Source organism: Triticum aestivum, chromosome 7A (assembly GCF_018294505.1).
Source record: "Triticum aestivum cultivar Chinese Spring chromosome 7A, IWGSC CS RefSeq v2.1, whole genome shotgun sequence".
Taxonomy (NCBI): Eukaryota; Viridiplantae; Streptophyta; class Magnoliopsida; order Poales; family Poaceae; genus Triticum; species Triticum aestivum.
Window position 1 is genome coordinate 228,781,407 of NC_057812.1, and position 72,089 is coordinate 228,853,495.

Here is a 72,089-nt window from a genome sequence, read left to right on the forward strand (position 1 = left end):
AGAAACGACAACTTTGGTTTCTTGCCAAACCACAGTTCATAAGGCGTTGTCTCAATGGATTTTGATGGTGCCCTATTTAATGTGAATGCGGCTGTCTCTAATGCATAACCCCAAAATGATAGTGGTAAATCGGTAAGAGACATCATAGATTGCACAATATCTAATAAAGTATGGTTACGATGTTCGGACACACCATTACACTGTGGTGTTCCAGGTGGCGTGAGTAGTGAAACTATTTCACATTGTTTTAACTGAAGGCCAAACTCGTTAACTCAAATATTTTATTTCTGCGATCATATCGTAGAAACTTTTATTTTCTTGTTATGATGATTCTCCACTTCACACTGAAATTCTTTGAACCTTTCAAATGTTTCAGACTTGTATTTCATCAAGTAGATATACCCATATCTGCTCAAATCATCTGTGAAGGTCAGAAAATAACGATACCTGCCGCGAGCCTCAACACTCATCGGATCGCATACATCAGTATGTATTATTTCCAATAAGCCAGTTGTTTGCTCCATTGTTCCAAAGAACGGAGTCTTAGTCATCTTGCCCATGAGGCATGGTTCGCAAGCATCAAGTGATTCATAATCAAGTGATTCCAAAAATCCATCAGCATGGAGTTTCTTCATGCGCTTTATACCAATATGACCTAAACGGCACTGCCACAAATAAGTTGCACTATCATTATTAACTTTGCATCTTTTGGTTTCAATATTATGAATATGTGTATCACTACGATCGAGATCCAACAAACCATTTTCATTGGGTGTGTAACCATATAAGGTTTTATTCATGTAAACAGAACAACAATTTATTCTCTTACTTAAATGAATAACCGTACTGCAATAAACATATTCAAATCATATTCATGCTCAACGCAAACATCAAATAACACTTATTTAGGTTCAACACTAATCCCGAAAGTATAGGGAGTGTGCGATGATGATCATATCAATCTTGGAACCACTTCCAACACACATCGTCACTTCACCCTTAACTAGTCTCTATTCATTCTGCAACTCCCGTTTCGAGTTACTACTCTTAGCAACTGAACCAGTATCAAATACCGAGGGGTTGCTACGAACACTAGTAAAATACACATCAATAATTTGTATATCAAATATACCTTTGTTCACTTTGCCATCCTTCTTATCCGCCAAATACTTGGGGCAGTTCCGCTTCTAGTGACCAGTCCCTTTGCAGTAGAAGCACTTAGTCTCAGGCTTAGGACCAGACTTGGGCTTGTTCACTTGAGCAGCAACTTGCTTGCCGTTCTTCTTGAAGTTCCCCTTCTTCCCTTTGCCCTTTTCTTGAAACTAGTGGTCTTGTCTACCATCAACACTTGATATTTTTCTTGATTTCTACCTTCATTGATTTCAGCATTACGAAGAGCTTGGGAATCTTTTCCGTTATCCCTTGCATATCATAGTTCATCACGAAGTTCTACTAACTTGGTGATGGTGACTAGAGAATTCTGTCAATCACTATCTTATCTGGAAGATTAACTCCCACTTAATTCAAGCGATTGTAATACCCAGACAATCTGAGCACATGCTCACTGCTTGAGCTATTCTCCTCCATCTTTTTAGCTATAGAACTTGTTGGAGACTTCATATCTCCCAACTCGGGTATTTTCTTGAAATATGAACTTCAACTCCTGGAACATCTCATATGGTCCATGACATTCAAAACATCTTTGAAGTCCCGATTCTAAGCCGTTAAGCATGGTGCACTAAACTATCAAGTATTCATCATATTGAGCTAGCCAAATGTTCATAACGTCTTCCTTTACTCCTGCAATAGGTCTGTCACCTAGCGGTGAATCAAAGACATAATTCTTCTGTGCAGCAATGAGGATAATCCTCAGATCACGGATCCAATCCGCATCATTGCTACTAACATTTTTCAACATATTTTTTCTCTAGGAACATAATAAACTGGGAGCAACATTGCGAGGTATTGATCTACAACATAGATATGCTAATACTACCAGGACTAAGTTCATGATAAATTAAAGTTCAATTAATCATATTACTTAAGAACTCCCACTTAGATAGACATCCCTCTAATCCTCTAAGTGATCACGTGATCCATATCAACTAAACCATGTCCGATCATCGCGTGAGATGGAGTAGTTTCAATGGTGAACATCACTATGTTGATCATATATACTATATGATTCACGCTCGACCTTTCGGTCTCCGTGTTCCGAGGCCATATCTGTTATATGCTAGGCTCGTCAAGTTTAACCTGAGTATTCCGCGTGTGCAATTGTTTTGCGCCCGTTGTATTTAAACGTAGAGCCTATCACACCCGATCATCACGTGGTGTCTCAGCACGAAGAACTCTCGCAACGGTGCATACTCAGGGAGAACACTTATACCTTGATAATTTAGTGAGAGATTATCTTATAAAGCTACCGCCGAACTAAGCAAAATAAGATGTATAAAAGATAAACATCACATGCAATCATAATATGTGACATGATATGGCCATCATCATCTTGTGCCTTTGATCTCCATCTCCAAAGCATCGTCATGATCTCCATCGTCACCGGCATGACACCATGATCTCCATCATCTTGATCTATATCAATGTGTCGTCACATGGTTGTCTCGCCAACAATTGCTCTTGCAACTATTGCTATCACATAGCGATAAAGTAAATCAATTATTTGGCGCTTGCATCTTATGCAATAGAGAGATAACCATAAGGCTTTTGCCAGTTGCCGATAACTTCAACAAAACTTGATCATCTCATACAACAAGTTATATCTCATCACGTCTTAACCATATCACATCACAACATGCCTTGCAAAAACAAGTTAGACGTCCTCTACTTTGTTGTTGCAAGTTTTACGTGGCTGCTACGGGCTGACAAGAACCATTCTTACCTACGGATCAAAACCACAATGATAGTTTGTCAAGTTGGTGCTGTTTTAACCTTCGCAAGGACCGGGTGTAGCCACACTTGGTTCAACTAAAGTTGGAGAAACTGACACCCGCCAGCCACCTGTGTGCAAAGCACGTCTGTAGAAACACTCTCACGTAAGCGTACGCGTAATGTCGGTCCGAGCCGCTTCATCCAACAATACCGCCGAACCAAAGTGTGACATGCTGGTCAGCAGTATGACTTATATTGCCCACAACTCACTTGTGTTCTACTCGTGCATATTACATCAACGCATAAAACCTGGCTCGGATGCCACTGTTGGGGAACGTAGTAATTTCAAAAATTTCCTACGCACACGCAAGATCATGGTGATGCATAGCAACAAGAGGGGAGAGTGTTGTCCACGTACCCTCGTAGACCAAAAGCGGAAGCGTTAGCACAACACGGTTGATGTAGTCATACGTCTTCACAATCCGACCGATCAAGTAACGAACGCATGGCACCTCCGAGTTTTGCACACGTTCAACTCGATGACGTCCCTCGAACTCCGATCTAGCCGAGTGTTGAGGGAGAGTTTCGTCAGCACGACGGCGTGGTGACGATGATGATGTTCTACCGACGCAGGGCTTCGCCTAATCACCGCTACGATATGACCGAGGTGGATTATGGTGGAGGGGGGACACCGCACACGGCTAAGAGATCCAAGGGATCAATTGTTGTGTCTTTGGGGTGCCCCCTGCCCCTGTATATAAAGGAGTGGAGGAGGGGGAAGGTCGGCCCTCTCTATGGCGCGCCCTAGGGGAGTCCTACTCCCACCGGGAGTAGGATTCCCCCTTTCCTAGTAGAACTAGGAGCCCTTCCAAGTAGTAGGAGTGCGAGGGAAGGAAAGGGAAGGGAAAAGGAGAAGGAAGGAAGGGGCGCCCCACCTCCCTAGTCCAATTCGGACCAGCCCATGGGGGGGGTGCGGCCACCCTTTGAGGCCTTTCTCTCCTTTCCCTTATGGCCCATTAAGGCCCAATACGAATTCCCGTAACTCCTCGGTACTCCCGAAAATACCCGAATCACTCGGAACCTTTCCGGTGTCCGAATATAGTCGTCCAATATATCGATATTTACGTCTCGACCATTTCGAGACTCCTCGTCATGTCCCCGATCTCATCCGGGACTCCGAATTCCTTCGGTACATCAAAATACATAAACTCATAATATAACCGTCATCGAACTTTAAGCGTGCGGACCCTACGGGTTCGAGAACTATGTAGACATGACCGAGACACGTCTCCGGTCAATAACCAATAGCGGAACCTGGATGCTCATATTGGCTCCCACATATTCTACGAAGATCTTTATCGGTCAGACCGCATAACTACATACGTTGTTCCCTTTGTCATCGGTATGTTACTTGCCCGAGATTCGATCGTCGGTATCTCAATACCTTGTTCAATCTCGTTACCGGCAACTCTCTTTACTCGTTCTGTAATACATCATCCCGCAACTAACTCATTAGTTGCAAGGCTTGCAAGGCTTAAGTGATGTGCATTACCGAGAGGGCCCAGAGATACCTCTCCGACAATCGGAGTGACAAATCCTAATCTCGAAATACGCCAACCCAACAAGTACCTTTGGAGACACCTGTAGAGCACCTTTATAATCACCCAGTTATGTTGTGATGTTTGGTAGCACACAAAGTGTTCCTCCGGTAAACGGGAGTTGCATAATCTCATAGTCATAGGAACATGTATAAGTCATGAAGAAAGCAATAGCAACAAACTAAACGATCAAGTGCTATGCTAACGGAATGGGTCAAGTCAATCACATCATTCTCTAATGATGTGATCCCGTTAATCAAATGACAACTCATGTCTATGGCTAGGAAACTTAACCATCTTTGATTCAACGAGCTAGTCAAGTAGAGGCATACTAGTGACATACTGTTTGTCTATGTATTCACACATGTATTATGTTTCTGGTTAATACAATTCTAGCATGAATAATAAACATTTATCATGATATAAGGAAATAAATAATAACTTTATTATTGCCTCTAGGGAATATTTCCTTCAGATCCGTGGTTGCAAACACAGTCCAGTCGGCTCACAGCCCGAGATCGCCCCCGAGGCGTGAAGGACGTGAGGACCGGCGAGATCAGTACAGAAACCGCGAGCAGTGTGATCACCGACTCGATCACGATGATCATCGTCGAGTGCCCACGCCTCCCGCAAGGAGTGGGTCATACGTGCCTCGGCAACATGATGACAAACGTCCTCACAGTGGTGGGCGAAGGATTCCAGTCGACCCCAGGGAGCGGTCTTTGATGCGAGATCTATTCTCGTTCAGGGTCTGGTCGACAGAAACAGAGCTCATAGAGAGGGTCACGATAGAGATTTCCCAACCAGCAGCAGGGTACATGTCTCAGGTCTAGAGTGCTTCAGCGGAGCCATCAGGGCTGCGGTGATTCCTCCCAACTTCAGGTTGGCGACTGGAGTCAGTAAGTTCACTGGCGAGTCCAAGCCTGACACTTGGCTTGAGGATTATCGAGTGGTTGTACAGATTGGTGGTGGCAACGATGAAGTGGCCATGAAGCACCTTCCTTTGATGTTGGAGGGCTCAGCCAGAGCGTGGCTGAATCAGTTAGCGCCTTGTAGTATTTATACTTGGGAAGATCTTGCCCAAGTATTTGTCAGAACATTTGAAGGTACTTGCAAACGGCCAGCAGGGCTGACAGAATTGCAGTGTTGCGTTCAGAAACTGAATGAAACTTTGAGAGATTATATCCAGAAATGGATCACGTTCCACCACATGGTGGAGAATGTGTCGGATCACCAGGCAATTTGTGCCTTCAAAGAGGCGTTAAGTATCGGGAGTTGAACCTGAAATTCGGTCGGACAGGAGATATGACTCTGACTCGGATGATGGAGATTGCCACCAAGTATGCCAATGGTGAAGAAGAAGACCGACTCTAGAGTGGCAAGCACAAAACAGTCGCCCACGAAACCGGAGGAGGGAACTCCAGTCGGAAGCAAAAGCGCAAAGCCGAGCCAGTCGCTCCTGGTGAAGCCTTAGCCGTGACTCAAGGAAAGTTCAAAGGGAAACCCAAAGGGCCGTGGAACCCCAAGAAAGTAAAAGATCAAGATGGAAATGATGTGCTAGATTTACCATGCCACATTCACACCAAAAAAGATGAAGAGGGTAATTTCATTTACCCGAAGCATACCACTCGACAGTGTCGACTCCTTATCCAACAATTCCGAGATAAACAACCTAAGGAAAAGGAGAAGGAAGCGGACAAAGTTGAGGATGAGGAGGAAGACGATGATGGTTACCCCCACGTCAATTCCACTATGATGATTTTCGCTGATGTTGAGAGTAAGAGTCGACTGAAAGTCATCAACAGAGAAGTGAACATGGTCACTCTGGTGATGCCTAGTTATTTGAAGTGGTCTCAGACTGCCATTACATTCGACCAGTCCGATCACCCAGCGCACATAGGCACCCCTGGGAGGCAAGTGCTGGTGGTCGACCCAGTAGTCGAAGGCACTCGATTGACTATGGTTCTGATGGATGGTGGCAGTGGTCTGAATATACTATATGCAGAGACGTTGAAAGGAATGGGCATTCCGATGTCCAGACTCAGTGAAAGTAATATGAGTTTCCATGGAGTTATTCCTGGCAAGAAGGCTGCGTCACTCGGCCAGATCGCCCTTGATGTAGTTTTTGGTGATTCCAAGAATTACCGCAAAGAAAATTTGACATTTGAAGTTGTGGATTTCCAGAGTGCTTATCATGCTATTCTAGGAAGGCCAGCTTATGCACGTTTTATGGCTCGACCATGTTACGTGTACCTTAAATTGAAGATGCCTGGTCCTAAAGGGGTGATCACTATCACTGGCAGTCAAAAGAAGGCAGAAGAGTGCTTCTAGAAGGGCTCAAAGATCGCCGATGCACATATGGCAGTAGTAGAGTTGCAGGAGTATGAAAAAAATGCAGATCCAAGTGATTTGTTGCGAGCTAAGAAGCCTACCACAGATTCAGCATTCTAGTCGTCTGGTGAAATGAAGCCGATTCATATTCATCCAACGGATCCCAATGCTGCTCCGACTCACATTTCAACAACACTCGACTCCAAATAGGAAGAAGCGCTCATATAGTTCCTCCGTGAGAACTGGGACATCTTTGTATAGAAACCTTCTGACATGCCAGGTGTTCCCAGGGGACTGGCTGAGCATCATTTGCGAGTCGACCCAAAAGTGAAACCAGTCAAAGAACATCTTCGACGGTCCACCGTACAGAAGAGGAAGGTAATCAGTGAAGAAGTGGCTCGGCTTCTGGCAGCTGAGTTTATCCGAGAGATTTACCACTCCGAGTGGTTAGCTAATGTTGTCATGGTCCCAAAGAAGGACGACTCACTTCGCATGTGCATCGACTTCAAACATATCAATCAGGCCTGCCCGACAGATCACTTTCCTCTCCCTCACATTGACCAAATAGTTGACTCGACTACGGGGTGTGAGCGTTTGTCCTTTTTGGATGCTTATTCCGGGTATCATCATATCCGTCTGTATGGAACCGATGAGATAAAAACAACTTTCATCACCCCATTTGGGTGCTTCTATTATGTCACTATGCCATTCAGTTTGAAGAACGCTGGAGCCACATTCATGCGGATGATTGAGAAGTGCTTGCTCACTCAGATCAGTCGGAACATGGAAGCATACATGGATGACATTGTGGTCAAGTCACGTAAAGGTTCCGACCTACTGGCTGACCTTGCTGAAACCTTTGCCAACCTCAGAAGGTATGATATCAAGCTTAATTCATCAAAGTGCACGTTTGGAGTTCCAGGCGGAAAATTACTCGGTTTTCTCGTTTCCGAATGAGGGATCGACGCTAACCCAGAGAAAGTGGGTGCCATACTCTGGATGAAACGCCCTGTGCGTGTGCATGATGTCCAGAATCTTACTGGTTGTTTGGCCGCCCTAAGTCGATTCATTTCTCGCCTCGGTGAAGAGGCACTGCCTCTTTACCGACTGATGAAGAAGTCAGATAAGTTCGAGTGGACTCCTGAAGCTGATGCAACATTTGCAGAGCTTAAAGCCCTGCTTTCCACCCAGCCGGTGCTTGCTGCTCCAATCAGCAAAGAGCCTTTACTGCTTTACATTGCAGCCACTGGACAAGTCGTCAGTACAGTACTTACGGTTGAGCGGGAAGAAGAAGGAAAAGCCTACAAAGTTCAGCGCCCAGTACACCATGTCTCTGAAGTTTTGACTCCATCAAAGCAAAGATATCCACATTATCGGAAGCTTGTTTATGGGATTTATATGACGACGAAGAAGGTTGCACATTACTTCTCTGATCACTCCATTACAGTCATCAGCGATGCTCCATTATCAGAGATTCTGAACAACAGAGATGCAACTGGTCGAGTGGCAAAGTGGGTGATTGAACTCCTTCCCTTAGATATCAAGTTCGAGGCAAAGAAAGTTATCAAGTCCCAAGCAATAGCGGATTTCCTCGCCGAATGGATTGAACAACAACTGCCGACTCAAGTTCACTCGGAGCACTGGACCATGTTCTTTGATGGCTCCAAGATGCTGAATGGTTCCGGTGCTGGGGTGGTACTGGTATCCTCCCGAGGAGACAAGCTTAGATATGTCCTCCAGATTCACTTTGATTCCTCCAATAACGAAGCAAAATATGAATCACTCTTGTATGGGTTGCGTATGGCCATCTCACTCGGCGTCCGTCGCCTCATGGTCTATGGCGACTCAGATTCGGTAGTCAATCAAGTGATGAAGGAATGGGACGTCAGAAGCCCAGCCATGACTGGTTACTGCAACGCGGTGAGGAAGTTGGAAAAGAAGTTTGAGGGGTTAGAGCTCCATCATATACCCCGACTAAAAAATCAAGCAGCATATGATTTAGCAAAGATAGGTTCCAAGAGAGAAGCTATTCACAGTAATGTGTTCCTGGAGCATATTCATGCACCTTCAGTTCAAGAAGATCCCTTCGCTGAAGAGCCCCCGTAGCCTAAGAGTGCCACAGATTCGACTGAAGTCGAGGTCCCAGCTGTGGTTGACTTGACCATGGAGGTGTTGGTCATCACTCCCGACTGGATGGTGACATACATTGCATATATCCTTAGGAAAGAGCTCCCAGAGGATGAAGAAGAGGCTTGACAGATCGTCCGTCAATCCAAGGCCTTTACTGTAATAAGAGGACAACTGTTTAGAGAAAGTGCAATTGGAGTCAGCCAGAAATGCATAACGCCAGAAGAAGGTCGAGTGATCCACCATGACATCCATTCGGGGACCTGTGGTCACCATGCATCCTCTCGGACCATTGTGGCTAAAGCATACCGAGCTGGATTTTATTGGCCACGAGCAAATGAAATGGTGAAAGATATAGTCGACAGATGTGAAGGCTTCCAGTTCTACTCCAATATGTCGCACAAACCTGCATCAACCCTAAAGACCATTCCACTCGTCTGGTCCTTTGCTGTTTGGGGATTGGACATGGTTGGTCCACTGAAGACTGGTAGGAGTGGCTTTACTCACGTGCTTGTAGCAGTCGACAAGTTTACCAAATGGATCAAAGCCAAGCCTATTAAGAATCTTGAAGCTAGTACTGTTGTCAGCTTCATCAGAGAGTTAATATTCAGATATGGGGTTCCGCACAGCATCATCAGTGACAACGGATCGAACTTCGATTCTGATCAGTTCAGAACCTTCTGCGCCTCACAAGGCACACGAGTCGACTATGCTTCAGTCACCCATCCCCAGTCGAATGGACAAGCAGAAAGAGCAAATGGCCTGATTCTCAAAGGACTGAAACCCCGACTGATGCGAGATCTCAAGCACGCAGTGGGCGCCTGGGTTGATGAACTTCCATCAGTTCTTTGGGGATTGAGGACAACTCCCAATCGGTCGACTGGCCGAACTCCATTCTTCTTGGTCTATGGGGCTGAAGCTATTGTACCGAGTGACTTGCTTCATAATGCACCACGAGTTGAGCTCTTCTCTGAAGATGAAGCAGAACAATCTCGGCAAGACGCAGTCGACCTCCTAGAGGAGGAAAGAGAGATGGCCTTGATCTGGTCGACCATTTATCAGCAAGACTTGCGTCGATTCCATGCTAGACACATAAAGGGTCGAGCCTTTCAAGAGGGTGACTTGGTTCTTTGAGTGGATCAGCAGAAACCACACAAGCTCGCCCCAGCTTGGGAAGGTCCCTTCATTGTCACCAGAGTGCTCCACAATGGAGCATACCACCTTTACAATGTCGAGCATAAGAAGGACGAGCCACGGGATTGGAATGCGGAGCTGCTCTGCCCCTTTTATACTTAAGTACTCGTTCGAATAAAATGTAATAAGAAATACCTTTGTAATTTGTTTATCAAAGACAAGAGCTTTAAAGTCCTCTTGAACGATTGTTGTTGCTTTTATTTGCGTCTGAAATCCCCCAGTGGGTGACTTAACTGCAAATCCATTTCTCCTAAGTTCAAAAGAAAATCCTACCGAGTGGTGAGCAAGCCTCTCACTCGGGGGCTTAGCTGCGAATCCGTTTCGCCTAAGTTTGAAAAATCCTACCGAGTGGTGAGAAACCCTCTCACTCGAGGGCTGATGACCCACAAGTATAGGGGATCTATTGTAGTACTTTCGATACGTAAGAGTGTCGAACCCAACGAGGAGCAGAAGGAAATGATAAGCGGTTTTCAGCAAGGTATTCTCTGCAAATACTGAAATAAGTGGTAACAGATAGTTTTGTGATAAGATAAATTGTAACGAGCAACAAGTAACAAAAGTAAATAAAGTGCAGCAAGGTGGCCTGATACTTTTTGTAGCAAAGGACAAGCCGGAACAAACTCTTATAATAGGAAAAGCGCTCCCGAGGACACATGGGAATATCGTCAAGCTAGTTTTCATCACGTTCATATGATTTGCGTTCGGTACTTTGATAATTTGGTATGTGGGTGGACCTGTGCTTGGGTACTGCCCTTACTTGGACAAGCATCCCACTTATGATTAACTTCTATTGCAAGCATCCGCAACTACAACAAAAGTATTAAGGTAAACCTAACCATAGCATGAAACATATGGATCCAAATCAGCCCCTTACGAAGCAATGCATAAACTAGGGTTTAAGCTTCTGTCACTCTAGCAACCCATCATCTACTTATTACTTCCCAATGCCTTCCTCTAGGCCCAAATAATGGTGAAGTGTTATGTAGTCGACGTTCACATAACACCACTAGAGGCTAGACAACATACATCTTATCAAAATATCAAACGAATACCAAATTCACATGACTACTAATAGCAAGACTTCTCCCTTGTCCTTAGGAACAAACGTAATTACTCACAAAGCATATACATGTTCATAATCAGAGGGTAATAATATGCATATAGGATCTGAACATATGATCTTCCACCAAATAAACCAACTAGCATCAACTACAAGGAGTAATCAACACTACTAGCAACCTACTAGCACCAATCCCGGACTTTGAGACAAGAATTGGATACAAGAGATGAACTAGGGTTTGGAGATGAGATGGTGCTGGTGAAGATGTTGATGGAGATTGCCCTCTCCCAATGAGAGGAGCGTTGGTGATGACGATGGTGATGATTTCCCCCTCTCGGAGGGAAGTATCCCCGACAGAAGAGCTCTGCCAGAGCTCTAGATTGGTTCCGCCAAGGTTCCGCCTGGTGGCGGCGGAGTCTCGTCCCAAAAAGTTCCTTCTTATTTTTTTTCTCATCGAAAGACTTCATATAGGAGAAGATGGACGTCTGAGAGCCACCAGGGGGCCCACAAGGTAGGGGGGGCGCCCTGGGGGGGGGGGGGGGCGCCCCCACCCTCGTGAGCAGGGTGTGGGCCCCCTGGCCTTCATCTTTGGCGAGGATTTTTCTTTATTTATTTTAAGATGTTCCGTGGAGTTTCAGGACTTTTGGAGTTGCGCAGAATAGGTCTCTAATATTTGCTCCTTTTCTAGCCCAGAATTCCAGCTGCCGGCATTCTCCCTCCTTATGTAAACCTTGTAAAATAAGAGAGAATAGCCATAAGTATTGTGACATAAAGTGAAATAGCAGTCCATAATGCAATAAATATCGATATAAAAGCATGATGAAAAATGGACGTATCAACTCCCCCAAGCTTAGACCTTGCTTGTCCTCAAGCGAAAAGCCGATAACAATAAATATGTCCTCATGTTTAGAGGTAGAGGCGTCGATAAAAATAAAATATGGACATGAAGGCATCATGATTATTCTCATAACAACAACATATATAGATTTTGTCATATGATTACTTATGTTCAAGTGATGATCTATTCACAATGCAAAAGTATAAATCATAAACCTTATTGGGCTCCGACAAACTATAATCTCAGTCATTGAAGCAATTGCAATTTATCATAACATCGGAAATAGTCTATGTCAGAGCTAAAAAGCAAGTCCACATACTTAACTATCATTTAGTCCTCCATAATTGCTAACACTCACGCAATACTTGTGGTTACGGAGTTTTAATCCGACACAGAGAGAGATAGGGGCTTATAGTTTTGCCCCACAACCTTTTACCTCAAGGGTAATGTCAACAATAATGGTTCATGCTCCCCTACATCCAATTAGATATATATATCATGTTCTTTCCAACATGCTGAGCTTGCCAAAGGATAAAATGAAAAGGGAAAGGTGAAGATCACCGTGACTCTTGCATAAGGTAGAAGATAATAATAAAAGATAGGCCCTTCACAGAGGGAAGCAGAGGTTGCCATGCGCTTTTATGGTTGGATGCATAAAATCTCAATGTGAAAGAACGTCACTTTATATTGCCCCTTGTGATATGAACCTTTATTATGCAGTCCGTCGCTTTTATTACTTCCACATCACAAGAACGTATAAAGATTATTTCTCCCACACCAATCAATCATACATATTTAGAGCAATTTTTATTGCTTTGCACCGATGACAACTTACTTGAAGGATCTTACTCAATCCATAGGTAGATATGGTGGACTCTCATGGCAAAACTGGTTTAGGGATTTTTGAAGCACAAGTAGTATTTCTACTTGGTGCTGAGAATTTGGCTAGCATGAGGGGGAAAGGCAAGCTCAACAAGTTAGAGGATCCATGACAACATACTTTATCTCAGATATAAGAAAGACATAACTCATTATGTTGTCTTCCTTGTCCAACATCAACTCTTTAGCATGTCATATTTTAATGAGTGCTCCCAATCATAAAAGATGTCAATGATAATATATCTATATGTGAAAACCTCTCTTTCCTTATTACTTCCTATTAATTGCAACAATGACCAAAGCTATGTCTGCCAACTCCCAACAACTTTTAATCATCATACTCTTTCTATGTGAAGTCATTACTCTCAATAAGATCAATATGAACTTTTTGTTTCTTTTTATTCCTTTTCTCTTTTCTTTTATTCACCCCAAGATCATGGCAAAATAATCAAGCCCTTGACTCAACACTAATCTTTATTATATATAGCTCACGGACTCGATTACAAAGAAAGATCATAAAGCAAACTCAAAACTAGATCATGGCATAAACTTTATTCTACTAGATCAAGATACTACTAATAGGATCGAACTAAGAAAAAGGGTAAAGATAGGAGTTGTGATTGTGATACGATACTGGGGCACCTCCCCCAAGCTTGGCAGTTGCCAAGGGGAGTGCCCATACCCATGTGATTATATCTCCTTTGTCGATGAAGAAGGTGGAGGTGACGGATAATCGCACATCGAGCGTAAGAGGTCCTCCAGCTTGCGAATAATGCCCTTGAGTGCGACAATATGCTCCTTAAACAAAATATTTTCTTGTGTGAGATACTTTTTTTGTATACGAGCTAACTCAATCATCTTGAAAGCTTCGATCTCAGTTGGGGTAAGAAGGTTATGATCAAGTTGAAGGATGTCTTTTGTTGTCGGAGCTTGATCCTCCGTGGCCTTCTTGATTCTTTCATCCTTTTTGACCCTCGTGGGTTCTTCCCTCTTCAGATCTATCTTCATTAGCCAAGCATCGTTGTCACCATTGTTGGAGGAGGGAGACGACATGATGCCTAGCCTGGAAAACCCTGACAGAAAACAGCTCGAAACAAGAACATAGGAGGTTTGCGTGATACGGGAGTCAAAACCTTCAGGAGGTTATATAATGAATTTTTACTGACCAAAATAGGTATCGTGCAAGAAAACGGAGTCCGGAAGGCACACGAGGTGCTCACGAGGTAGGGGGGCACGCCCACCACCCTCGTGGGGCCCTCGTGTCCTTCCCGGACTGCTACTTATTTTTCTATTTTTCTAAATATTCCAAAACGGAGAAATATTGCCTTAAAAATTGTTTTGGAGTCGGTTTACTTACCGTACCACATACCTAATCCTTTTCGGGGTCTGAAACATTCCGAAAAGTGTCCCTTATGTATTCCTCCGGGGTTACGGTTTCAATAATATTGGTTTCAACATTTATGGGATTACCTGAGATATAATGTTTGATTCTTTGACTGTTTACCACCTTCGGATTTGTACCTTCAAAGTTGTTGATTTTTATGGCACCAGAACGATAGACCTCCTCGATAACGTAGGGGCCTTCCCATTTAGAGAGAAGTTTTCCTACAAAAAATCTTAAACGAGAGTTGTATAGCAATACATAATCACCTACATTAAACTCACGCTTTTGTATCCTTTTGTCATGCCATCTTTTAACTTTTTCTTTAAACAACTTGGCATTTTCATAAGCTTGGGTTCTCCATTCATCGAGTGAGCTAATATCAAATAACCTCTTTTCACCGGCAAGTTTGAAATCATAGTTGAGCTCTTTAATAGCCCGATATGCCTTATGTTCTAGTTCGAGAGGTAAGTGACATGCTTTTCCATAAACCATCTTGTATGGAGACATACCCATAGGATTTTTGTATGCAGTTCTATAGGCCCATAATGCATCACCAAGTTTCTTGGACCAATTCTTTCTAGACCTATTAACAGTCTTTTGCAAAATTAATTTGAGCTCTCTATTGCTCAACTCTACTTGACCACTAGACTGAGGGTGATAAGGAGATGCAATTCTATGATTAACATCATATTTAGCAAGCATTTTACGGAAAGCACCATGAATAAAGTGTGAACCACCATCAGTCATTAAATATCTAGGGACTCCAAACCTCGGGAAAATAACTTCCTTAAGCATTTTAATAGAAGTGATGATCAGCACTACTAGTTGGAATAGCTTCTACCCACTTAGTAACGTAATCAACAACAACTAAAATATGTGTGTATCCATTAGAGGCAGGAAAAGGTCCCATATAATCAAAGCCCCAAACATCAAACGGTTCAATAACAAGAGAATAATTCATAGGCATTTCTTGACGTCTACTAATATTACCAATTCTTTGACATTCATCACAAGACAAGACAAACTTACGGGCATCCTTGAAGAGAGTAGGCCAATAAAAACCAGATTGCAATACCTTATGTGCAGTTCTATCTCCAGCGTGGTGTCCTCCATAAGCCTCGGAATGACACTTGCGTAGGATCTGTTCCTGTTCATGCTCAGGTACACAACGTCTAATAACACCATCTACTCCTTCTTTATAAAGATGTGGGTCATCCCAAAAGTAATGTCTTAAATCATAGAAAAACTTTTTCTTTTGCTGGTATGTGAAGCTAGGTGGTATAAATTTAGCAACAATATAATTAGCATAATCATCATACCATGGAGTACTACGAGAAGTACTTATAACATTTAATTGTTCATCAGGAAAGCTCTCATTAATAGGTAGTGGGCCATCAAGAATATTTTCTAACCTAGACAAGTTGTCTGCAACGGGGTTCTCAGCTCCCTTTCTATCAACAATATGCAAATCAAATTCTTGTAGCAAGAGAACCCATCTAATAAGTCTAGGTTTAGCATCTTTCTTTTCCATAAGGTATTTAATAGCAGCATGATCAGTTTGAATAGTTACTTTAGAATCAACAATATAAGATCTGAACTTATCACAAGCAAATACAACTGCTAAAAGCTCTTTTTCAGTAGTAGCATAATTTCTTTGAGCATTGTCTAGAGTCTTACTAGCATAATGAATAACATTTAATTTCTTATCAACTCTTTGCCCTAGAACAGCACCTACAGCATAATCACTAGCATCACACATAATTTCAAAGGGTAAATTCCAATCAGGTGGCTGAACAACAGGTGCAGAGACTAATGCTTTCTTAAGTATTTCAAATGCTTCTACACAATCATCATCAAAGACAAATGGTATATCTTTTTGCAATAAATTAGTCAGAGGCCGAGAAATTTTTGAGAAGTCCTTAATGAACCTCCTGTAAAATCCGGCGTGACCAAGGAAACTTCTTATACCTTTGATGTCCTTGGGACATGGCATCTTTTCAATAGCATCAACCTTGGCTTTATCAACTTCAATACCTCTTTCAGAAACTTTATGCCCCAAGACAATACCTTCATTAACCATAAAGTGGCACTTTTCCCAATTCAAGACAAGATTAGTTTCTTCACATCTCTGCAAAACTCGATCAAGATTGCTCAAGCAATCATCAAAAGAGGAACCATAGACGGAAAAGTCGTCCATGAAAACCTCACAAATCTTTTCACAAAAGTCAGAGAATATAGCCATCATGCATCTTTGAAAGGTAGCAGGTGCATTACATAAACCAAAAGGCATACGTCTATAAGCAAAAGTACCAAAAGGGCATGTAAAAGTAGTCTTTGATTGATCTCTAGCCGACACAGGTATTTGAGAGAAACCAGAATAACCATCTAGAAAGCAATAGTGTGTATGTTTGCATAATCTTTCTAGCATTTGATCAATAAAAGGTAAGGGGTAATGATCTTTCTTAGTAGCTTTATTTAATTTGCGGAAATCAATTACCATCCTATAACCTGTGATAATTCTTTGTGGAATCAATTCATCTTTATCATTAGGAACAACAGTAATACCTCCCTTCTTAGGGACACAATGGACAGGACTTACCCACTCACTATCAGCAACGGGATAGATTATACCTGCCTCCAGAAGCTTGAGTATTTCTTTTCTTACCACTTCTTTCATTTTAGGATTCAGACGTCGTTGAGGATCACGAACTGGTTTGGCATCTGCTTCCAAATTTATTTTATGTTGACATAGAGTGGGACTAATGCCCTTAAGATCATCAAGAGTATATCCAATAGCAGCACGATGCTTCTTCAGAGTTTTCAATAATCTTTCTTCTTCATGCTCTGAAAGGTTAGCACTAATAATAACAGGATATATCTTCTTTTCATCAAGATAAGCATATTTAAGATTATCAGGCAAAGGTTTAAGCTCAAACACGGGATCACCCTTGGGTGGAGGAGGATCCCCTAAAATTTCAACAGGCAAATTGTGTTGCAGAATAGGTTCCTGTTTAAAGAATACTTCATCTATTTCCCTTCTTTCATTCATGAACATATCATTTTCATGGTCTAGCAAATAGTGTTCTAAAGGATCACTAGGAGGTACGGCAATAGAAGCAAGACCAATAATTTCATCCTTACTAGGTAATTCTTCCTCACGATGTTGTTTACTAAATTTAGAGAAATTAAACTCATGAACCATATCATCCAAGCCAACAGTAACAACATTCTTTGTGCAATCTATGGTAGCATTGACAGTATTTAAGAAGGGTCTACCAAATATAATGGGACAAAAGCTATCTTGTGGGGAACCAAGAATAAGAAAATCAGCAGGATATTTAGTTTTCCCACACAAGACTTCAACATCTCTAACAATTCCAATTGGTGAAATAGTATCTCTATTAGCAAGTTTAATTGTGACATCAATATCTTCTAACTCAACAGGTGCAATGTCATGCTTAATTTCTTTGTATAAGTCAATAGGTATTACACTAGCACTAGCACCCATATCACATAAGCCATGATAACAATGATCTCCTATTTTAACAGAAATAACAGGCACGCCTACCACAGGTCTATGTTTATCTTTATCACAGGGTTTAGCAATTCTAGCAGTTTCACCTTCAAACTGAATAACATGCCCATCAATATTATCAGACAAGAGATCTTTAACAATAGCAATATTAGGTTCTACTTTAACTTGCTCAGGAGGTGTATAAGTTCTAATATTGCTTTTACGAACAACAGTTGAAGCTTTAGCATGATCCTTTATTCTAACAGGGAAAGGTGGTTTCTCAACATAAGAAGTAGGAACAATAGGATCATTATAAGTGACAGTCTTTTCTTCAACTTTAATAGGTGCAGCTACTTTTACTTCTATGGGAGGATGATATTTAAACCACTTCTCCTTAGGGAGATCAACATAAGTAGCAAAAGATTCACAGAAAGAAGCTACTATCTCAGAGTCAAGTCCATATTTAGTGCTAAACTTACGGAAAATATCGGTATCCATAAAAGATTTAACACAATCAAACTTAGGTGTCATACCTGACTCCTTACCTTCGTCGAGGTCCCAATCTTCAGAGTTGCGTTTAATTCTATCCAATAAATTCCATCTGAATTCAATAGTCTTCATCATAAAAGAGCCAGCACAAGAAGTATCGAGCATGGTGCGATTGTTTTCAGAAAGCCGAGCATAAAAACTTTGCATAATTATTTCTCTCGAGAGCTCATGATTGGGGCATGAATATAACATTGATTTAAGCCTCCCCCAAGCTTGAGCGATGCTTTCTCCTTCGCGAGGCCAGAAATTATATATATAATTGCGATCACGATGAACAAGATGCATAGGGTAATACTTTTGATGAAATTCCAACTTCAATCTTTTATAGTCCCATGATCTCATATCATCACATAGCCTATACCATATCAATGCGTCTCCCTTCAAAGATAAAGGGAAGACCTTCTTCTTAGCAACATCATCGGGTATACCTGCAAGCTTAAATAATCCACAAACTTCATCCACATATATTAAGTGCTCATCAGGATGCTTTGTTCCATCTCCTGTAAAAGGGTTAGCTAGCAGTTTTTCCATCATACCCGAAGGAAATTCAAAAGGAGTTTCATTTTCAATAGGTTCAGTAGGTTGAGGAGCAACTCTTTGCTCTACTGGACGGGGTGAAGATACCCCGAACAAGCCCCTCAGAGAATTACTTTCCATAGTAACAAGTGACAGTAAATTTCAGCACACTATATAAATTTTTCCTTACCAAATTCCACCTACCAAAGGCGCTACACTCCCCGGCAACGGCGCCAGAAAAGAGTCTTGATGACCCACAAGTATAGGGGATCTATCGTAGTCCTTTCGATAAGTAAGAGTGTCGAACCCAACGAGGAGCAGAAGGAAATGATAAGCGGTTTTCAGCAAGGTATTCTCTGCAAGTACTGAAATAAGTGGTAACAGATAGTTTTGTGATAAGATAATTGTAACGAGCAACAAGTAACAAAAGTAAATAAAGTGCAGCAAGGTGGCCCAATCCTTTTGTAGCAAAGGACAAGCCGGAACAAACTCTTATAATAGGAAAAGCGCTCCCGAGGACACATGGGAATATCGTCAAGCTAGTTTTCATCACGTTCATATGATTCGCGTTCGATACTTTGATAATTTGATATGTGGGTGGACCGGTGCTTGGGTGCTGTTCTTACTTGAACAAGCATCCCACTTATGATTAACCTCTATTGCAAGCATCCGCAACTACAACAAAAGTATTAAGGTAAACCTAACCATAGCATGAAACATATGGATCCAAATCAGCCCCTTACGAAGCAACGCATAAACTAGGGTTTAAGCTTCTGTCACTCTAGCAACCCATCATCTACTTATTACTTCCCAATGCCTTCCTCTAGGCCCAAATAATGGTGAAGTGTTATGTAGTCGACGTTCACATAACACCACTAGAGGCTAGACAACATACATCTTATCAAAATATCAAACGAATACCAAATTCACATGACTACTAATAGCAAGACTTCTCCCTTGTCCTCAGGAACAAACGTAATTACTCACAAAGCATATTCATGTTCATAATCAGAGGGGTAATAATATGCATATAGGATCTGAACATATGATCTTCCACCAAATAAACCAACTAGCATCAACTACAAGGAGTAATCAACACTACTAGCAACCTACTAGCACCAATCCCGGACTTTGAGACAAGAATTGGATACAAGAGATGAACTAGGGTTTGGAGATGAGATGGTGCTGGTGAAGATGTTGATGGAGATTGCCCTCTCCCGATGAGAGGAGCGTTGGTGATGACGATGGTGATGATTTCCCCCTCCCGGAGGGAAGTATCCCCGGCAGAACAGCTCTGCCGGAGCTCTAGATTGGATCCGCCAAGGTTCCGCCTCGTGGCGGCGGAGTCTCGTCCCGAAAAGTTCCTTCTTATTTTTTTCTCATCGAAAGACTTCATATAGGAGAAGATGGACGTCGGAGAGCCACCAGGGGGCCCACGAGGTAGGGGGCGCGCCCTAGGGGGGGCGCCCCCACCCTCGTGAGCAGGGTGTGGGCCCCCTGGCCTTCATCTTTGGCGAGGATTTTTCTTTATTTATTTTAAGATGTTCCGTGGAGTTTCAAGACTTTTGGAGTTGCGCAGAATAGGTCTCTAATATTTGCTCCTTTTCCAGCCCAGAATTCCAGCTGCCGGCATTCTCCCTCCTTATGTAAACCTTGTAAAATAAGAGAGAATAGCCATAAGTATTGTGACATAAAGTGAAATAACAGTCCATAATGCAATAAATATCGATATAAAAGCATGATGCAAAATGGACGTATCAGGGGCTTAGCTGCAGTCCAGTACCCGCCTAAGTTTGAAAAATCCTACCGAGTGGTGAGCAACCCTCTCACTCGGGGGCTTAGCTGCAGTCCAGTACTCGCCTAAGTTTGGAAAATCCTACCGAGTGGTGAGCAACCCTCTCACTCGGGGGCTTAGCTGCAGTCCAGTACTCGCCTAAGTTTAAAAAATCCTACCGAGTGGTGAGCAAGCCTCTCACTCGGGGGCTTAGCTGCAGTCCAGTACTCGCCTAAGTTTGAAAAATCCTACCGAGTGGTGAGCAAGCCTCTCACTCGGGGGCTTAGCTGCGACTACGTTTCGCCTAAGTTTAAAAAATCCTACCGAGTGGTGAGCAAGCCTCTCACTCAGGGGCTTAGCTGCAGTCCAGTACTCGCCTAGTTTGAAAAATCCTACCGAGTGGTGAGCAAGCCTCTCACTCGGGGGCTTAGCTGCAGTCTAGTACTCGCCTAAGTTTGAAAAATCCTATCGAGTGATGAGCAAGCCTCTCACTCGGGGGCTTAGCCGCAGTCCAGTACTCGCCTAAGTTTGAAAAATCCTACCGAGTGGTGAGCAGCCCTCCCACTCGGGGGCTTAGCTGCAGTCCAGTACTCGCCTAAGTTTGTAAAATCCTACTGGGTGGTGAGCAACCCTCTCACTCGGGGGCTTACCTGCCGTCTAGTACTCGCCTAAGTTTGTAAAATCCTACCGAGTGGTGAGCAACCCTCTCACTCGGGGGCTTAGCTGCAGTCCAGTACTCGCCTAAGTTTGTAAAATCCTACCGAGTGGTGAGCAACCCTCTCACTCGGGGGCTTAGCTGCAGTCCTGTACTCGCTTAAGTTTGTGAAATCCTACCGAGTGGTGAGCAACCCTCCCACTCGGGGGCTTAGCTGCAGTCCAGTACTCGCCTAAGTTTAAAAAATCCCACCAAGTGGTGAGCAACCCTCCCACTCGGAGGCTTAGCTATAGTCCAGTACTTGCCTAAGGTTTAAAAGTCTATCCCTATCCGCAAGGACGACGAGGTGCAGGTCGATCACGGCCTTCTTCTCCGAGCTACGCCACAAGTACAACATACGCTCCATCCCCATCCGCAAGGACAACGAGGTGTAGGTCGACCATGACCTTCTTCTCCGAGCTACACCACAAGTACAACGTACGCTCTATCCCTATCCGCAAGGACGACGAGGTGCGGGTCGACTGTGACCTCCTTCTCCGAGCTACGCCACAAATACAATGTGTGCCCATCCCTATCCGCAAGGACGACGAGGCACAAGTCGATTGAACTGTCCACTTCAGGGCTACATCCCAAAGAGCAAATTCTATGCGAAGGCGAATACAAACATATTCAGAAATAAACCAAGTTCAGATAGATCCTAAAAATTCCAGGCGACGGATCAAAAGTATTTGGGCATCAAGCCCGAAGGAGTTTAATGGTTACAGCAACCACTCGGCATCCCAAGACAAATTTAAGGCAAGTTTAAATCTCAAAGTTTGTCCATTCGGCAGGAGGAGGGCTGGCAGGTTCAACGAATTCGTCCAAGTCGATTCCATCTGCAATCCGAGTGGCGGCAGCTATGAAAGTCTCCATAAAGGACTGGAAATCGTGCCTTTTGGTGTTGGCGACCTTGATCGTCGTCAGCTTGTCTTCGCGAGCTTCCTTGCAGTGGACTCTTACCAAGGACACTGCCACGTCAGCACCACACCGGGCAGATGACTTCTTCCACTCTTGCACTCGACCAGGAACCTCGTTGAGCCGAGTCATCAGAGATTCGAGGTCATTTTGAAGTGTCACCCTTGGCCAGAGTGATGAGTCGATCCGTGAAACTGCCACCTTCAGACGAGCGAGGTAACTTGTGACACTGGCGACACGGGATTCCAGTCGAAGCACATTCATGGCAGCCTCGTCGCCGACTGGAGAAACGATAGGGTCTAAACCCGTCTCGATCCGTCTAGTTTCCTCGTTAAAGTTTTGGAAGAATTCTGCAGTCAAAGAGTTAGTGAGTCGACTGGACAGGATTAACTTGCAAGTAGTAAAGCAGTCGGATTAAAAGGAGTACCTTCCAGCATAAGATAGAGCTTCTTGGCAAGAGTTCTCAGATAGGCTTCCACGTCATTTCTCTTACGAGCCGCGGACTCCAGCTTCTCATTCAGAGCCATCTTATCCTTCTTTAGACGAGTTACCTCTCGGTTGGATTCAGTGAGAGAGGACTTCAGCTTGCTTACTTCTTCTTCCAGCACTCCGACCGAAGCCAGCTTTTGGTCTGCAAGGGCAGTCTTATCTTGAGCTTCCTTCTGCACAGCTACAAGGTCCAAGTCCTTCTTCTCCAGAGCCAACCTCATTTTCTCTGTAGAATAAGCAATCAGATCAAACAAGAGATCGAAGAAATATTTTAAAGGACAATCGACGTGAACAGTCGACAGGCAGTTACCTTCCATACCAGCAGCTTCATCTTGAGCTTTCTTCAACTTTTGTTGGGCCAGCTCCAAGTCGAGATTGAGTTGCCTCTGCTTCTCCTCAAATTCGGCGAACTTAGAAATGAGAGTACAAGATTTCTGCAGAAGGTAAAAGACATGTCAATCGACAAGATCAAAGATTATTTACTTTCAAGTGAATAAGACTTAAAAGTTTACTCAGACCCCAGCCGACTGCCCGCAGTCGACCGTGGTCTCGGGGACTACACCCGGCGGGTGCACTTGGCGTGCCCCCACTAATTCAGACCCCACTCGACCGGTCCGCCCGAGTCGAGTAAAAAAAGAGAAGAAAGAGAGAAGAACTATTCAGACCCCGGCCGACTGCCAGCAGTCGACCGCGGTCTCAGGGACTACACCCAGTGGGTGCACTTGACGTGCCCCCACTGGTTCAGATCCCACTTGCCGGTCTGCCCGGGTCGAGTGGAAGAAAGGAAAGTGAAAAGTACTCAGACCCCAGTCGACTGCGGTCTCGGGGACTACACCCAGTGGGTGCACTTAGCATGCCCCCACCGGTTCAGATCCCACTCGACCGGCCTGCTCGCCCAGGCCAAGTGGAAGAGGGCAAATTCTAAAGACAACAAAACACCTATTGGGTGTACAGATTCGACGCAAACAATAAGAGATTGTATGAAAGAAAATATTTCAGGTAGCATATCCTAATAGAACAAGATCAGTCGAAAGCCAACTTACCTGGACATTGGCCCAAAGAGCCGCGCTGGCATCATAAGCAGCCTGGCTGTTCTCGTGCACCGTCTTCATCCGCTCCATCATCACGTTAGCCTGACGTATAGCCTCCACAGCGGCGTCTGACTGGCTTTCCGAAACATGATAGTTGGTGAAGAAAGGGGCAGACGGCCCAGATGCGGCAGCTTGGAGCTCCAGGCATGGGGTTGGGCGGCTGAAGGAAACACTGGTACAATCGATGGTGCAGGGCGCTCACCCGACAAAGGGACAGCAAAAGTTACAGAGGCCCCACCTACATCTTCAGGTTGTTGGACAGTTGGTTCCGCCATCAGTCCCGGCTGAGATGTCTTGCCAGCCGCTACTTTTTTGTTCTTTTTGGGCCTCGGGGCCACATCTTCATCATCATTCAGAAGCTCGATAATGTTGGGTGGGGCTGCAACTAAATCAGTCGACCCCAAGTGAATCACCAGAATTTGATCAACCAAATAATCAAGAAAAAGATCACGAGAATATTACCTGGGTTGGAGGTAACCGCGTCTTCCATTTCCTCGTCTCGGTATTGGCGGGAAGAAGTTCCAGAGGTAGCAGCACTGCAAATGTCAACTTTCAGTCGGTTATGTTATGTTGCTCGAGTCGACTAAAAGATCGGGTCAGATGATTACCTGGAGATGGTGGGAATGGGCACTTTGATTCTGGGCAAAGCCTTCGGCGGTTTGGAGGATGTGGCCTTCAATGGTTTCGGCGCAGGAGGCGGCGCAGTCTTGAGCTGTTTTGGTCCCTTCTCAGTCGACACCGGAGAAGACGTCCGAGGGCGCTTTGAAGACTGCCCAGTCGGTACGGCCACCAGGTCAGGGGTGTTTGCCGGGTCATGAGCGTGCTTGGACCTCCTTTCTCTACGGGGAGGGGGGGAGTCGACCTCTTCTTCGTCACTCGGGTCGTTGCTCTCCTCGTCCTCCTCTACATCCGAGTGCCACTCGCCACTCTCGCCCCCGCTCGCCTCTTCCTCGACATTTTGCTCCTGCACTCCATTGGGCATCGAGTACATATCAATAAGAACCTGAAAAGACAATGAACAAAAGAAAGACAGTCGACCGACAACAAGATGTTACATAGTAAATCAAGAAGACACTCGACAATGCAGAATCGTACCTGTTCCGGCTGGCACGAATGGTCGAATGGAACCACTCTCCTGGACCTCCGGGGATTATCCTTGTTGCCGGTAATACCTCTCAGCCACTTCTCCACTGTGTCCTCACTAACATCCTCCGGGTGGATCCGAGTGGAATCCTCGAGTCCCGAGTACATCCACATCGGATGGTCACGAGCTTGGAGTGGTTGGATGCGTCGAGTGAGGAATACCTCCAGCAGGTCCATACCAGTCACTCTGTCGCGGACAAGTTGGACGACCCGCTCGACCAACACCTTCACCTGCGCCTTCTCTTCTGATCACTCTCAAGGAGGAGGGATTCTCCACTCGAGCCATGGAAAAGGGGGGAAGTCCAGTCGACTGGCCCGGGGTCAGCTCGTCCTTGCAGTAAAACCAGGTTGACTGCCAGCCTCGGACCGAGTCGGGAAGGATCATAGCTGGGAAGGTGCTCTTGTTCCTCATTTGGATTCCAAGACCCCCGCACATCTGTATCACGTGCGTCCTCTCATCACTCGGGTTGGCCTTCTTGACCGTCTGGGAGGACATGTGAATATGTGCTTGAAGAGACCTCAGTGTGGTCGGCAACCCAAGAAATTCTAACACATAGACACGAAAGCAGCGAGGTACATGATGGTGTTTGGAGAAAAGTGGTGGAGTTGAGCCCCGAAGAAGTTCAAGAAGCCGCGAAAGAAAGGTTGGGGAGGCAAAGAAAACCCGCGGTCGACATGAGTGGCGAGGAGGACGCACTCACCCTCCTGCGGCGGCTCGGTCTCGTTCCCCGGGAGCCGCGCCGATTCGTGGGGAATCAGTCCCCCCTCAACTAGGTCATCAATGTCATCTTGACTGATTGTCGAGCGGATCCAGTCACCCTGGATCCAGCCAGGCGGTAGGCCGGACCTCGACGAAGATCCGCCCCGGCTGGTCTTCTTCCCTTTTGCCTTCGCCATCGCCTTCGCCATCGCCTTCTTCGCACGCTCCAACACCACCGTCTTCTCCTTCCCCATGGCAGCGAATTGAGTTCGAGCGGGGCGACGACGCCGAGAGCAGAAGCAGGCACAGTGGAGGAATCTGAGGAGGAGGAAGAAGAATGGGGGCGCACTGTTCAAAGGCCCCGGTCCGGCGCCTTATATAAGGTCGCTTCCGAGTGACTGACTTGTAGGCCCGGACGATCTTATCAAATCCCGCAACAGTCGCGCGCGCGATACGTAGCAAAAAAGGTGGCACAGAGATCGAGGCGGCCTGCCTAATCCGTCCCGATTACTGCGGCCTCCCCCACCCGGCGCTTCCCAAAATTCGAATCCCGCAAAATCCGCAGGCGGCAGAACAACCCTTCAGACGGAAGATTTTTTCCATATCAACACTCGAAACTTAACAACGAAAGTTCACTCGACAAAACCAAGAATGGATCAAGGCGACTGAACAAGCAGTTGAAGCCATCTTGAAGGTTCATTCGACCTCTGGACGAGACACTCTCAAAGCACAAAAGCTAAATCGGAAGGATCATCAACTTCTTCTCCACTCGAACCCTGAACCATTCGGGGGCTAATGATGAAGCTATGTACCTAGGGTAGGGTCATAGACCTGACCTAGATATCCTCCCCTAGGATAGCACCCTAAAGCCAGGATCATCCAAAGGGTATCATCATCCACTCGACCGGAATTGTTCCACTCAGAAGAATCGATATCACTCGACCGTCGCAGAAGTCACTCGACGGTCAGAAGAGCTAAAGCCACTCTGCATATGCAACGGTCGAGCATTTACTCATAGGCTTAATTGGCATTCACAACACTTTAGCATTCTCTCTTCAATGTACCTTAAACCCTCTGTGTCGTGGGCTGGCTGGGGTCCTGGCGCACTCTATATAAGCCACCCCCCTCCACAGGCACAAGGGTTCGCACCCCTTGTAACCCACACACATATAATCTAGTCGACCACCTCCGGGCTCCGAGACGTAGGGCTGTTACTTCCTCTGAGAAGGGCCTGAACTCGTAAAACTCGTGTGTACAACTCCTCCATAGCTAGGATCTTGCCTCTACATCCCTACCCCCCATTCTAGTGTCAAACTTAGAACCACGACAATTATCGCTTGATGAACTGCTAAACAAGGTGAAGAGAGAGACCGAGCTTGGTGGTGGAAGACACCTATAGCGACGGCAAAGAGGACGAGGTCCGCGACCGGCTTGAGGACAGCGTCGAAGAGGTCACGACAGTTAAGCGCTTCGTCTCCCGCGTCAACGCGAGCTAGCAGAGGTGCTAGGGTTTGTGCGAGGTGGAGAGGTGGAAGAAGAGATAATGATCACGGTGAGTTGAGTATTTATAGGGATAGGGACAGCACAACGTAGTTACGCAGGTGCCCCTGGCGGTTCACATCCGAAGGACATGTGGCTTGCATGCAACTCATTGGGAGTTGATCCTTGTTCCCACGCACGTCTGGATTGTCGGGTGGTCGTTCCAGTTTCTCTGGTATTCAGGCAAAATGATATGGCAATTAAAACAGATTTAATATTTGTCTCTATGTCTTCTACCGACAAGGACTCGGAGAAGACAATCGACAGGTTTCAATAGAATGCATATGATTTGGACAGATAGAGTTTGAGATAGAAGCACAAAGAGGGTAAGGGTCCGATCACAGTCACTTAGATCAAGAAAAGATTCAAGCATGAAGACATAGCTATAAGTGAATGATGTAGAGGACAAAACACGAATATATATATAGGGTCGTGCTATTCGTCACCCTGGGTGAGGAATAGTTATTCTTCATCCCTCTCTATTTTACCATCAATGCACCGTAATTTTACGTTCCGTAAGTTTTGTCTTATTTCCGACGCAAAAAGAGACCGTAAGAAAATATATAATCGCCGTAAAAAATATTTTATGTTATGTAAAATTACAAACGTAAAAACATAGTCTAAAATACACATAAACTGCAAATTCTCTTGTCTTATGACCTATATTTTTTATTTTCTTATGTTAAAATTTACGTAGTGAATCAATAAAAATGTGACTATTTGAATTTCAACCGTAATTTAATTATGAAATGATTGTAAGATTACCTCGGGTGAAGAATAACTTATTCTACACCCTGGGTGATGAATCGTAACACTATATATGTGTGTGTGTGTGTGCGTGTGTGTGTGTAAACACTATTCTGATCACGGGATCAGAATAATATTCCGATCACAACTTGAACTGCCTGAGTAACGCGCCTGAACTTCCCTCTGTACGAACCCGACCTTCGGGCTATCTTCGCAACCGTGGCTTCCCCGGTGAATTATTCTGGTTAGTCGTGTTCTATATGATGTTAGTGCAATCCAGAATCATTTTTTAGCAACTAAATATCGGTTTTAAATAGGAATCTCACTCGTTGGCGGATTTTGTTCTCGGGTCGTGATGAAATTGCATTTTTTTTTTGCAATTTTACTACCTGAGTTGTTCGACCTGAACTTCTTCTATTGCTAGGTTGAACTTCTGCCAACATTGCCCAAATGGGGCTTGCGATATACCGTTGGAAAGCTATGAACACCAGTATCATCACCCAAGTTGAATTTTTGGCAAAATGTAAGAGGTTTAAGAGCAGTTTTGAAAATCGTGTTTTCTTCGTATAAAAAACGTGAATCGTATTTTTGATCGCATTTCTAAACCGTTTACCGGAATTAGGAAAATAATATGGCCTTGGAAAGCTGCTGTAAAACCGCTCCTTCCACATGTTGAAAGTTTTCTTTAATTCCTCATGGTTAAAGAGTAATTTGGAAAATCGTAAATTTTCACAAACCGAACAGCCGAGTTCGTATTTTCGATGTCATTTCTAAACAGCTAATCCAATTGAGGCAAATGATATGGTGTTGGAAAGCTTATGAAAATGCGATACTTTCTCTTGTTGAAAGTTTTTTCTAACTTTGAACGGTTTTTAAAAGTAATTTAGAAAACGGTACCAGTTCCACCGAGTACGTATTTTCGAGCTAATTTTTTAACCTTACGTCTGAATGCAGTAAATGATATGGCGTTGGAAAGCTTGAACAAATGCGAAACTTTTTGTTATATATTATTTCTCCCAATTCATTACGGTTTTATGTAAATTTTGAAAATGGCTAAAAACTTATTTTCGCCGTCATTTTTACAAACTTTATCGGAACAGGGCAAATAATATACCGTTGAAAAGCTACGAAAAATGCGAAACTTTTTCATATTGATGGTTTTCTCCGATTCCTAGTCATTTTCAAGTAATTTTGAAAATGGCGGCATCATTCGTTCTGCCTTTATCGCGAAAGAGATTTTTCGAAAATGCACCGCGTGAAGACCTTGAACTTCTCGGCATGTCTACTTGAACTTCACTATGTTTTTCACGTGTTTTTTTGCTCATAGCTCTCCATTACTCACTGGAATCGAGCAGGTGATATACCGATGGAAAGCTGCTGTAAGCACGCAACTTTCCTGTATAGATCATTTTTCATACTCGCGACGATTTTAAAAGTTTTTCATCTGAAATTCATTCAGTGTAGTAGTTGAACTTCCTGCTGTTTTCATGTTGAACTTTTGTGACGTGTTTTCGCTTGTAATTTTCTCATCCATTCGTTAGTGTTACACAAATGATATTCCTTTTGTACAAACGTCTCTCACAATAATTTTTCTAACCTTCTACGACCGAGGACTTGAACTTATAACAACAAAAAAATTGGACCTTGCCTTTTAATTTATATTGCTTATATTAAACACACACCATGTAGTATGTGAACTTTTCCATTTTTATAATTTGAATTTTTTATTTCCTTTTTGAAATCAAATTGCTTTCAAATAATAACTGAACTTCTTTGTTGATTAAGAGAATTATTTTAAAATGCATTTTTTCTTTTTTGTGTTATTCAAACATGGAAATACAAGGTGAACCTCTCTCACAAGAATTTTTGAATTTCCCAGACAGAACACTTGAATTTCTTTCAACAAACCTTTTAAGCTTTTATTTTTCTATACTTTTATTCTCACCTGAAATGCATTCCTTGCAATACTTGAACTTCTCATTGTTTTCACTATGAACTTCTATCGCAATTTTGTGTATATGTTGAATTACACGAAATTGAAGGTCAGACGTCATTTTTTTGCCATTTTAAAACATGTAATTGGAGGTCGCATGTCCCGCAATATAAATTCTAAACCATGCATGGAGGAGCACGTGAACTTCTTGCAACAAACGTTTTAGGATTTTAGTTTTATATTCCTTTATCCTCACCTGAAACGCATCCCGTGTAGCAGTTGAACTGCTCGTTGTTTTCACTCTGAACTTATGTCACGTATTTTTGTTCGTAATTGCTCACCTATTCGTCGGAGTTGCACAGATGATACACCTTTTTTTCGAAACTTATTGAAAATACAAAACTTTTTCTAATATGGTCAAAATTTTGTTTCGAACAACATACACCAATTTTTTAACCATTTATTTTGAAATAGAGCATATGATATACCCTTTTAAAAGTTGGTGAATAAGTGGAACTTTTCTTATGTAGAGCATTTTGTTTCAAAATTGTAATAGTATAAGAGAATTATTTCAAACGCAAAACAACATCTTTTTTGTGTGTTTTTGAACATGTAAATACATGGTGAACCTCTCTTACAAGATTTGTTTACTCTCCCAGGCCGAGCACTTGAACTTCTAGCAACAAAACATTTAGTCTTTGCCTTTTCATTATTTTTTTCATACAAAATCCACACCATGTAGTACGTGAACTTCTCGCAGTTATCAATCTAAACTTCTCTTGGTTACGTAAAAATATCAAAGTTTTTTATAGACATTGAACCGCTCTACCTTTTTTATTTGAACTTCATCGTGTATTTCTATAAATGTAAAAAAAATTAGAAACATCAAGCTTCTTCGTTATTTCGAATTGAACTTATTGGTTTTAACTTTAGTAACTCAAAAAAAATAGATTTTCTTCAAATAAGTATCAAACCGCCCCCCTTTTTCCAATTGAACGTCTTGGTTTCACAAGAAAACATGAGTTTTTTCTATACATTGAACTGCTCCATTTTTTAAAATTGAACTTCGTGGTTTTAATCTTTAGTATCCGAAAAATATGAGTTTTTTTATAAACATCAAATAGCTTCATTTTTAATTAGGGCTTCTTGGTATTATTCATTAGTAAGGAAAAGTCCTAATTATGTAATAAATATCGAACCGCTCAATTATTTACATTTGAACTTCTAGGTCTTTTTGAAAAGAGGGAAATCGATTTTTATAAACTTTTTGAATGGCTCATTTTTTTTAATTTGACCTTCTTGATATTGTAATAAACATTGTACTTATCCGTTATTTAAATTTGAACGTCTAGTTTTTTTAGAAACGGGGAAAATCAATTTTCTCTAGAAATTTTGAGCTGCCCTATTTTTCTAAATTAAACTTCTCCGTTTGTTCTTTAGTAACAGGGAAAATCCTAACTATGGAATAAACGTCAAACCTCTTCGTTATTTAAATTTGATGTTCTAATTTTTTAATGGGAAATTCTATTTGAACTTCGTTATTTATTATTCTTTAGTATCGGTTAAAAATTTGAGTTTTTTGTAAGCATTGAACCGCTCCATTATTTTAATATGAACTTCTAGATTTTATTGAAACGGGGAGAATTCATTTCTTTTTATAGACTTTTTCAAATTGATATGTTAATTAAATTCAAACTTCTTGGTTTTTTATCGGTTTATAAAAATCTGAGTTTTTTTACAAACGCCGAACTTCTCCTTTATTTTTAATTTGGACTTATTAGTTTTATTCTTAGAGAAAATTTATGGTTTTCAAAAAAGCATCAAACTTTTTTTAATTGAACTTTAACTTTTATTTTTCGTAGAAGTGGAAAGAATTTGAGTTTTCCGTCTAGGTCGAAGTACTCCGTTATTTTTAATTTGAACTTCTTGATTTTTATTCTTTAGTAAGAAGGAAAATATGACATTTTAATAAATATCGAATTGCTTTCTTTCTGTAATTTGGACTTTTTAGTTTTTTCTATAGTAACTTGGAAACTCTAGTTTCGTAATTAAGATTGAACCGCTTTGTTTAAAAAAATGTTTTTGACTATGCCTTTTTCACAAGAACTTTTCTTTATTACAAACTTGCCGACGGAGAAGACAACCAAATCATGATATACCAAGCAAATATCGTATCTTTGTTTTTTCATACACCAAACTGCCCACGTTTGGTTTTTGAACATTTTTCATTTGCCTTCTATAGACTTCCTAAGTGTTCATTTCAAAATTACCAAAGTTGTGCAAACTATTTTTTATTTGTTTTCCCCAGCATACTTTATTTTTTATTTGAGGAAATACCAAGTTTCAAAAGTGAGAGTCTGTTTTTTTACACACTAAGAAATTGATAAATATAATTTTTCCAAGTTTTTTGACATAAGCTAACAACTTTTTTGAATAAAAGGACACACTAATTATTTTAAAACGCACTTTCTTTTGCCATTACATCAGTATGTTTTTAATTGAACCACACACACAAACAGGAGTACACGCCGGAGCACGCACACAACACACACCATAGCGCGCGCGCACACACACACACACGAGCACCCACAAGGTGTGCATGCACACACAAACGAGACAACACACCCAGCACGCACGGACCAACGCACTAATTTTTATTTTAATAATTGCTTTTCTAATGCTCTTTCTTAATTTTGAACTTCTCTGAAAGTCTTCTTCGAACTTCTGAATATCTTTTTATAGCTTCTAGCCTTCAGCTTCCAGTGGCCGAGCATTCAGTCAGCTGAAATCTGAAGTAGCATTCAGTTATCCGAACTTTGAAGTATACTACTGCAGCTCTAGAGCAACCTCTCTGATTCAGTTATCTGAACTCTGACTAAAACAATTCAATGCACGAGCGCTTCATGTGCTAGCAGCAGGCGCTGAAGCTTCCTGGTAGGTGTTGCAGCCTACATGCAGCATTCATCCGTTGTTAGCATTAGAAACATGTGATAGCCACAACATGGGTAATCAACTAATCTACCAGCAATTACATGTCACTTCCGAATCCTACGATGTGCAACCACACGAGTTCTCCAGCAAGCAATTAAACTGAATTAGCCGCAAAAAAGCAATTAAACTGAATTCACCTGGGCCATGGAGACGGAGATGTTGGCAGGGATGCGGAACATTGTCGGCGGAGTTCTACACCTCCAAGAAGAGCTTGTAGACCTTGGCGGTGACCAAAGACATGTCAGGCGCCTCGTGGTCCTTGGTCATGCACTACAGCACCAGCGGTGTGAGCAACTTCGTCGTGTCAATGAGGAACTTCATAACCTGGAGTTTTCAACTTGCAAAAGGAAGGTCTTTTAGCAGTGCAAGTTCAAAAGAAGTATTATGTAGACTGAACTTCATAACATGGAGTTTTCAACTTGCAAAAATGTGAACTCTCAAACATCAGCAAAACAACCTGAAGAAAAACTTGTTCTCTACAGCAATTCACACTATCGGTGTCCATCAGTATCCGAAACAGAGGTAGCGAGAGACAGGTTCCTGTTGTGGCAGGGCTCCTGAGATCGTCACAATTTTTTCAATGCTTCTTCCTGCAAGGAACATACCTCACAAAATCCCATGACCAGCATTGATGCATGCACAGGCGGCCATAAAAAACAACTGGGAGAAGATGCATGAAGGTCATAGCTTAGGCCTTTGGCAGGTCGCCGCTTAGTGCTCAGGCAGGCCGTATAGTGTGTTGTGGGATTGGAGTCCGCCGCCATCTCTGCTTCACTAACACGCACGCGATGTAGGAGGTAGCAGCAGAAGGAAGAAGGTCACCATTAGGGTGGAGAGAAGTTCATCCTTTCGTCCAAGGAAAAGGTGGGAAAGGGATGGCCGGAGATGCATCATGCACCTGACCTTCTCAACATCAGACCTTCATGGTCGCCCATGTGACAATGACTTTTTCAGTTTTCTTCTTAAACTCGAGCTCTTTTCTCCTTTCTAAATCAAACTTTGAACTTCTATTAAAATGTTTACATAATCATCAACACAAATATCTCTAAATTGCAGCAGTAACAACCACTTGAACTTCTGTCCAAAAAAATTCTGGACTAGTACAACCTAGAGAATCAACAGCACAACGCCACATCACGCAACTTCTTCTGCGAAGAGGGGAAGTTCGAGGCTACGGTAGGGAGAGGAGGGTGGACACACTAGAGCATGAGAGATAATTGGGAGTACCTCACCGGAGCATCGGAGAGTGACGGTGGCTTGCTTCCTTTGGCCCTAGGTGGTCGACATCCTGTTGAGGACGAGGGGCTCCAGCAGGGCTCAACGCAGAGGAGGGGACAACATCCAGCAGCCCACCATGGATGCAAGTGGCGGCGGCACGGGATGCTGGTGGGAGGACGGCCCTGGTTGCTGTTGGGGCCCGGCGATGCGCGGGGCGGGGCGGCGCAGACGGCGAGGTGGAGACGGGATCTGGCCGGCTTCGGCCAGATCCATACGTGGCTGCGCTCGGCGGCGACCTGCATCGGGCGGCGGCGCTCAGGGTTGGTGGAGGGGCGCGTGCAGGGGGTTGGCTTCAGGGATGCCGGAGCCTCTCGTCGGCGCGGGTCCCTGGTGGGGGACGACGGCGGCAGCGCGGGTTCCTGGTGGGGAACGATGGCGGCAGCGCGGGCTCCTGGTGGGGAACGACGGCGGCGGCGCGGGTTCCTGGTGCGAGAGGGCGTTGAAAGCGATGGGGGAAAGTTCATCGAGTTGGGGTGGGCCGTTCGGAGGAGTGCAACGGGCCGGTCAGATTTACTCTTTTTGCGTGTTTGGAAGTTCCGGAACAGCCGATCGCCCCTATATAGCGCATTATGATCAGAATAGCTATTCTGATACTGGGATTAAAATAGTGTTATTCTCTATATATATATATAGGTAAAACTGTGTCTATCATAACTTGCCACAGAACTAGTTAAGGGTCGTAAATTTTTAACGGTTTAAAAGTTATCAAAAAATATGAAATAAATATGGGAGCATCTCTCTAGTGTAATAAGATGATACAACAGAGGGATTGTTAAAATATGCAACTATATGTGCTCGGCAAAAATAATAAGCATTTCAGCTCACTGCGACATAAATATATACTGAACTATTTGTTTTTTGTCTAGGACACATACAGTCGTATTTTTTAATCCATCCGTTGGATCATGTTATATTATAGGTGTGTTGGTTCAGTATTTTTTCAGAATTTTTGAGAACTTTGGCATCGTTGAAATCCTTAACTAGTTCTGTGGCAAGCACTTGTAAAAAAATCCTTCAGAGTCTTATTTTAATAACAAAAAGCTTATTCTGATAACACCTCCCCCACACAGAGCCTACCCATTAAGAGTCTATTATGATAACTTGTTATATATATATATATATATATATATATATATATATATATATGACAAATGTTTCCTACAAGCAGTGGTAGTTATCATCACTTGCATTTTGTATGTTGTATGTAGTATCTATCGAAACCGGGAGTATGTACATGTAGTATGTAGTATATAACAATGATTAGATAGTATAAATATACTGATTTTTAGGTAGTATGTACCATTTTTTGAGTATGCTTTTTTTTACGTACAAATATGTACATATTTTACAAATATAACAAAAACTATGAGCTCATATGCAATTTTTTCATGTAATTTGCTTTGAAATATCTTAGATATAGTATATGAACATATTTAAAATAATAAAATAGTATATATAGTACCACATGATAGTATATGAGGCATGTGGGGTAACTACCACCGGGTGGTAGGATGGATTTTCCCTATATATATTTGGGGCACCTAGGTAAATTGTTTGGGGCACCTAGGTGTGTGGGCACCTTGATTGTTTTGGAAATCATGTTATATTTAATTTGTTTCCTAACTATTCTTCATGCAAGACTTTCCCTGCTTACGTTTTATTTGTTTTTTCTAACTATTGAGCATGCAAGACTTGCCATACAATAAAACATTATAATATTGATTTTTTAGAATTGATATAGGTATCTAATACGCGTGTTTTTTTCCTAACTATCTAATACAGGTATCTAATACCTACCAATGAAATTATGGACATACGTATATATATATATATATTTAATAATTTATTTTTTAAAAACTATTACATTTATTTGTTTCCCAATTATCTAAAATGGGTATCTTATACTTACTAACAAAAGTATGTACAAACGCAGGTATGTATATACCCAAGAATTTGTTATTTAACTAATTGTATTTTATTTTTTTCCTAACTATCCAATACCTACTGAAGAAAATATTGTAATATCCGGTCGACGTATATACATCAAGTAGAAATACCCAATGTATCGACGCACTTATATACCCGGTTGTGTAAAAAAATCTTGGAAAATATTATACATACCCGGTCTACATGACATATATCTAAAGTAAAATATGGCTACGTATATATCCGGCTACGTGACATATAGGTATCTAATATATAACCAAAATATTTCGAGTACAAAACATATATACCTAAGATATTTTGGATTATGTACGTATATATCTAGTGATTTATTCAACGTATGACCTTTATTATATGCAAAATGATGCACGTACGATGAGACATGCATGGACTTAAAACATGGGCCATTTATTACTGATTTTCTCTATCATATCTAATATGGGCAGGTATTAAGTGTCCATATCAAGTAATAATTCTTTCATAATAAGATTTATCCATCAATGCTAATACTAATTACACGCGCACAGATCTTAGTGTCATCCAACAGTTTTTAAGCTAGGTGCCCAGGCATCTAGGTGTCCCAAATTGGCGTCCTATATATATATAGGGTCACGTTATTCGTCACCCTGGGTGAGGAATAATTATTCTTCACCCCTCTCTATTTTAACATCAATGCACCGTATTTTTACGTTTCGTAAATTTTATCTTATTTCATACATAAAAAGAGAACGTAAGAAAACATGTACTCGCCGTAAAAAATATTTTATGTTAGATAAAATTATGAATGTAAAACCATAGTGTAAAACATATATAAAATGTGATTTTTCTGGTCTTATAACCTATATTTTTTGTTTTTCTATACCAAATTTTACATATTGAATCAAGATACATGTAACTATTTATAGTCTAAACGTAATTTATTTAAGAAGCGATTGTAAATTACCTCGGGGTGAAGAATAACTTATTCTACATCCTGGGTGATGAATAATAACAATATATATATATCAACGTAAGAATAACTTATATAAGGTGGGTCTATTATGATAACACCCCTTAAGAGTCTTATTCTAATAACAAAAAGTTTATTCTGATACTCCCTCCATTCTACAATGTAGTGCTTTCTCTATCCACGTGTTTCAACTTTGACCGTAAATTTAACTATCAAGACCGATTGCGACGAGAACAAAAATTATATGAATGAATTCGTATTCGAAAAAAGTTTTCAATTATATAATTTTTTCTTTCGCCATAGTTAGTATTCTTGATTAAATTTATGATCAAAGTTAGACCTCGAAAAACACAGACACACTGTATTTTGAAATGGAGGGAGTAACACCTCCCCCGCACAGAGCCTACCCGAGTCAACCAACCGAATCGCCCCGTCCCTCTAAGAAATCCTATCCCTCCTGCCCACCACCCGCTGCCACCCCCACTCCACCCACGACCAAACTACCTCCGGCCCGCTCCCCCTGGCGGCGCCGACCCCACCCGCTCCGGCCACACCTCTCGTGACTCGCCCCACTTGCCTCTCTCCCAGCTCCGGCGGACGGGCGGGAGGTCGGACCCATCCGCCGCCGTGCCGCCCAACCCCTGTCAACCTTCTACCGCGGCCGCCGTCGGAGCACCACTCCAAGTCGCCGCCGTGCCGCCTCACCCTCCACCCACCTTCCACCGGCGCTGTCGCGCGTCGTCCCGCCCGCCCTTCTTCGCATCACAAGCCGGCCTCCCCAACCACGGCAATCCCCACCACCATCGCTGGATTCGATTGCCTCCGGATCCAGCAGCCCTGCACCCCTCGGCCTTCCCTCTGCACGCCGTCGATCTCCCCTGGAGTACCCAGATTTCGAGATCACCGCGTCGCCATGAATCCCCCCGGATCTAGGTGGCGGATGTCCCCGTCGGCCTCCTCTTGTCTGTCCTCCACGAGGTCGCTGGCCTGCTCTTCTCAGCCCGACTCAAAGTTCGTCAGGCCCGGCTCGTCCACCGTTGACCTCTTCTTCTACATTGGCAGGGGGTATAGTCATGAAGGGGGAGCACCACATCTCAGATCCACTAGGCGGCACCGCCGTGGCCCTTCGTCGCGTGCTCGGATCCAGCCGGGCTTTCTCATTGCTGTGAGCGGAGGACCCCGGGCAGAGGACCACTTGACGTGGCCCATGCAGCGACGAGCGGGGCGGGCTCCATTCCTCTCCCGGCCGAGACCGTGCTCCTCTCGGGACACAGCGACCTCCAGCACGCGACACCACCACCCCTCCCTTCCTACAGAGCTTGCATCTCGCCGGCGTGTGGGTGTGCAGCTCATAGGTTCTCTCCCAGTTTTTCTCACGACATCTTGTAGTTCACTTGTTGCTTTTACCCATCCTGAGGCAACGCCGTACTGGTCTGAGCAGGAAAAGGCGTTGAGCCACTGGTGCAGTTCGCCAGGGATCTCCAAATTGTTCGGTTGCCCTCGTATGCGGTTCAGAGCGTGTGGCGCTGGTGTTTTTATGTCCAGTTCATTTTCTCACGAGTGCAACTCCCTTTTCTCTTCACGACTGTTTACTTTTCTCATCTATGCAGTGCTCGTGGGTCGTCCGATGGTGCTCTTGTGGAATAACACATAGTTCTCCGTTGCCTACCACATATATGTTCGTTTTGGGGAGCGGTACGTTCTTTGTGGACGTGCACTTCGTTCGGCACCGAGCGGCTTGAAGCTCATTTTGCACGCGCGTGCAGCTCTGCTACCTATTTCGTGCAGTTCTTTTTCTAATTCAATTTGTTTTGTTTGTGGGACGATTGAAAATTTAAGTTCAATCCATTTATGTAGCAGCTCATTACCCCTCTGTTTGAAGTGCAATTTGTTTTGTGTGTCTCAAAATTCAGTCAACTACATCAACACTTGCAATGCATTTGGTTCTCGGATGTGGTTCATTTTTTAGAGTGATGTATTTCATTTGCGCCCAAAATGAAAGTGCTAAAAATTTAGCGCAACAACAAAAGATAGTAATGAGGTTCACTTTGATATATGTTGCGGTTTACTTGCCTCCTCTTGCGGTCATCAACTGTCGTTCACAAAAAAATTGAAAAAAAGACAACAAAAACTCATCTGAGAAAAATTTACATTCGACAAAAGAAATTATGAAGTTCACTTGATTAGTCCAAAACAATGCGGTTTTCTGTCTGATGCAGTACATAAAACTTGTGTCTCACAAAAACAAATCATGAAGTTCACTTGACCGTCACTTGAACGTCTGATGCAGTGCGGTTTTCTGTCTAAATGTAGTGCGGTTTTCTGTTTGATGCAGTACATAAAATTTGCGTCTCACAAAGACAAATCATGGAGTTCATTTGATTGTCTGATGTAGTGCGGTTTTCTGTCAGATGAAGTTCACTCGCCGATTTGGGTGTCGCAAAAAACAGAGTGTTCGCATTTCGGTAATTTTAAAACTAATCTTAAACCATAAGGAATTAGAAGGAGCGTTCTACATGAAAAAGTTGCATCTCGACAATATCTTTCCAGCGGCGTATCATTTGGATCATTCCGACGAGCGTTTTCAAAAAATTTTTACGAAAAAACGGCCGCAACCATATATCGCCCGCCACATGATTTTCAAAATTAACTTAAAACCGTAAGGAATCTCAAAAACACTTCAATATATAAAAGTTGCGCTTCTTCCATAGCTTTTCAACGGTATATTACACGCATCATTTCGACAAACGGTTAGAAAACTAGAGCGAAAGCAGTGCCGAAAATTTGAAAAAAAATGAAAAATAGAATTCCGTGATTTAGTTAAATTGAAACTGCTTTTAAACCGTAACAAATTAGAGAAAATAATAGATATGAAAAAGATGCGCCTCGATGATACCTTTCCAACGGTGTATCATTTGCTTCATTCCGACAAGCGGTTTAGAAAAAAACGCGAAAAAACACTCGCTGCCACTCGTCGTGTGCCGCACCGTTTTCAAAATTGCTTTTAAACCGTGAGGAATTTCAAAAAGTGTTCAACATGGCGAAGTTGCGCCTAATCGATAGCTTTTCAACCATATATTACACGCCTCATTCCGATAAACGGTTAAAAAAACAAGAGCGAAAAAGGTACCCAAAAAACACTGCGTGCAGTTTTTTTGACACGAAGTTCACTAGTCTTTGTATTGCAGTGCCTTTGCTACTGGAAGTGCAATGCCCTCGCGTTGAGCATGCCGTACGGAAGTGTTATCAGAATAACTATTCTGCTAATATTAGCAGAATAGACCGACTATATATATATAGTCAAATCAATGTTGAAGACAAACCAAAAGCAAAGACTATGTAATTATGATGCCACATGAAACACTTTAAAAGAATTTTAGTGGTGGCGTTACCCACCGTATAGGAAGCATTAGACCCAGACACGATGCACAATTATCGTGGCACTTCGAAGTCAAATTCCGTGTTAATGTATTCACACTTAGAGTGTATGTCTTCATTGATTGAAGATATACGCTACTTTGTGTGTTGCACATCTAAGTCATCAATATGCATAAGCGTTAGGATGAGTGTCCAATTACAGAACATTTGAGGATTCTAAGATATTTAGCTCACACCGTAACTTGCAAAACCTTTTCTCATCCAAGGGCTTTGTGAAGATATCTTCCAATTGCTTTTCAGTGTTGATGTGAATGATATGATTATCTTCCTTCATAACATGATCTCTGAGAAAATGATGACGGATCTGAATGTGCTTTGTCTTCGAGTGCCGAACAGGGTTATTGGCAATCTTGATGCCACTTTCATTGTCGCAGTAGAGTGGCACATGCTTCAGGTGGATGCCATAGTCCTTGAGCGTTTGCTTCATCCACACAAGCTGAGCGCAGCAAGATCCAGCAGCAATTTATTCAGATTCAACAGTGAAGAGAGACACACAGTTCTGCTTCTTTGAAGACCAACAGACAGGAGATCGTCCCAGAAAGTGACATGTGCCTGATGTGGACTTGCAATCAACCATGTCACCAGCATAATCAGCATATGAGAATCCAACTAGATCAAACTCTGAGCCCTTTGGATACCATAATCCTAGTGTTGGGGTGTAAGCCAAATACTGAAGAATTCACTTTCATAGCTAAGTGATGCGACTCCTTTGGTGCTGCTTGGAATCGGGCACACATGCAAACACTAAGCATTATATATAGCCTAGATGCACATAAATAGAGTAAAGAACCAATCATGGAGCGGTATACCTTCTGATCGAACTCTTTACCATTGTTGTCGGGGCCCAGATGACTTTTGGTTGGCATTGGCGTCATGTATCCTTTGCAGTCTTGCATTCCAAACTTCTTCAGGCAATTTTGAGATATTTCTCTTGTCATATGAAGATGCCATTGCTTTGCTGACGGATTTGAAGACCTAGGAAGAATTTTAGCTCACCCATCATGGACATTTGATATTGCTCTTGCATCATGTGTCCAAACTCATCACTGTATCTCTTATTAGTGCAGCCGAAGATAATGTCATCCATATAGATTTGGCACACAAACAGTTCTCCATCATATGTCTTCGTGAAAAGTGTAGGATCCAGTGAACCAGCTTTGAAGCCTTTGCTCTTTAGAAAGTCTTTGAGTGTGTCATACCAAGCGTGAGGGGATTGTTTGAGGCCATACAGTGCCTTGTTGAGCTTGTATACCATGTCAGGATGTTTTGGTGTAAGTGCATCTAGTGCCACCCCTAGTTGGTTTTGGAGTATTGACGACAAACCTGGTTGAGGGACTAATGTGTTTGTGAGAATTGTAGGATAACACAGGTAGAAGTCCCTCATTGATTCGGTTTTCCTACCGGAGATGACCCCGAAAAATGTATGAAGACATTGAAGTCAAAGGTGGTATGTGAAGACATCGCGTGAAGACTATGGAGCGCGAAGACTTAGTTGTTTCGTTGTTTTGTTTTCTTCTTTGTTGAGTCATAGGAACCACCGTACTGATAAGTGGGGTCCAAGTGAACCAGTCAGAATGACTGATGTGATGCTTAACCAAAATCCTATGTCTTGGAGCGAAGACAATGAGAGCAAATCTTATCGAGAGCTGGATAAGTCGGCTTTGCTTGTAGCCTAAGTAAAGTTGTCGTGTATGTGTTTGAAATCTGACCGTTGGAACACGTGTCAGTTCCTTAGTGACCCAGGGTCATTTCGGACAAATTAGGTCGGGTTGCCTAGTGGCTATAAATAGCCCACTCCCTACACCATAAATTGGTTGGCTGCTCAGAGTTAGTATATGACTTTTGTCATTTGAGAGCAACCCACCTCGAAGCCTTTGAGAGAGAAATCCTTGCGAGGACAAAGCCCTAAACACCCAGAGACAGAGAGTGTTAGGCATCACTGAAGTCTTCCTGTCTGTGTGATCTGAAGACTTATTACACTTGAGGACTGTGAATCCTCCATCCGGTTAGGCGTCGTGTTCTGAGCGTCCAAGAGTAATTGTGGATCGCCGGTGAACGAAGTCCGTGAAGGTGGATCGCCGGTGAACGAAGTCCGTGAAGGTTTGGAAGTCTACCTTGAAGACTTACTAGAGTGATTGGGTGAGGACTGGGTGTCCTTAGCTCAAAGGGAATAAGGTGAAGATGCGGTCTTCTGAGTTGAATCTCAGGCTCCCTAACCAGACGTACAGTTGTCACATCAACTAGAACTGGTCCAACAAATCATTGTCTTCAACGAGCCACTGGTTCTATCCTTCCCATCTCTTTATTTGCAGATTGGTCCTTGTGAAGTCATTGCCTGTTTGCATTATCTATTTGTCTTCACTGTGTGACTGCTTGTTCTGATTGGCTTCATACTATCTTCCGTCCTGATCTATACTGCCTAGCTGCCATTAGTCTTTGTGCTTCCATTTCATTGAATACTTGACTATAGTTTGCTTAGTGTAGTCTACCTTCCGTTGCATGGTAATAAGGTTATTTCTACCGTTTGTCTTCAAAACTTCCATGTTTTGAAGACTTTCATAAAAATCGCCTATTCACCCCCCTCTAGTTGATCACTAGCACTTTCATTTGGGTCTTCAAAGCCAGGTGGTTGTGCAACATACACTTCTTCTTCAATCTTGCCATTCAGAAAAGGACTCTTCACATCCATTTCGTATAGGAGGATGTAAGTGCATCTAGTGCCACCCCTAGTTGGTTTTGGAGTATTGACGACAAACCTGGTTGAGGGACTAATGTGTTTGTGAGAATTGCAGGATAACACAGGTAGTAGTCCCTCATTGATTCGGTTTACCTACCGGAGATGACCCCTAAAATGTGTAAAGACATTAAAGACAATGGTGGTATGTGAAGATATTCATATTGAAGACTATGACATGAGAAGACATCACATGAAGACTTTGGAGCGCGAAGACATAGTTGTTTCGCAGTTTCATTTTTTTCTTCGTTGAGTCATAGGAACCACCGTACTGTTAAGTAGGGTCCAAGTGAACAAAGTCAGAGTGACTAAAGTGATGCTCAACCAAATCCTAAGTCTTCGAGCGAAGACAATGAGAGCAAATCTTATCCAGAGCTGGATAAGTCAGCTTTACTTGTAGCCCAAGTCAAGCTACCGCGTGTGTTTGAAATCTGACCGTTGGAACACGTGTCAGTTCCTTAGTGACCCAGGGTCATTTCAGACAAATCAGGTTGGGTTGCCTAGTGGCTATAAATAGCCCACACCCTACACCATAAATTGGTGGCTGCTCAGAGTTAGTGCATGACTTTTGTCGTTTGAGAGCAACCCACATCCGAAGCCTTTAAGAGAGAAATCCTTGCGACGACAAAGCCCTAAACACCCAAAGCCAAAAAGTGTTAGGCATCACTGAAGTCTTTTTGTCTGTGTGATCTGAAGACTTGTTACACTTGAGGACTGTGAATCCTCCAGCCGGTTAGGCGTCGCGTTCTGAGCATCCAAAAGTCATTGTGGATCGCCGGTGAACGAAGTCTGTGAAAGTCTGGAAGTCTACCTTGAAGACTTACCTGAGTGATTGGGTGAGGACTGTGTGTCCTTAGCTCAAGGGGAATAAGGTGAGGACACGGTCTTCTGAGTTAAATCTTAGCCTCCCTAACCAGACGTACAGTTGTCACAACAACTGGAACTGGTCCAACAAATCCTTGTCTTCACCAAGCAACTGGTTCTATCCCTTCCTTCTCTTTACTTAGAGTTGGTCTTTGTGAAGTCATTGCCCGCTTGCATTATCTGTTTGTCTTCACTGTGTGACTGTTTGTTCTGATTGGCTTCATACTATCTTCCATCCCGATCCATACTGCTTAGCTGCTAATAGTCTTCATGCTTTTACTTCATTGAATACTTTTCTATGGCTTGCCTAGTGTAGTCTACCTTTCGCTACATGTTAATAGGTTCATTTCTATCGTTTGTCTTCGAAACATCCAATGTTTTGAAGACTTTCATAAAAATCGCCTATTCACCCCCCTCTAGTGGATCACTAGCACTTTCAATTGGTATCAGAGCAAGGTACTCCCTTGTTCTCTGTGATTCGGTTTAACCACCTGGAGTTTTAGCTATGTCAATTGTAGGGATAATCAAAGTCTCAGCTGCATGTCCTGTCTTTGATGGCACCGATTACCCATACTGGAACAATAAGATGCGCATGCATCTTGAAGCCATTGATGTCGATCTATGGTATGTCGTCAAGAATGGCGTTCCCAAGGCTGGTGAAGGCGTCACCGCAGCTGATGTCAAGAAGTTCATTCAACTGGATTCTACTGCCAAGAATATCATATGTGGTCATCTGACCAAAGGATAGTATGGCCGTGTGAGTGCTCTGGAAACGTCGAAACTAGTCTGTGGGACTAGCTCTCCAAGGTCAATGAAGGCGTCTCAACCCAGAGAGATCAAAGGATCAGTGTCCTTCGCAACCTCTTCAACCGCTTCAAGAGAAATGACAATGAGAATGTTCAGCTCACGTTTGATCGCCTCACCGACATCACAAATGAGCTTCATGCTCTCGGCGCCATTGAGATCACCAAGCATGAAATCGTCAAGACACTCCTGAGATCACTTGACAGCTTGTTTGACACCCTAGCCCTGATGATTCAAGAACGCCCTGACTTCAAGACACTCGATCCGTCTGACATACTTGAGAGGCTCAACACACACGTGTTTCAGTTATCTGAGAAAAGAAATATCTATGGTCCCAACTATGGCCGAACTCGCACTTTGAAGGCAAAAGTTGCTTCCTCATCTGAAGAAGAATCTGACTGTAGTTCTGGTGATCCTAAAGACATTGGAAAGGAGCTTGCTATGCTTGTGAAGAAGTTCCAAAAATTCACCAAGAAGAAAGGCTTCAGAAAGTCTTCACGATCCAACTCAAGAAATGATGAAGCTTCCACTCATGACCACAAGAAGAGAACATGCCACAAGTGCAAGAAACCTGGTCACTACATCTCTGAGTGTCTGTAGTGGGACAATGAAAACAACAAGAAGAAGAAGAGCAAGGAATATGATTCTGATGACAAGAAGAAGAAGAAATCCTCAAAGTCTTCTTACAAGTCTTCATGACACAAGAAGAGCTCATCTGCAAGGCTCGTGCTTTTGTTGGCAAGGAGATGAATTCAGAGAAGGAGTCTGCTTCTGAGGAGGCGGAGATGGAGTCTGAGGAGGAGTCCGACTGTGGCGTTGCAAGTCTGGCTCTAGCTACACCCTACGTTGCCAAGTCCATCTTCAACACTGACGACAATGGCTCCGTCACCTATGTTGATGCTAATGACAAGGACGACTCCGCTCCCACCTACTGCTTCATGGCACGTGGTGCCAAGGTAAACTCACGTGATGCTTACTTTCAAACATCAAGTGAAGATGACTCTGATTGTGAATCCAAACCCAACTACAAAACACTTGCTAAATTGCAACTGAACAACAGAAAGTTATGGAACATATTCAAAAACTGTTAGACAAAAGCGATGACCTGTGGACGCGGAAATGACCCGATCTCAGTCCTTAATTGAAGACATAAAAATCTTCACGTTAAGTATGAGGAACTTGAAAGTCGTCATGAAGCGCTCTCAACAACTCATGAAAAGCTCTCCTATGATTATCTTCAAAGGAAGCAAGAACTTGAGAAATTGAGAGATGTTCATGAAGATCTTCAAAAAGAAAACGAGTCACTTCGCGCTCAATAGACCAGTCCCGCTCAAGAAGGATTTGAACCGCCATGTCTAAAATGCCTTGAGCGTGATAATGCTACTTCTGTTGCTGAATGTTTTACTGCTGCTACTGTTGCAATATCTTCAACTGTTGATGTGGTAACTAACCCCTCTGATGAGGATGCCACTGCTATTGCTGATGAAAATGCTAGGTTGAAGACATTGCTTGAGACAGGGATGTACAAAAGTCTCAAAGGGCATCAGACACTATGTGATGTCCTCAAGAAGTAGATTCTGAACCGAAACCCTAGGAAAGAGGGTGTTGGGTTTGAGAGAAAAATGAATGTTGATGGTTCTTACTGGAAGCCTGAGCAGTACCCCAAAACCACATGGGTTGCTGCAAAGGAACCTTCAGTGGATCCATCTGCCCTATCTGGCTTCACTTGTGCTAACCCTATTATCATTGACAAATCCTTTGATGCAAACTATAAACTGTTTAAGAATCAGAATGAGAGAATTCCTTATTTGACACTCCCTTAAAATCATGTTCCTTATTTGACACTGGAAAATTTTTCTTCCCTATATGACCTATAGTCTTAATTTCTTTCCCTATATGACACTCTAGTTCATTTTATACACGTGAAAAGACCTTTTTGCCCCTGTACATAATGCGACCAGAAATATGTAGCATTGAGCCTAATTAGGGAAAATTCGTAGTGAGCATAGCTGAACATGTTATCTCCTCCATTGGTCTTTTTTGGGATGCGTGTGTATTCTGTATACCTGAGCACATGCATCCAATGTATTTAGAATGTATTCAGTTGTGGGTCTAGTTTCATGCGGTATGGTTTGTGAGTGTGACTGTTTGACGTAGTTTTGTACGTGTGCTTTAACACTAAAATGCATTCTTAAAAATGAATGATTTTTTTAAGCACTTTTGTGTGTGCTTCGGTGATCACCTACGTGCATGCCATTAGTGCATCTGCACATATTTGCATGGCCCATGCAGGACCTGTAGCTGTATGGAAGGAAGTTGCGTGCTAGCACGAATGTACGCCCGGTTCAGTGCAGCCAACATGCGTATGTATATGAACCGGGTCATACGAAGCTAGAATACATGTATTCGCTTGATCGTCAGGGTGCATGTACGTATTTAAATATCTACGCTCCGGCCGGCAAGCTGGCCGTGTATATGTACACAAATACGTATAGACAACTAGCCAGACCGTGAGGTCAATTAGCACATGAACCATCGAAGGCCTCGGTGCTCCTCGTACGCAACTACATACGTACGGTGCACGTACGCACCTACATACGTACGGTACTCCTCGTGTTGCACAGTTACATGGTGATGCATGCTGGCGTGCTCCCATATTTAACAAAATGTAGCATGGATCATTTCCACAGATATGCTACTGCAGGTATACAATCTAACCGGAACAGTAGCAAATTGACTGGCATGACAATACCAGCATATATGATGTCACATATGGATAACTCGACTGATTTTTTTGGAACAACTATTATCTTGTACATATTTGTGGTCACATTATACGTATGGGTAAAATGGTCTTTTCACGTGAACAAAATGCACTAGAGTGTCATATAGGGAAAAAAATTTAGACTAGAGATCATATAGGGAAGAAAATTTTCTCCAGTGTCAAATAAGGAACACAATTTTAAGAGAGTGTCAAATAAGGAATTCTCTCAATCAGAATGGTGACGTGTTTGCCAGGTATATTGGTACTAACTGCAGGAATGGGCCACCTATGAAGAAAATCTGGGTGCCCAAAAGGTGTCTGGAGAATCTTCGTGTGAATGTCGTCATGACACCACAAGGGAAGAACACAAACCCCAGACCAAAGGCTTCATATGATCCAAAGGCTTCATACAGACACATGACTCACCTGAGTCACCCTAACGCTGATGTTTTGCAGGGAAACTATACTCAGGACTATGAATATGAGCGTGTTTCAAACCGTCATGTTCATAAAACCAAGAACTACTCTGCTTATTATTATGAGTATTATTCACCTCCTGCAAGACTATTTGCTAGGTCTCCAAAGCCAAAGTTCTCAGATGTTGCACTTAGACTCATTGCTTCGAAGCCACCCCTGAAAATGTGGGTGGTTAAGAAGACTTAACTCTCTTTTGCAGGGAAAGGTCTCCAGTCGGTAATCAAAGGCGTCAGATGCTATTGCTGGGGACCTAAAACATCTTGTGGGGCGCAAGATTGAATGCCCAAATGGTCTTATTATGTATTGTGTTCCTGAGTCATTTGCTATTCATCCTATGACTCCTAACCTCGATCTAAGCTTTCATAATCCACTTGCTCGTCAAGTGTTTATGCTTCACAATACTCTTCGTGAAGCCTATCCCCCTAACTGCACTGTAGGGTATGACACCAGCTGCTTCAGAATGGATTATTGATAGTGGATGCACTAACCACATGACTGGCGATCGAAGTCTTCTCATGGACTCAACCTTACGTCCATCTGACAAGAGTCACATCACATTTGCTGACACTAGTAAAAGCAAGGTATTGGGTCTAGGTAGAGTTGCAATCTCAAATGATCAGCACATGGATAAAGTGATGCTTGTTGAATCCCTTGGTTTCAACTTAATGTCTGTCTCAATGCTTTGTGACTTGAACATGATTGTGATATTTGGAAAATATCGTTGCCTTGTTCTAATGGAATCTAACAAGCCTCTAGTCTTTAAAGGGTATCGGAAAGATGATTTGTACATGGTAGATTTCTCAGGAGGGCCACAGCTTGCCGTATGTCTTCTTGCAAAAGCTTCAGAGTGCTGGCTGTCACTACAAAAAAAGACACATCCGTGACATTTTGGGCCGAACAAATTTTTTTCTGTCATACATATGACACTTCTATGACGATAATTGTGACAAAACCCGGTATCATCATAGATGTGGTGGGCTCCTACTTCTATGACAAAAAATCATGACAGAAAATGGGCTTTTCATCCCGGGCGGGCCGGATACGCAGCTGCATGACATTCTTTGGGCCGTCCATGACGGAAAAACCCGTGGTAGAAGCGAGGGGGAGGAAAATTTTGAGGAGTTCCCGGTTACGGTGGGAGGTCGGGGGCCGAGCGATGCGCGTTTCTCTCGTACATGTACACGCGTGTGTGCGAGGCGTTGGCTCTAACTGAACCCGAGCGAGGCATTGGGCTCTAACTGAACCCGAGCGATTGCACTACAGGCTACGCGTTACTGAACCCGAGCGATCGATCGATGGCTGTTAACTGAACCCGATCGAGCGATTCCTTTGCTACTGCTGCTAACTGAAGCCGATCGATGCTGCCTCTGGGATGAACAGTGAGTGTTGCGGGGGGAGGGGGGGTTGGATGAACAGTGAGCGGTGGCGTTGCCTCTGGATGAACAGGACCCCGTGGTGTGGTGGAGGGCTGGATGAATAGTAGATGGTGGAGGGGTGCCCGTGGAGGGGTGGATGAACAGGACCCCGTGGTGTGGAGGGCAGGATGAACAGTAGACGGTGGAGGGGTGCCCATGGAGGGGTGGTTGAACAGGACCCCGTGGTGTGGAGGGCTGGATGAACAGTAGACGGTGGAGGGGTGGTTGAACAGTAGCCGATGGAGTAGCACGCGGTGGAGGCTGGATGAACAGGAGCCCGTGGAGGCTGGAGGAGGTCGACGGTAGCCCGTGGAGGCTGGAGGAGGTCGACGGTGGAGATGAACAGTATCCTGTGGAGTCCCGTTTTGCGGTACGCCACATCCCTCTCGATGAACAGGACCCCCGTTTCGACCGTAGCGCTCCAACACAAGTCCGTTTCGTCCGTTTTGCGGTACGCCACACCCCTCCTGATCAACAGAACCCCCGTTTCGACCGTAGGAGGTCCGTTTCGTCCGTTTTGCGGTACGCCACACCCCTCCCGATCAACAGGACCCCCGTTTCGACCATAGGAGGTTAGTTTCCTCCGTTTTGCGGTACGCCAGACCCCTCCTGATCAACAGGACCCCGTTTCGAACGTAGGAGGTCCGTTTTCTCTGTTGTGCAGTACGCCAGGCCTCGTTTCCATCGCCTGTTCCGTCCAAGCCCTCCCGATGAACACGACCACGCATTCCGTTCCGACCCAGCCGGTTGGCTCCCACGTGTTCTGTTGCCTCCCGATGAACACGACGCATTTCGTTGCCTCCCCATGAACACGACGCATTCCGTTGCCTCCCCATGAACACGACGACAACACTGTTTCTCTGTTCCGACCCAACCATGTACACGAGCCCTGGCCGTACGTATGCGCGAGTAGGCGTTCGAGACCCCGCCCATATGTACACATACGTGGCCGTATTTTCTTTCTTGCACCCTGGTCGCTGTACGTACGTGTACATGCTACATGCGCGCCTCTACTATGACATGTGCGCACCTCTACTACGACACGTGCGCACCTCTACATCCACCAGTATATATGTACGTACGCATTTGCGACCAGAATGACAACGCTACGTACACTTCGACCTGGTGGGTCCCGACTGTCAGGCACTTCCTTGCCTGCGAAGATGTAGCTGGTGGGTCCCAGCAGTCAGGGGAGCAAATCATTTTTTTTTGCCCGGACGCACTTCCTTGCGTGCGAAGATGTAGCTGGTGGGTCCCAGTAGTCAGGAGGGTGAATCGTTTTTTTCGGATGCACTTCCTTGCGTGCGAAGATGTAGCTGGTGGGTCCTAGCAGTCAGGGGGAAATATTTTTTTCACAAAATACGGTGGCCCGTCTAGTGGGTCCCCACTATCAGGTGGAGGAATATTTGCATGTAATAAGGAGGCACTTCCTTGCTGCGGCCATGGACCCAGCTGTCAGCCTCTCCACGTATAGTCCACGTCCGATGGAAGCCGTTCCTTAACCATGTTGACCACGCCGCGCCGAGAGCACCAGGGCGGTGGACGATGGCGAGGCATAGGAAGGGGACGACGCGGAGCCAGGGAAGACGCGACAGTGGATGCCCACGCGTAGAGGAGTACGAGGGTTCACTGGTTCGCTGCGGTGTGAGGCTGCCGTCGCCGTAGAATAACAGGGGGTGTGGGTGAGTAGAGGGATGGCCTGGCCAGCGATGGGAGTAGTAGGGGCGGTGAGGCCTCCGCCGCATCGCAGCCGGCCATGGGAGGCAGGAGCATGAGGCACGACCGACGCTGGTTTGGGCAGCTGGAGCAAGAAGAACCAGAGGTTGAAGAAGCACTACGGCCGTTGGATGGACATCGTACAGTCACTGGAGCTAGAATCATGCATTTTGACTAAGTTGACAAAGCCCTCCGTCCCCGTCAACTTAGTAGGCCCACAAGTCAGCCTGCCACTATACTGGGTCCTAGCTAACAGGGGGAGTATTCATTTTTTTGTGCGTAATAAGGAGGCACTTCCTTGCGTGCAAAGATATAGCTGGTGGGTCCAAGCTGTCAGCGGCGATAACGTTTTTTTTTCGTGAAATATAGAGGCCCTTTCGGTGGGTCCCTAATGTCAGGTGGAGGAATCATTATTTTGCGCGTAATAAGGAGGCATTTCCTTGCGTGCGGCAGTGGACCCAGCTGTCAGCCTCTCCACGTACAGTCCAAATCAGATGCATGTCGGTCGTTGACCACGTTGACCAAGCCGCGCCGAGAGCACCAGGGCGGTGGACGACGGCGAGGCCTAGGAAGGGAACGACACTGAGGCAGGGAAGACTCGACAGTTATTTCCCACGCGGAGGGGAGTACGACTGTACGAGGGTTTACTGGTTCGTCTGCCGTCGTCGGAGAATAACAACAGGTGTGGGTGAGTAGAGGGATGGGTAGGCCAGCGATGGGAGTACGGTGGGGCGGTGAGGCCTGCGCGGCAGCAGAGCCGGCCGCGGGGAGGAGGGAGCAGGCAGTCCTGCCGGTGCTTGTTTGAGCGGCTAGAGCAGGAAGAGCAGAGATTGAAGAAGCACGACGGCCGTTGGATGGCCATTCAACAGTCACTGCTTGTGCGTCAACCTTTTTTACGAAAGCCTCAAATCTGTGGAAAACAGCATACAACCTATCTGCCATTATTTCTAATAATTTACAACCCATTTGCTAATTATTAAGGTTTTTTTGGAGCCCATATTCTTTTTGTTAGCATTACAGCCCATATAGTTGCCACGGTTAAAAAATTATATGAAATTTTGCATATTTCAGTGCGGTCCGAACTGTTTTTAATCCCGAAATTTCGACTCACATTCAAACTGATTTTAAAAATAAATGTATATCAATATAAAATCCAACAAATTCTCCACGCATAAAAATTAATGTAATTTAAAATCTCGAAATGAAAAAAAAATATTTGAAACTAATTGCCGGTTTGATGTGTTTTAAAAATGTACATCCCATTTCTCATTACTGATGGGCCATTTTCTCGGCCAGCCGAATGAAAGCTCTCCTCGTCTTGAAAGATTTGCAGCCCAACAGGCCTGACAAAGCGACTTACTTGGCATATCACAAAAAACTGGGCTGTGGCCGTGGACCCAGCTGTCAGCTTCTCCACGTACAGTACTCTTCCGATGGAATGTTGTTGACCACGTTGACCAAGCCGCGCCGAGAGCACCAAGGCAGTGGACGACGATGAGGCCTAGGAAGGGGACGACGCGGAGCCGGGGAAGACGCGGCAGTGGATGCCCACGCGGAGAGGAGTATGAGGGTTCACTGGTTCGGCTATGGTGTGAGGCTGCCGTCGCCGCAGGGCCTGGCTAGCGGTGGGAGTAGTAGGGGGAGATGAGGCCTCAACGACAGCACAGTCGGCCACTGGAGGCAGGAACAGACGGTCTCCCTGGCATTGGTTTGGGCGGCTAGTGCAAGAAGAGCAGCGATTGAAGAAGCAGCAGGACCGTTCGATTCAAATCCAACGGTTACTGCTGCTAGAATCGTTTGTTGACTAAGTTGACAAGCCCTGCGTACGTGTCAACTTAGTAGGCCCATAGGTCAGCCTCCCAACAGGTGCGCCCCAGATGTCAGTGGGTGGAATCATTTTTTCGCGTAATAAGGAGGAAGTTGATTGCATGCGGCCAGGCCAGCGGAGGGAGTAGGGTGGGCCGGGGAAGCCTGCACGGCATCAGAACGGGCCACAAGAGGAGGGAGCAGGCAGTCCCGCCGGCGCTAGTTTAGGCGGCTGGAGCAGGAAGATCAGAGATTGAAGAAGCACGTCGGCCGTTGGATGGACATCCAACAGTCACTGCTGCTAGAATCGTGTGTTCACTGACAAAGCCTTGCGTAAACAAGTCAGCCTCGAAATCTATGGCGTGTACAGCCCATTTGCTATTATTTTTATAATTTTTACTCATTTTCTAATTCATATGGAATTTATTGCAGCCCGTTTTCCATTTTTAGAATTGCTGGCCATTTTCTGGTCAGTACCAGGGTAAAAAAATTAACTAAATATGTGGGAAATTTTGAAAATTCACAAATTTTTGCTGGGGGGAAGAAATATTCTTAATCCAAAAGTTAATAGCCATACTAAAACAAATTTAAAAATAAATTAGTACTATGTCATGTTAAATCCAATGAAATACGTATAAGATATCAGTGAAGAACAAAAACAAAAAAAGAAACTGATATCCCATTTGCTATAATTTTTTTGGAATTTTCAACCCCTTTTGATATTACTTTTAACAGACATTGACCATACTCTTAAGCCAGGGCAGAATGCATCCCTCCCCGTCTTGAAAGATTTGCAGCCCAGTAATTCGGAGAAAACAAATAGGCCTAGCTTGGGTATTATTCAGAAAGAAATACTGGGCTACCTATTTTCCCAAAGAACTGGTGCATGAACATTTAGCTTTATTTATTTACTTATTTATGTTTAGGGGACCATGAGCATGTACCTGGGCCGGATTCATGTGAGAGCCTCCCTTCCAGTTAATTATGGGCTTCTCTATTGGGCCTTCATCAATGGGCTGCATGTTATCAACAAGTGGAAAATGTGTTCCGTACGAAAAATAGTATGCGCTACGTATGGTACGGGGCACTAAAGGATCGAACCGTGCAACGACTTCCAAAACATTGTGTTTGTCGTTCTAACAACACATTTATTCAACCAACAGATGAAATATACTACTGATTATACATTGAAAACAGCAGCAACAACAACCAGGGCTGGGGGTGCAACAGAAGCAGTAAGCAGGCCAGAAGAGTGAAGACACAACTCTCTCTTCCAAACCAAACATCAGCCATCATTACAAAAGGGCTACCAAAAAAGAACAAGTATATGCACCAAACTAAATAAAGATCCTACTACACCAAGTGTACGCATCTAACTAACTGGCTTAGTTAGACGTTACTATTTATTAAGCTGTGGAGATTGGCTGACGACTTGAACCAGATGGGTGCCTGACGGGGGAAACTCCAGCCAGCAGGTCGAAGTGTGATACTTGCGACCCTCTCTCCTACTTTGGGCTGTAGAGCATGGCGGCACATATCAGGGTATGGTGCATGCAGAGATGCATGGTACGCTATGTACACACATTTTTCCCGATGAACGAAACCGCGCTGCCATCATGATCCTTACCGTCGGTTATCTCCTGGTTAATCGGATAATTCAGTCCGACAAACAGAGAGCATGTACCAAGGCTACTTACCAGCCTCCAGTCAAAAATTCCTGAAGGCCCAGAGAAGCTGGGATCCTGCTCAAAGACCTTGCAGTGACTGTGATTGTATTCCACGAAACAATACGTCCGATACATGCGGACGATCATCAATCTTTCGCCGTCGTTTGATCGAGCCAGGAACCACCTGCAACTGCCATGCCGCTTTTCTTTGAAAGGTTCTGGGATTAGGAAGGGTAGGGACACCAGGTGGCCTACAACATCATATCAAGTTGGAGTCAAATAAAAAAGGGCTCTTGATTTAGTCAATCTTAAGAACAACATGTTATGAGCATGAATATTTTTTCAGCAAATGTTGACAATAATATAAGCAAGCCATCATGATATCATAGGAAAGCAACATACTGCTGTAACAGCCCTTTGTAGCGATGACTGGAGTAGGCCAGCAATACATCCAGCCATAGAAGGAGTCGACAGTGTAAATGAAGCCCTTGTGTTCAATGGCATCAGAGAACCATGGAGGATGTATGATCCTACGATGGACGTGCAGATTTATCCACTTACCTCAGTGACCTGTCAGATAGGCAAGACCGCGGTTGAAGAACGCAATTAGCCTGAAGTCTTTATAATTCGCAGATCTTGTGGGCACTTGGCAGATTACAACCTTGAGCAAATCAAACTTGGTATTATGTTGGCTACTGTAAGATTCCGAGTATTCTGGGCCGCGGTGCCAAAGCAGTGCAGTGTTAATCGAAGGAAGGGGGATCAATCGCCAGGTGTAGACCTCCACGAGCATCCAGCTGCCGCGACCATCGACGAGCACCATCCAAGACATGTTCATGCCGACCCAGTACATACCGTTAATGTAGTTGAGGCTGACGGGGATCGGATCGCAGTCAAGGGGGTTGATGCACGCCACCCTACGATCGTTATGCTGCATGACACGCTGTTTTTGAAGATCAGGCGGCATCGGCAAGCAAGGAGCTGGCTTAAAAAGCTCCGGCCTAAGGGCTTTGAGTAAACGGTACAACCCCGACGAGCATGCGGCGAGCGGCATGGTACTGAGATTGTCCACACGTGAAACAATGAGCTTGATTACCTCTGTGGGGAGCGAATTCCAGCCACTCTTTCGGTGGACGCTGCTCGGTTCTGCCATTGTTAGTTCTTGGGTTTCGGACGAGGGAGGGAGGTGCCTTAGCGGGGATGGAAGATTGGACGAGATTATGTGCGGACAAAGATGGAGAAGCGAATATGTGCTGCGGGAAGTGGACATGTGATGATGACTATAGCACGCCGCTTGACTTACGAGACACATACCAACAGCTTAGGGTCATGTCGATGCCAGACAACTTGCTTGAGTGATCATAGTACTGGTACTCCCTACAGTGTTATGCCCTAACTTGCTTGAGTAGAGTAGTAGAGTAGGACTCTGCTCTACTACTAGCACCGGAGGAGTAGTATATTCTAATCTAAAATAGTTACAAACTTCAATGCCCGAGCATGGAACGACTACGAACCGTGCTCAAAGACCGTGTCTACATGGTGTTTGGACATGGGCGACAACCTGTAACACCCTCGATGCGACTATAGCTCCCACGTGTCGAGGCACGACTTAGAGACATAATCACATTGAAGGCATATGTCGCAAGTTAGGCAATCTTCACAACATCCCATGTAATATAAATAATAAAGGGGAAGATAACATAGTTGGCTTACACTCGCCACGCCAATCAAGAACATAAATAATATTACATCAACCAAACACTCATGGCCCGACTACGGCGCCAAAATAAAAGATAACCCAACATGCGACACGGTCCCAATCACCCCCAACTGGGCACCACTACTGATCATCAGGAAAGGAAACGTAGTAACGTTGAGAGTCTTCGTCGAACTCCCACTTGAGCTCATACGCGTCTCCTGGAGCGGAATCATCAGGCCCTGCATCTGGTGTAATAGTAATCTGTGAGCCACAGGGACTCAGCAATCTCGCACCCTCGCGATCAAGACTATTTAAGCTTATAGGTATGGCAAGGTAAATATATGAGTGGAGCTGCAGCAAGCGACTAGCAAGTATGGTGGCTAGCTTATACGCAAAAGAGAGCGAGAAGAGGAGGCAAAGCGCGAGCGTGAAACTAGAGAGCAACCTGCGCAAACATTACTCCAACATCGTGTCCACTTCCCGGACTCTGCCGAGAAGAGGCCATCACGGTGACACACTCAGTTGATTCATTTTAATTAATTAAGGTTCAAGTTATCTACAACCGGACATTAACAAATTTCCATCTGCCCATAACCACGGGCACGACTTTTGAAAGTTCAAATCCCTGCAGGGGAGTCCCAACTTAGCCCATGACAAGCTCTCATGGTCAACGAAGGAATAGACCTCCTCCCAAGACGTTCCGATCAGACTCGATATCTCGGTAATTCAAGACACTTTGACAGGTTAAAACAAGACCAGCAACACCGCCTGAATGTGCCGACAAATCCCGATAGGAGCTGCACATATCTCTTTCTCAGGGCACACTCAGATTGTCCTAGGTACGGGTAGGCCAGCCCAGAGTTGCCCCTGGTGGCCACCGGTAGTTGACAGATGGACCAACACTCAAAGGAGCATTGGCCCGGGGGGGTTAAAATAAGATGACTCTTGAGTCTGCAGAACCCAAGGGAAAGAAAAGGCTAGGTGGCAAATGGTAAAACCAAGGTTGGGCATTGCTGGAAAAGCTTTAATCAAGGCGAAATATCAAGGGGTTCCCATTATAACCCAACCGCGTAAGGAACGCAAAATCCGGGAACATAACACCGATATGATGGAAACTAGGGCGGCAAGAGTGGAACAAAACACTAGGCGAGAGGCCAAGCCTTCCACCCTTTACCAAGTATATAGATGCATTAAGATAACATAGCAATATAATGATATCCCAACAAGTAAATAAAAGTTCCAACAAGGAACGGCCTCCAATCTTCACCTGCAACTAGCAACACTATAAGAGGGGCTGAGCAAAGCGGTAACATGGCCAATCAACGGTTTGCTAGGACAAGGTGGGTTAGAGGTTTGACATGGAAATTTGGGAGGCTTGAAAGCAAGTGGTAGGCATCGTAGCAATGGCATAGCAAAAGAGCGAGCAAACTAGCATTGCAAAGATAGTAGTGATTTCGAGGGTATGATCATCTTGCCTGCACAGTTGTCAGAGTTGACTGGATCCTCGAAAGCAAACTCAATGGGCTCCTTGTTAGAGAACTCATCTCCCAGCTCTACCCAAACAAGACAAACAAGCAACAAGGATACAATCAACCATGTGCAAGGATCAAGCAATATGGTGCAATGATGATATGCTATGCGGGATGCGAAATGCAAGATATGACAGGAAATGCATGAACCTGGCCTCAACTTGGGATTCCAAGTGTGCCACTGGAAAGATGAGATGAAATCGCTTGAAAACGATATAAGGAACGCCAGAATCGGAGTTACGGTTTGGAAATGGCAAGCGATTTAAAATGACACCGGTCTGCGATTTACAGCAAGTAGCCATCTAGATGCAATGAGATGAACATGCTACAGCACCCAAACATGACAACAAAATACATGGCAGGGATGCATACAAGATGCTTAACAAAAGTCTAGCACTGAGCTACGGCCAAATCATCCATTAACAGGTTCAAACAAGCATGGCAAAAATGCATATGACAAACAGATTTCAGACAGTGAAATTAACACTTGTCTGGAATTTCAGATCGGGTAGCACTTTTCGGAGCACCAAAACTACATGTTACATGACCTGAACATGGAAAAGTAAAGCATGGCATGGAGCTACTCAAAGAGCTTAACAAAAGTCCTTAGTGACCTTGAGCCAAAAGGGATCAGAAAATACAATTGCAAGCATGTGAACATAGCAAAAACATATTCAGTTTTCAGACTTAGTGAAAACTCACACATGCTGAAATATAACTCAAGTAGGCATGTTTACGAGCTCGATGCACTCACTACGGTGCAAGTCATGGCAAGACAAGCATACAACCATCAAGAAGGCACAAAATTCAAGCTAGACATGGCAAGAACAATAGCATAGCATGCACGGATCAACTACAACATCATCGGCAAAATCGCAAACAAGTTGACAATCTGCCCAGATTCACAAAGTAGCAAAAATAGAGCTCGATTGACTCAAGCTAGGATGCCTCATAATTGCAAACAAGGACATGGATGGATAGAGTACTACAATATTAACAAAACATCCTTATCGATCATCCTCAAAAGAGGCACGGATCACTAGGAAACAACATGAACATATGGCATCATGAGATAAACAGCTCCAGGACTTAGTGAAATTACTAAGTCCCTGAAAACAGAATTAGCAAGTGCACCACTTTGCAAGCTTGCACAAGTCACCACACACATCACAAAAATACATGGGTTGCACCTCTGGAAAGATGACAAAACCCTTAAAAAACACATGTAGAGCATCAGGGCATATCATGCACACATTAATCATGGCAAAAATGTCAAAACCCTAAACGGATTAGCAGATCTGACAATTATCTCAAGTAGTCCTCTTCTAACAGCATTTCGGGCATCAAGATGAACTCAAATGAAAATGATGCAATGGAATGAAATGATGTACTCTCTGAGATGAACATTTTGATATGCTATATGCATGAATCAGAGCTACGGATGCAAAGTTATGGAGTTAGGAAGAAGGGCACATGGATCTGGAATTCTGGGACAGAGAAAAATCAACCTCGCGAAAATTAGGGTTACTGTAGCAACTGAATCAGATCTGGGCGCAGCATGCGGATCGAGGTTCACCGGAGCTCTCGTCGGAGCTCCTGTTCACCGGCGCCGGAGGGAGAGGCCGAGGCGAGGGGCGAGGCTGGAGGAGGCTGCGGTGGCGGGCGGGGCGACGCGGGGCGGGCGGAGGCAGGGGGGGGGGCGGTGAGGAGATGCGGCCGGGCGGCGGGGCGGCGCGGCCGGGCGGCGATGGCGTACGGCGGCGCGGCCACCGGAGTCGAGGGAGGCGGCGGCGCGATGCGCAAGGAGGCGGCGCGGGCAGCTGGGCCGGGAGGGCCTGTCCCGGGCCCGAGCGGGCTGCGGCGGCGGCGGTGGTGGGGCGGCCACGTGGCGCGCTGCCACTGGCTGCGGGCGGCGGCTGCGGCGTGTCCGGCCGGAACGGACACGTCCGGCGCGGCGCGAGGTGGATTTTAGGGTTTGCGGACGAGGGGGATCCGGAATTTCGGAGGAGGGGCTAGTTTTATAGGTAGAGGGAGCTAGGAGAGTCCAAATGAGGTGCGATTTTCGGCCACGCGATCGCGATCGAACGCTCTAGATGATGGAGCAGAGTTAGGTGGGTTTTGGGCCAAATTGGAGGGTGTTGGGCTGCAACACACACGAGGCCTTTTCGGTCCCTCGGTTAACCATTGGAGTATCAAACGAAGTCCAAATGATACGAAACTTGACAGGCGGTCTACCGGTAGTAAACCAAGGCCGCTTGGCAAGTCTCGATCCAATCCGGAAATGTTTAATCCCCACACACGAAAGAAAGCTAGAAATGACCACCGGAGGAGAACGAAGCGCCAGAATGCAAAACGGACAACGGAGAAAATGCTCGAATGCATGAGACGAACACACATGCAAATGCAATGCACATGATGACATGATATGAGATGCATGACAACGACAACAACACACGGAGACAAGGACCCGAACCCGAGAAAATAAATATAACTTAACTCCGGAAACGGCAAGAGTTGGAGTACAAATTGGGAAAGTTACATCCGGGGTGTTACAACACTCCACCACTACGAAAGGATCTCGTCCCGAGATCTAGGACTGAAAGAACGCCGGGTACTCAGAACGGAGGTGACCCTCGCGTTCCCAGGTAGCTTCACGGTCGGAATGATGTGAGCACTTGACTTTGAGAAATTTGATTGACTTGTTGCGAGTCTTGCGTTCAGTCTCTTCAAGAATAGCAACTGGGTGCTCACGATAAGAAAGATCTTCTTGGAGCTCAATGTCCTCGAAGTTGACGGTGCGGTCAGGAGTCTTGAAGCACTTTCAAAGCTGAGAGACATGGAACATGTCATGAACATTTGCAAAGTTTGAAGGAAGCTCGAGTTGATAGGCGAGGTCACCTCTCTTGCTGACAATCTTGAAAGGTCCCACGTATCCGGGGGGGAAGCTTCCCTTTGATACTAAAGCGACGAGTACCTTTCATAGGAGAGACGTGGAGGTAAACATGATCTCCGATCTCGAAAGCCAAATCACGGCGCTTACTATCATAGTAGCTCTTCTGGCGGGATTGGGCTGCTTTGAGGTTATCACGAATGACTTTGCACATTTCTTCTGCCTCTGTGATTAAGTCATTACCCAAAAGCAGACGTTCACCGGTTTCAGACCAGTTGAGAGGGGTATGGCACTTCCTGCCATACAGAATTTCAAATGGGGCCTTGCTCGAACTTGCTTGAAAACTGTTGTTGTAGGAGAATTCAGCATAAGGAAGACAATCCTTCCACTTCATGCCGAAGGAGATCACACAAGCCCTGAGCATATCTTCAAGAATCTGGTTGACACGCTCGACTTGACCGCTAGTTTGAGGATGGAAAGCTGTGCTGAAGCGGATGTTGGTGCCCATGGCCTTCTGAAAAGAATCCCAAAACTTCAAGGTAAAGATGCTGCCACGGCCTGAAGAGATCACATGTGGAATACCGTGCAGAGAAACAATCCGAGCGGTGTAGAGTTCCGCCAATTGAGCTGCAGTGATCGACTCTTTGATAGGCAGAAAGTGAGCCGTCCCAACCACTCCCAGTAACATCGACTCTTTGATAGGCAGATGTAGTACAAGTGTAGAGGGCGGCGCTGCACAGGAGTCTCACCTCTCACCCCGCTCGTGGCGCGGCAGTAACACCGTCATATCACAAAACCCAACCACTCCCAGTAATAACTGGCCTGGTAAAATAAACGGACAAGCAACGATCACATCCCTCCGTCTTTTTTGAATTTCATCTCTCTGCATTTACATTCTCCGGTTCATCTCGCACACTCGATCCCTAGCTACTACTCCTAGGGCCAGTTCTTTTGGCGGCTTCCCCAGCTTTTCCCACAAGGCGCCTCACTCATTTATTTGGGCTTCTAAACTACTACTCCGTCCTGGTTTATTCCTCACCATTGTAATTTGTGCTAAATTTTGACCAAAGATTTAACTGGTTTATTCCTCACCATTGTAATCCCTCCGTCTAGGTGTGTAAGTCATCTTATGAAAACCAAATAATCACAAGCTTGACTAGTGATGTTTTTCTACTTTTACAAAAACTGCATCGTAATGTTAAAACATGCCTTTGCACGTACATAAGTAATAGTAGCACTCCCTCCGTCTAGGTGTATAAGTCTTCCCTCTTCTTGGTCACGGTGCACAACCAAAGATGACTTATTGACCTGGACGGAGGGAGTAGCACAGTCTGCAAGCATATATCGAGAGAGACGTGTAGTGCGATAGTATATAGTAAAGTTTGTGCTATATGCACGTACTTGCAAAATGCGTATGAATACACAAGGTTTCCAAACTTTCCCTTTTACATACTTAATTAAGGACGCTAAAAATTCCTGAACGTTCGGTATTTATCATTTGTGTCCCAAAACTAATGAGATCGCCTTACAAAACAAAAATTATACTCCTCCTAAAAGCCACGACGCTCACAAGAGCGCTTGCGGCGCGCCACGAGTGCCCTGGTGCGCGGCCGTTTCCCAGCGCGCCGGCACAACACCTCTTCCTCAGCCTCGCAACTCGTGAGGTGCTGATTGGTGGCTTGCCGGCGGGCGAGCGCGATCTCACCGGTGTGGTGATCCGGCGCCAACAGGTACTCCTCCTTGCTGGAAGCGTGCACCCGGTCCACATACCGCCAAGCGTAGATGAGGCGCTTGGGCCCGACTGCACTCAGGGCGTCGGCACGGGCGTCCTCCCCCACCCTCACGACCCTCGGACGAGCCTTCTGCCAAAGAGCCAATCACATGACTCTCTCGGACGCGACATAGGCCTCCCAGGCAGCTTGTTCCGCGGTGCGCTTCTCTTCCTCGGCCTTCTTCTCCGCCTCTATTTTGGCGCGCTCTGCTGGAGGCATAGCCTCCCACCAGGCGACATCCATTTCTTACCAAAGCTCCTCAAGGCTGGGGGGGCTCGGTGGGCGGCGCGGCATTCTCCTCGTAGCGGGGAGCCGACGCGTCCTCCGGCGCGCGTGCTGGCGAGATTGGGAACGCCGACGCATCCACCTCGACGCGTCGCAGCGAGGAGCGGAACACCGACGCGTCCTCCTCGGCTAGTGGTGGCAAGGAATGGAACGGCGACGCATCACGTCGCGGCGAGGAGCGGAACGCCGACGCGTCCTCCTCGACTAGTGGCGGCGAGGAACGGAACGGCGACGCGCCGCGTAGCGGCGAGGAGCGGAACACCGACGCGTCCTCCTGGACTAGTGGCGGCGAGGAATGGAACGACGACGCGTGACCGTCCGCGCGGTGCAGCGAGGGGATCCTAGGGCTTGGGAGGGGCGATGCCATGGTGGTCGATGTGAGAGGGAGGGGGAGGAGATAGCGATGAACGTGAACATGAGGGGGAGGAGATAGCGATGTCGTGGGAGGCGCAGTATTTATAGCGAGCAATGGCACACCTACGTAAGATATGGACCGAGTTGCACTGACTTAACTGCAGGTCCAGTTGCGTCACTGACATGTGGGCCAGACCCCTGTTGGGCCCATATGTCAGTGACCCAATGCACCTGCAGTTAAGTAACAGCTACGTGGGCATATTTGTTGGAGTAAATTACGGGGGAGCAAAGGGGTGGAAATATTGCTGGTCACAACGGATTGGACGAGCGTGGGGGGAGGAGAGTCATGCATGCAGATTTTTTCACACGGGGTGGAGTGGTGGGACCGCCGGAGGGAGAAGGAGAGTTTGGCAGGCATATTGTTTCCACACATGGAGAGGAAAAGATTTGGAGATGAACGGGCTTCCTGCAGGTATGGGGAACGGTGCATAATAAGTCATCATGCATGCCGGGCTAGGTATAGTCTCAAGTCATTAAAAACATACACGCCCCACACATGTTCATATTTCAAGGTGCACTAAATTATTGCATGCGATGATTAAGGCTGGCCATAATGGTGGTATCTTAGCTGGTATCATGCACACGGGAATATCAAACATGCTGATGTGGCAAAGAATTAAAGAAGAGAGGGGAGTTAGAGGGGAGTTAGAGTAACTAGTGTTCATGCATGCATCTCGTTTTCCATTCACATTTTACAAGTAAAATTCGTGGACAAACTTTGACCCAAAGTACGATGGGGACTAGTAAACCAGAATGGAGGTAGTAGTTTTTTTAATCAAAGAAGGGTTTTCCCTTCCGATTTTCATTACTGAAAACCAGCATCTAAATCTAAACCATAGTATTTGCCCTAGAACTACCAGGTTCAACATCTCGCAACATAAACCCATACAACCTCCATCGCAAAAAAAACCATACAACCATACGCCAAGGAGGTACGTAGTACTATGAATTCCATTTTCGCTCCATACCAATCGTTCTAAAAACTACTTACTATTTATAACGCGCCATTGAAAATCGAAACTCTTAACCCCGCTAAAAAATGATATTTTAAACGTGACTACTCAATCTGTGGCAACTGGCGAGCCACCGTGGTCCAAGTCGTTCACCTATGGTCCCGACCATCAACTCCTACGGATCAAATTATCACGCGAGCTGACTATTCCTACAAAAGGTGCTCCACCACGTACCGTGTACCCGCGAATGCAGCAATCGTGCACCTAGGGTTTTAGGGTTTATTTGTTAACGTCGCCTTTACGTAACACTCATGTGTGCGAGACAACAAGAGGCCGACTACGTGCGTGCGCCTCTTCTCTTCGTATATTTACTCCACCGTTTGTCTGGTGTCCAAAAAATTATAATAACTACTAGCAATGTGCCAATGCGGTGCCACACAATCAAAGTAGACTAATACATATTCACCGATTTGATAGAACAAAAGTCCAGTTTTGAAATACGTATATCACTAAAAATATGTTATGTTTCACTCAAAATATATTCCTTTGGCGGTTTTGATGAGATAAGGGAGGAATGTTGTTGGTTTCAAGATTCGAGAAGTGGTATATGTCTAATTTCTACTCTTACTAGCAAGATGCCCGTGTGTTGCACGGAACATCAAGATCTTGTGGGAGAAAAGGATGAACGAGGGAAGGCCTTATCTGCAAATGTGGTGAAGAGTGCGGGTAAATTGCCATATTTTCCTTCCTATCCGTCAGATATAAATCAGACGACCTACATTGCAGGATGGCAGTCCCACCATCATCACCAACTCTATTTTTTATCCCTACTCTTATAAAAAGCATTGTCGGTGATGATCATGTGCCTGCCATCTTGCAATATAGGCCATCTGATCTATATCTGACAGATAGGAAGGAAACTATGGCAATTTTGCAAAAAGATACTCACACCCCTCTCCACATTTGCAAATAAGGCCTTCCCTCGTTCATCCTTTTCCCCCACAAGATAAACTACTCATACAAATGCATCTTGATGTTCCATGCAACGCATGGGCATCTTGCTAGTTGTTGCAAAAAGCCCATGTGTGTGTGTGAGAGAGGGAGAGTGGAGGAGGACGGAGTGCATGTGTGACAAAGACACAAGGAGTGTGTGCGCGATAGGTATCAGCTTAAATTGAGGCGATAGTGTGTGTGTGCACGATCGAGAGGGCGTGTCTCAAGAAGGGAAGAAAAATCTACATATATACAAGGAGTGGGAGAGAGACATGTATGTGATGGTGGAAGCACAAGTGTGCGGGTGTATAAACCTATCTAGAGGCTAGCTAGTCGATAAATGTTTGTGAGAGAAATACGAGTCGGGTGCGAACGCGAGAGTTTTGTGTGTGAGAGAGAGAGACGGTAGTCGGGAAGGGGAGTGGAAGCAGGAGTTGTGTGTGTGTGTCTGTGAGAGAGAGAGAGAGGAGACAGTAGTCGGGGTTGTCTGATCGGTAAACAAATGAATAATGTCAGTCTGGGATGGAGACGAAAAGGAGACCGCAACAAATGTTGTGTCTACAAGAGAGAGTAATTTTAGTGGTATGAGTCATATGTAGAGACATATAGGGTGTGTGAGAGAATACCATAGAGAGAAAGACAAAGTGAAAGATGAGTGGAGACTGTGTGTGTGGCGGTGAAAAAGAAAGCTTAGGTACCGAGTGATACCAGAGAACAGTAGAGACGTGAGAGATAATGAAAACCATGTAATGTATAATGATAGGGAGAGTGTGACACTTCTCAAGGGATACGTCGAGAGATCATGTTTGTGAGGATAGGAGAAACATGAAGTGAGCGTGCGGGTGAGCTGGAGAAAAGAGAGTGATAGCTACCTGAAGGAGCATGCATGCGAGAGAGATGGGTGTGAAAGGAGTGAACAAAAAAGGGATTCAAATATTTGAATTCAAGATAATGATACATGTAATCCATACTCGAACTAAAATTGATCTATCAAACATGCATACTCATATGAATTCACGCACATCTATGCTATTTAATATGTAGATATTACTGATCCATACATTTTAGTAGAACATAATTTAGTTAAATTTTTTTGAATTCAGCCTTAAGATTTCAAGATCGTTGTATTTGTAAATCATATTACACATATAAAGGAGCAGAATTCTTTGTTGTGATTTTGAAAGTATATATAAAAAAATGATGTATATAGAATGTAATTCCAATTAAAAATGGATCCCGCCCGAAAAAAATAGAATACAAACGGGATTCGAATTGAGTTGGCACGGTAAACATGCACTCTACAAAATTTGAACGACGCGGGGAAAGTCGCAGTAACCGCCCAAAACCAAAATCTACGAGATGGAAATCACTACTGCCTATCCCTGCCACGCAAAGCCTATCTGCTAGATTTCTATAGGTTTCGATAGGGGTAGGTTTGTAATTTCACCCAAACGTGACGTAACTGCCTCTCACCCGGATTCATACACGGTGGGCGCCAAAACACAGTGTGTCCTCGGCCGAAATCGACTCCCTCCCCGATTCATATTCATACATGGTGGGTGCCAAAAACAAACTCTCGTCGGCAAATATTCGGTGTATGCGAGATTACCGTCCTATCCCCAACTGACTAATGTTGCTATGATGTAGTAGAAATTTGAAACAGGGGCTAAGTTTGTAAATTTCCTCGCATTTGAGACAAGCGCGCCCTGAATACATGGTTCCCCCCTTCCTCTCTACCTCCCTTTTCCCCAATCGTACTCCGTGGGCGCCAAAACACCCTCTCCACCCCACCCTCCTCCGTCCGCCGCTGTCCTCCACCCCATCCACCGCCGTCCTCCACCATGCCGGAGCTGATACCCCGACGCCGCCGTCCATTACAAGAGATCGACCTCTCTCATCCACGGCTTCGGACCGGGATCCTTGCATCCCGTCCTCTCGCTTCATCCTCGCCGTTGTCCACCTTGCCGGCGCCGCTCCTACTATCGTCTCGTCCACCGTGCCCCGCTGCCACCGTCTACCCTCCTAGATCTGCTTCCATGCCGCCGACAGCCATCGCTACCGCAGCACCGTCAAATTCTCAGCAGATGCGTACACGGCGCCGCACCAGAGGCGGTACTCTTTCGTATCTGCTCAACTTATTTATCGAAGCAAGAAAATAGATCGCCACTGCTTTACTCTGATTTCTTCTCTTGGTTGCGAAGTTGCCTTTGTCCGGTTTGCACCTTCAGATCCGCCATGGCATGCTCAACACTATACTCCCAACGCTTATGGTTTTCCCCTTTTATATTCCACACTAGTTAAATCACAGTAGACTAAATTTCAAAATTGGGTCAGTCGATTTTTCAGAGCTCGCCGGAGTTCGCCGATGCGATCGAAGGGGCTCGGGTGGTTGTGGGGCCTCACTGAACTAAGAAAACTCGACATGGGTGGGGGTTGGGGCGAGGGTGGGTGTAACACCCTTGATGCGGCTATATCTCCTACGTGTCGAAGCACGACTTAGAGGCATAACCGCATTGAAAGCAATGTCGCAAGTAAGGTAATCTTCACAACAAACCATGTAAATATATAAAAGGGGAAAGGATACATAGTTGGCTTACACTCGCCACGTCACACAAATACATGAATAACATTACAATCATCCAATACACCCATGGTCCGACTACGGTACCAAAATAAAAGATCAACCCCAACATGCGACACGGTCCCTGATCGCCCCAACTGGGCACCTCTACTGATCATCTGGGAAAGACACATAGTAACCACGAGAGTCTTCATCGAACTCCCACTTGAACTCAAGCGCATCATCTGGAATGGTATCATCGGTCCCTGCATCTGGTTTTGGAAGTAAACGGTGAGTCACGGGGACTCAGCAATCACGCACCCTCGCGATCAAGACTATTTAAGCTTATAGGTAAGGCAAGGTAATATGTGGAGCTGCACCAAGCGACTAGCATATATGGTGGCTAACCTGTTCGCAAAAGAGAGCGAGAAGAGAAGGCAAAAGCACGGTCGAACAACTATGATCAAGAAGTGATCCTAGAACAACCTACGTCAAGCATTACTCCAACACCGTGTTCACTTCCCGGACTCCGTCGAGAAGAGACCATCACGGTTACACACGTGATTGATTCATTTTAATTAAGTTAAGTTTCATGTTATCTACAACCGGATATTAACAAATTCCCATCTGCCCATAACTGCGGGCACGACTTTCGAAAGTTCACATCCCTGCAGGGGAGTCCCAACTTAGCCCATCACAAGCTCTCACGGTCAACAAAGGATATTCCTTCTCCCGAGACATTCCGATTAGACTCGGCATCCCGGTTTTACAAGACATCCTCGACAATGGTAAAACAAGTCCAGCAACACCGCCCGAATGTGCCGACAAATCCTGATAGGAGCTGCACATATCTCGTTCCCAGGGCACACTCAGATGAGCGCTCCATACAACTAAAACCAAACCTCGAGTTTCCCTGAGGGGGCGCTGCACAGGGCTCTAGTTTGGACCAACACTCAGAGGAGCACTGGCCCGGGGGGGGGGTTTAAATAAGATGACCCTTGGGCTCCGAAAACCCAAGGGAAAAGAGGCTAGGTGGCAAATGGTAAAACCAAGGTTGGGCATTGCTGGAGGAGTTTTATTCAAGGCGAACTATCAAGGGGTTCCCATTATTACCCAACCGCGTAAGGAACGCAAAATCCGGGAACATAACACCGATATGACGGAAACTAGGGCGGCAAGAGTGGAACAAAACACTAGGCAAAAGGCCGAGCCTTCCACCCTTTACTAGGTATATAGGTGCATTAAGATAACAAGATAATATAGTCATATCCCAACAATAAACAATGTTCCAACAAGGAACGATCTCCAATCTTCACCTGCAACTAGCAACGCTATAAGAGGGGTTGAGCAAGGCGGTAACATAGCCAATCAACGGTTTGCTAGGACATGGTGGGTTAGAGGTTTAAAATGGCAATTTGGGAGGCATGATAAGCAAGTGGTAGGCATCATAGCATAGGCATAGCAAAAGAGCGAGCATCTAGCAAGCAAAGATAGAAGTGATTTCGAGGCTATGATCCTCTTGCCTGCAAAGTTGTTAGAGTTGACTTGATCCTCGTAAGCAAACTCAACGGGCTCCTCGTTAGCGAACTCGTCTCCCGGCTCTACCCAAACAAGACAAACAAGCAAAAGGAACACAATCAACCACGTGCAATGCTCAAACAAACATGATGCAAACATGGTATGCTATGTGGGATGCGGTATGTGATGCATATGCAAGATTTGACAAGGAATGATTGAACCTGGCCTCAACTTGGAAATCCAAGAGTGCAACTAGAAAGGTGAGGTGATTTCGGTTGAAATCGAGATAAAGATCACCGGAATCGGATGCACGGTTTGGAAATGGCAAGCAAAACAAATATGACACCGGTCTACGATAATCAGCAAGTAGCCATCTAAAAGCATCAAGATAATTATGCTATAGCACTCAAACATGACAACAAAATACATGGCAGGGATCCACTCATGATGCTTGACAAAATATGAACACTGAGCTACGGCCAATTCATCCATTAACAGGTTCAAACAAGCATGTCAAAAGTGCAAATGATAACAGGTTTCAGACTTTGTGAAATTAACAGAAGTATGGAATTTAACATCAGGTAGCACACTTTAGAGCATGAAAACTACATGCTACAGGAACTTAACATGGCAAAGCAAGGCATGGCATGAAGCTACTCAAAGCACTTAATAAAAGTCCCTTAGTGACATTGAGCCAAAAGGGATCAGAAAATACAATTGCAAGCATGTGAACATGGCAAAAACATAATCAGATTACAAACTTAGTGAAAAACTGGAGCATGCAAATCAGTTAACGAGTAGGCATGTTTACGAGCTTGATGCACTCACTACAGAGCATGGCATGACAAATTAAGCATACTCCCGTAAAGTATACATATCATAGACGCTAGACATGGCAATAACAACAACATAGCATGCACGAATCAATAGCAACATCCTCGGCAAAATCTCTAAGTCAACAATCTGCCAGGATTCACGAAATAGCAAAAGTAGAGCTCGATTGACTCAAGCTAGGGTGCTCCATAATTGCAAACAAAGACATGTATGGATAGCGCACCACAATGTTAACAAATCATCCTTACTGATCGTCCTCAAAAGAGGCACGGATCACTAGGAAAAAACAACATGAACATATGGCATACCGACAAAATCAGGACAAGGACTTAGTGAAATTCTAAGTCCCTGAAATCGGCATTACCGATTATGCTACTTTGCAAGCTTGTGCTAGTCACCACACATATCACAAAAATACATGGTAAGCACCTCTGTAAAGATGGCATGTCATATAACAAAACACATGTAAAGCTCAGGAGCATATCATGCACACATTAATCATGGCAAAAATGACAAATACCTATTTGATGAAACAGATCTGGCAATTTTATCACATAGCCCTCTTCCAACAGAATTTCGGGCATCAAGATGAGCTCAAATGAAAATGATGCAATGAGATGAAATGATGTACTCGTTGAGGCGAACATTTTGATATGCTACACTCGCAAATCAGAGCTACAGATACAGAGTTACGACATGATGAAGATTGTTAAAAATACTGAAAAACTGGGGACTTAGTGAAATCTTTACCCTCCGGATCTAGGGTTTACTGTTCACCGATCCAGATCCGGTCGCGGTACTGTTCACCGGAGGAAGCCCGAGGTCGCCGGAGTTAATGGCCATGGTGGCCGGCATCGACGAGGCTCGCCGGACCCGAGAGGAGGAGGACTTGCCGGAGTGAGGAGGGGCCGGATCCGGGCCTGGGCGCGTCGGCGGTGGTCGGCGCGGTCCCCGGACTTGAGGAACGGGACGGCGACGGCTTGGGTTATCGCGGTGGCGAGGGGCGGTGGAGGTCGCCGGCGGAGCTACGCGGCCAGGGAGAGGCGGTGCGGCGAGGATGGCCGGGTCGTGCGGCGCTCCCGGGCGGAGAAGACGAGGCAATAGGCGGCGGCGCGGCGAACGGGTTCGGGAGCCCGCGGCGGGCCGAGCGGGCCGGTGTGGCTGCGGGTGGCGGCGCGCCACGTGGTGGCCCCCGGTTGGCTGCGGGCGGCGGCGGAGGGATGTCCGGCGCAGACCGGACACGTCCGGCGTGCGGAAGGAGAAAAGGCTAGGGTTTGGGGGTGGAAGAGATCCGGGAATTTCGGGAGAGGATCTATATATAGGCATAGAGGGAGCTAGGAAGCTCCAAATGGAGCGCGGGTTTCGGCCACGTGATCGTGATCGAACGCTCTAGGTGATGGAAGGGTCTTTGGTGGGGTTTGGGCCAAAATGGAAGGGTGTTGGGCTGCAACACACACGAGGCCTTTTCGGTCCCTCGGTTAACCGTTGGTGTATCAAACAAAGTCCAAATGACACGAAACTTGACAGGCGGTCTACTGGTAGTACACCAAGGCCGCATGGCAAGTCTCGGTCCAATCCGGAAATGTTTAACCCCCCACACAAAAAGAGGTAGAAAGGACCACCGGAGGAGATAGGAGCGCCGGAATGCAAAACGGACAACGGGGAAAATGCTCGGATACATGAGACGAACACGTATGCAAATGCAATGCACATGATGACATGAGATGAGATGCATGACAAAGGCAACAACACACGGAGACAAAAACCCGAACCCGAGTAAAATAAAATAACTTAGTGCCAGAAATGGAAAGAGTTGGGATACATATAAGGTAAATTACATCCGGGGTGTTACAACACTCCACCACTACGAAAGGATCTCGTCCCGAGATCT

General features: G+C 44.8%; 1 protein-coding gene and 1 long non-coding RNA gene across 2 annotated transcripts; one reads left to right on the forward strand and one right to left on the reverse strand.

Annotated features, from left to right (window-relative positions):
- Window positions 1-32,354: 32,354 nt before the first annotated feature.
- Window positions 32,355-34,687, reverse strand: LOC123151278 (uncharacterized). The gene is made up of 2 exons (XR_006475607.1): window positions 33,033-34,687; window positions 32,355-32,852 (listed from the first exon to the last, which is right to left on the reverse strand). It is a non-coding gene; the product is annotated as an uncharacterized lncRNA (long non-coding RNA).
- A 2,826-nt stretch (window positions 34,688-37,513) lies between these two features.
- Window positions 37,514-39,005, forward strand: LOC123151190 (uncharacterized). Its single transcript, XM_044570939.1, has 3 exons — window positions 37,514-38,421; window positions 38,508-38,568; window positions 38,677-39,005. Exons 1-3 carry the CDS (start codon window positions 37,980-37,982, stop codon window positions 38,711-38,713), a joined length of 540 nt encoding a protein of 179 aa, XP_044426874.1. The 5' UTR covers window positions 37,514-37,979; the 3' UTR covers window positions 38,714-39,005.
- The last annotated feature ends 33,084 nt before the right edge of the window (window positions 39,006-72,089 follow it).

Bases quoted from the DNA above. Each gene is read 5' to 3' on its own strand.
- LOC123151190 (XM_044570939.1), top strand. From the start codon at position 37,980: ATGAATCCCCCCGGATCTAGGTGGCGGATGTCCCCGTCGGCCTCCTCT. The intron at 38,422-38,507 runs GTTCTCTCCCAG...TGGTCTGAGCAG, and splicing joins TGTGGGTGTGCAGCTCATAG to GAAAAGGCGTTGAGCCACTG. The intron at 38,569-38,676 runs GTATGCGGTTCA...TCATCTATGCAG, and splicing joins CAAATTGTTCGGTTGCCCTC to TGCTCGTGGGTCGTCCGATG.